General features: G+C 47.0%; 1 protein-coding gene and 1 long non-coding RNA gene across 3 annotated transcripts; one reads left to right on the forward strand and one right to left on the reverse strand.

The window, feature by feature from the left end:
• The first annotated feature begins 2,122 nt into the window (after positions 1–2,122).
• Positions 2,123–60,190, forward strand: LOC115082441. The gene is made up of 4 exons (XR_003854168.1): positions 2,123–2,193; positions 13,715–13,912; positions 25,668–25,789; positions 60,026–60,190. It is a non-coding gene; the product is annotated as an uncharacterized LOC115082441 (long non-coding RNA).
• On the reverse strand, positions 33,883–52,567 carry LOC115082439 (beta-1 adrenergic receptor-like). Of its 2 annotated transcripts, none has more exons than XM_029586670.1 (2): positions 49,887–52,567; positions 33,883–34,944 (listed from the first exon to the last, which is right to left on the reverse strand). In XM_029586670.1, exon 1 carries the CDS (start codon positions 52,454–52,456, stop codon positions 51,245–51,247), a length of 1,212 nt encoding a protein of 403 aa, XP_029442530.1. In that variant the 5' UTR covers positions 52,457–52,567; the 3' UTR covers positions 33,883–34,944; positions 49,887–51,244. The 2 variants fall into 2 exon arrangements, with proteins under 2 accessions (XP_029442530.1, XP_029442529.1); XM_029586669.1 differs by having other exon boundaries at positions 33,951–34,944; positions 49,253–52,567.
• Positions 60,191–71,467: the final 11,277 nt, after the last annotated feature.

A 71,467-nucleotide genomic window follows, 5' to 3' on the forward strand; every position in this document is an offset into this window, starting at 1 on the left:
CATAGCAATTTTCAAAAGCCTATTTACGTGCTTAAAATGCACTTAGCACAGGTAAAACCGATTGTCAATTCAAAGGCATACATCATAGCAATTTTCAAAGTCCACTTATGCACGTAATGTGCATTCACAGGTGTAAATTGTTTTAAATGTGTAAATCCTTTTGACATTTTTCTCCGTTTGTGTCTATACAGTACATTGTATAGAAAGGCAAGTTAAATTATGTTGTGGGTGGAATCCGAGTTTATTGATACAATGTTGGTTTCCATCTATATAACTGAAAGTTCATTTCCTAGTTCAAGAATATCATAAGAATGTAATTCCTATTAAACCCCAACAAATACATTTGGAACTTGAAAACCGAACCCAGTATTTACATTTGGTTGCAATCAACGACCAATTTTATTTTGTTTTCATACTGTAGTATACACCATCCAGAACCATTTTTTTTTTTCAACACATTGGGACGATAACATTGAAACAGCGCCTGGGCACGCTGTGTGCGCATTTATTTATTTTATTTTTATTTATTTAAGGTTTTTCTATACCGGCATTCATGATAAGATCATATCATGCCGGTTTACAGACAACAGGGGGGGGTGCAAAAACTGTTCTTTTAACAAGTGCGGAGGAAGCAAAAGTTACAATAAAACAAGGTTGTAGAACTGGGGGAGGAAGGAGACAAGGATAGCGGCGTTAAAGAATATTATTTATAGGCTGGTGCCCAGGGACGTGGCCATTTTATAACACACGTGCTTATGTGTGCGCATGGTATAACACAGGCCGTACGTGGGCACACGTGCGTGCAAGTTTAAGTAGGCGTGCACATACGTGCACAAATGCAACTTCTGCCGCGTAGGTGGGGGGATTGTAGCAGATACGCATGCCGACGCAATTACCAGTTTTCACGATTCGTTCCCAGTTTGCCAGTCTATTCATTATTTATTTTATTTTAAAACGCTTGTCACCCGCCCTTCCTGTGTTCTGGGTGGGGTGGGTACAATGACACATCCACAATCAAATTGAAAACAAATAGCTTAAGTAAGAATAAAAACATAAATCGTGACCAAACAAAATCTTAAGGACAATCAGGAGGAAGAACTCAGAAGAATCTGCTTTCTTGAACAAATAATTTTTGTAGAAGCTTTTTAAAAAAAAAATGTAGGTTCCTTGATGTTTCTTAGTTCCTTCGGGCTTCCTAACTCCCCTGGTTAAGTACCCCTACAAACCTTTATAATCCCGCTCACCTCTTTATATATTTTTTTTTGTTTTCTAACTTACACGTCGTCCCCAGCAGAAGTGAAGTTTCGCAGCAGGGGGCCCTGGTTGCACGCTCCTGCACATCTCTTGGTCTTCCCACGGCCCGCCCCTTTTTTTGGGGGGAGTTTTTCGTTGGTGCACGTACCAGGAGATTCGTGCACACACGGGCGGCCTTTGAAATCCACTCGGTGCCCGCCAGCCCGACACACTCGCCCATCTCCTGCTTTTGGTGCGAGCGGGCTTTCAGAATTCACCCCAAGCGACTAATAAATAACATTAAATAAACAATGGTGCATTCTTTAATATCAAATGATTGGACGAGGGGCAAAGTTGTTATACGTGGGGAGCCTGCCTAGATACAGCAGCGATTCCCAGCTGCAAAGCAAAGCTTCAAACCCGCAGCCCGACAGCTGTGAATGACTTTTCTTGGACCAAGAATCTTCCTGACCTGCCAGATGGATGGAGTTTCCATGGTAAAATGTCAGCTGCGAAAGAGAGAGAAACTGGTGAAAGCCAATTTAACGATAATGGAGACATATCTGAGTGATATTTCCAGTGTCTCTGTGGTGCCGTAATACCTGTAAACGACGCAGGTTTTGCATGGGTTGGATAATTTGACGTCTTTCTCCGTAATCAAGGAGGCTATTTTTGGACTCCTGATTCATTATGAATTTAAGCCAAGCTGGATAAGCATAAAATCCAGAACAATCCCTTCCTCAGCAGTGATTTGCATTGCTCATATAAAGTGAGCTTACTCATCAGTCCCGTACCCAGGGTGTGTAGCCAGGAATTCGGTGTTACTCATGCCGGCATGTAATTAGCTTTGGAGCAGGTCAAGTTACAGATTCCTAATGCTTGCTTTCATAGGTTATGTTGGGGCAATGATGAGCATCACTAGGATAACAATCAAGTTTATTGAACCGAACCATGTGCCAGGTAAGAGACATTTCGCACTTTTTTTTGGAATCGTTGGCTCTCTTTTCAAAGCTCGCTTGGTATGAAATGGCATAGCGCGCCGTTTGTCCAAGCAAAATGCTTCCTTAAAACCTGGCTATACTCCATTCCTTAGCCATGCAAAGTGCAACCACAAGGATACCAGGCAAAGCCAGTCCAATCAATAACAGGACAGGGAAAAGTGGTGGCCTCAAAGAGAAGTGGGCGATGTGAACTCTGAAAAGAGACCATTCCAAGGGGGCAATTTGCAAGAGCCTGCTTATTTTGCAAGGTACGTGTGTGCCCCAGGTAGTTTCTCTTTGGGAATTTGCTAGTGTTAAGCACGTGCATACAAAAGGCATTCAAGCTTCATGCAGAATCGGTGCAAGGTATTAGGCGCCCTAGGCATTAACCTTCTGCCTTGCAGCCCCCCCCCCCCCCCCCCCCCCCCAGTCCAGGCCCCGGCCCTGGCTCCAGCCCCAACTTCATTCACTCAGACAGGCCCCCTCTCTTACACACACTTAGGTTCCTGTCTCATTTCACACACTCATCCTTATACAGGCTCCCTTCTTCTCTCTCACTAACACCGTTGCTCTCTCGTATACACACAATCTCTCACACTCACACACACACACACACACACACACACACACACAGGTGCCACTCATGGCCTACTGAGACTCTGCTTCTCTTGTCCATGAGCAGGATGGATGCTGCTCACAGCCTGCCAAGTCTCTGACGTACTCCTCTCGGCCATGAGTGGGATGGGCTCAGGGCCGGAGGAACCACTAGGCGAGCTAGGTCTGTGCCTAGGGCGCTGAGACTTAGGGGGCACCGCGGCAGGCAGCAGAATTTTGAAAGGGCAAAAAGTGCCCTTTCAAAATTCTGCCAGCCCCCTGACTCACCCTGCCTCCCCCCAGTGCCACCCTCCCAATGCCCCCCCTGGTGGTCCAGTGGAGGGCCCTGGAGCGATCTGCTGCTCACGGGGCCTCGGCTGCCACTAAGCAAAATGGCGCCATTGACCTTTAGCCCCTGCATGTGATAGGGGCCAACCAATGGCACTGGTAGCCCCTGTCACATGGTAGGGGCTGAAGTCCATGGTGCCATTTTGGTTAGTGGCAGCTGAGGTCCCGGGAGCGGCAGATCGCTCCTGGGCCCTCTGCTGGACCACCAGGGGGGACGGCGGGGAGGGGTGGTACTGGGGGGGGGGGGAGGCAGGGCGAGTTGGGGGCTGGCTGCCTGCCATGGCGCCCCCTAAGTCTCGGTGCCTGATCTCCGGCTGTGCCGATCTTCTTTCTGTGTGTGTGTATCTGTGTGTGAATCTGCCAGTTTAAAAAATGAAATGTGATTAATACATATACCTCAACTTTTGTGCTGGTAGCGCAACTTTTGAATGAAAGATGAAATTACTGAATTTTAAGCATCCTTCTTCTGGAAAATAAAATTTAATAAAGTGGGTAGAGACAAATACTAAAGCAAAAAAAAAAATTAAAATATTTAAAATGTTCATCTCCACAAAATCACAAATTTAAGATACTGATGCCAGGTGGGGGTTTGTTTTTTTTTTTTTTTTAAGCATAATTTAAGCATGAAGACTAGAATAGTTCCAATCTGAAACGGTTTTGCTATTTTTTTTAAGCCTTTAGAAAATGTATATTTTAAATGACTAAGACTGGAATCTTCCCATTTAAAAGGGAAGCTGACTAAGGATGTCTTTCTGTTCCATATCTCCCACATGAATAATCATACGACTGATAGTTTGAAGAAAGACACTTGTTTTATTGCCTGAAAGTGTAAAACAAGAGAAGTTTGTACGGTGTGGGTGGCTGTCCCTTGGGAGGACAGAACCTGAAGGAAGGGTGTCATTTCGCCTTCTGATAGGAATATGGTTTTCTTATTTAACGGTTGGGAGCATCACTTCACTTTTAGTAAAATTGAAAAATCATGCAAGTCTGAAAGCAAGGTGCTCTGTGAGAGTGTAATGTGTCTGTGAGACAGGTGCTTCTGTGAGAGTGTAATTGTATGTGAGACAGGGTTGCTTCTGTGAGAGTGTAATGTGTATAGAGACAGGGAGGGTGCTTCTGTATGTGTGGTGTATATGTGAACAGGGAGGGTGCTTCTGTATGTGTGTGGTGTCTATGTGAGTCAGGGAGGGTGCTTGTGTGTGTCATGTGTGTGCGAGAGAGGTGGAACATGTTTTTGGCTGACTTGTGGCTGTGAGAGAGGGCATGTGTGTGATTGAGCCTGTTTGTATGTGAGATAGAACATGTGTTCTATCTCACTTTTCCATTTCCACGATTCCATTTCCACTTTTCCATTTCCACGATTACAGAACAGTTTTGCAATCAATAATCTTCTCTAAGTTAGATTATTGCAATTCTATTCTATTAGGTCTCCCGTCTTCTCATACTAAACCTCTTCAGATGGTTCAGAACACGGCGGCCAGAATTTTGACAAACACAAGAAGAGACCACATATCTCCGATTCTCAAAGACTTACATTGGCTGCCAGTGCACTATAGAATCTTATATAAATCCATTACTACCATCTACAAAGCATTCATCAACTCTCTCCGCTTAACCTCCAAATCCATTTAAAAACATACCTCCATCAGACCTATCAGAGAGTCCTACAGAGACTCATTACATGTGCCTCCTGCAAAAACCTTAACCATAGACTCTCAGAGACAGGGCTTTCTCTACAGCGCAGGACCTACCTTGTGGAACTCCATCCCACCAGAACTGAGACAGGAACCTTGCCTCCCCACTTTCAGAAAAAGACTTAAAACCTGGCTATTCTTGAAAGCCTTTCCAGACACCAACTGAACCCACTCTCAACTCAAGAACTAAGAACTCCCCGTCAGGGTAATCAACAACCTTTGACAACTCAATAATGTTCTCTCTTTTTTAATGAGGCAGGTTTTATTTACCTTGGTTTTATTTACCTTGGTCATTCTTTTGTTATCTCAGTGTCTAATCTCTATTTTTGCCTTCTCTCATTCCAAGTTGCATTTTATCCCTGTTTTATTGTAACTGCTACCTTATTCTTCTATCACTTGTTAATGTTTTTAAGTTATTAAGCATTTATTCTGTTGTCACACACTTGTTATTTGTAAACCGGCATGATGCGACTCCCATCGCGAATGCCGGTATATAAGAAATTTAAATAATAAAAAAAAAAATAAGTGTGTGATTGAGAGCTTGTGTGTAAGTGAAATAGAGCATGTGTATGATTGAAAGCCTGTGTGTAAGTAAGAGAGAGTGAGAGCATTGTGTGATTGATGAGAGACTGGCCAGAGAGGTGACGTGTGTATGTGTGAGAGAGACTGATCAGGGAGATGACTGGTATGTGTGTGCGTGTGTGTGTGTGTGGTGTGTGAGTGAGAGAGAGAGAGAGACTGGTTGGGGAGATGATTGGTGTGTGAGAGACAGAAACTGGTTCTGAGGGTGTGACTGGTGTGTGTGTGCTGTGTGGTGTGAGAGAGAGAGAAGAGACTGGTTGTGGTCCCTAAGGAAGAGGACCGTGAGGACAGCTTCATCCGCTACTGCTGCTTCTGGTGTGGCCTGCAAGGAAAGGAGTAGGACAAACTGCTGGAGAGGGTAAGTAAAGGTGGCTTTTAAGTTCATTTTTCTTGATTGACTACCATTTTAATTATTGGGTAGTATGTGATTGTGTCTGCTGTTTGAAATATTTATTGGTGTTTGGTAAAGCTTTCAAATTTGCATGAGTCTTTAATTATTGGATATTCTATTCATCAGCTGTTTTGAAATTTTTATTAGTATGATTTTATAATTATGATTAATGATTTATATATCTTGATTTTATTGATTGTTTTCACGAGGAATGGTGTGAAATTTTGTTTTTCCATTGTACACTGTATAGAGTCTGGCGTGATGCGTTTTACAGTTCAGTTTTTGTCTGCACATTTCTCTTTTATACTTTATGTGGCTTTATTCTGTGTTTGGTGAGAGTTTGTGTTCTGCATGCAAAGACTGAGATGAAGCATTCTTTTAGCATGTGGTTTCTCTGTAGGGATCTGTAGTAGCTTAGCCTGTTCTGTTTTCCTGATAGGAGGTTGTATTGATATTTTAGATTCTGGTTGTAATAATTTTTGGTATTCTTTTTCATAGGTAGGGTTGTTATTCTTTGAGTGTTGGCAGATAGTACTGTGTTGATTACAGGAAGACCATGCCGAAATATATCACAATAGGTATGATGCCATATGAATTCCAAGATGCAAAGTTTCTTGTTGGCATCACAACAGTGCATTGAAATTATCACAAACAACTTGTATATTAATTTTTACCTCAGAATGTTCATTTTTCATGTAAATATGTTATAAATGCATAATTTAAAATTGTGTATGGGGAATGGGCGCCAGGACCTGTAAGGTTTGCCTAGGGTGCCTTAATACACCTCGCACCGGCCCTGGATGGGCTGTGCTCGCAGCACCATATGGCTGTCTTTGCCCACCCCTAATGACTGGCACTCCAGGCGACCCGCCTAGTTCAACCTATTGGATGCACCAGCCCTGGATATGCATTTGCTATTTGCGCAGATGGCTAATCGGGAGTAAAAACCATTTAACTTGCACTGAAACGGAAAAAACAAAAGGAAACAAAAAAAAAGCCAAAATAAAGGACCCCACCAATAAACAAACCAAAAAAATAAAAACAAACAACCCCCTCCACACACACACATACCCTGCATATCTCTAGAAAATAGCCACCAGTACCCACTGAATCCGTCTTATGACCTTCCTCCCACCCCCCCCTTCTGGACTGTAAGTTTTTCTGGGCAGTGACTGACCTTCAGACAGTGACCCATGTAAGTCCTGGCTCTACCTTCCTGTAGTATCCAAACTGTATTGATCTTGCACCTTCAAAGCACTGTCAACATCACAGAAAAATACAAGTCTAGAATTAAATGGCAATTTATATGAGTTTATGTAATTATATTCCGGGATGGCAGTGCATTATGGTATTTATAGTTCCTTGCTCCCTTCTATTGAAATGGGCACCACAGATACCGAAGTGAAGCAGTCGGCAAGGGTGCGTGAGTCATTCCGTATATCACCCGGGATTTGGATAGAAGAGGGGAGAATAAAAGAAATTAAAAAAAAAAAAAAAAAAAAGCATTCTGCAAGGTGAGTCAGCCACCCGACTTCTCAAAGCCCTGGAGCAGTTTGGCAATGCCGAGCCACTGCTGGGAGCTGGGAAGCAGGCGCTGACGGAAGGCGAGGAAAAAAAAAGCCCCCATCGCCAAACCAAACTGATGGGGAAAAACTGCAGGAAAATTAGAACTGTAAGAACCATGAAAAAAAAACAATAGGAAAAGTTTTTTTCTCTGGTTGGTTTCTTTCCGCAGCTTTTGTCCCAGGGAATAAGCGGGCCGTGGCGCTCCTCCACCCACCACTGGCACAGGAGACGCTCCCTGGAAGGGGCCAATGTCCTGCACTCAGTTTTCCAGGTCATCGCCCCCCAGCAGCCTCGGCAAAGCCTTCATCAGTTTCTGGGCCACTCAGCTCAGCTCCCACAGCAGCGCCTTCTCCTTCCCATTGCCAGGGTTATGGCCACGCAGAGAGTGAGAGAGAGGCCCCGCCGACTGCTGGAAATGCCAGTTCCCAAAGGAACTCATTGCACCGCCCCCCCCCCTCCTCCTGTCCGCTTCCCTCCTGGACAACGTGCAGCGGGGGTACAAGAAGGTCAGGCAATGGGAGCTCGGGGCTCGATCTTCAGCCTCGGCGGTGGGCTTCGGTCTTGGCCCCCGAACAGCCACATCAGCGGCGGTCACCAGTCTTCACCCCTTTTTGGTTTTGTCCACCCTGTCCCTGATGTGTCGCAGATGGACAGAAGGACAGACCAATTGCCGTTCCTTGTGGGCCTGGGCATGTCACTTTATCTTCACTTGTGTCAGGTACAAACTTAAAGGCTAGATTTACTAAGCCGCAATAAGGCGATATCGCTCCTTACGCAATGTTTTTTAAAAAAATAATTTTATTTATTAGAATTTTTCAAAATACAAAGCAAATACCTTTGCACAAGAAACAACAAAGAGGTGTCTACTAGTTATACAATCCAAAATATGATCAGCGAAACAAATCTGCCTCTCTCTCTAATAAAAACCAACAAGTGAGGGGGGAATCAAAATTAAGAGGAGCAAAATGAAAGAACAGAATGAATCCTGTATTTATACAATAGATGGCGGGTAGGTACTACGCCCAATTTGTATCATGGATAAACTAACATGGCTATTGGGTTACGTGTAAAACTCACCCCCTCTAGCAGTAAGAAACTCCCTTAATTGCTCAGGAACAAAAAAAAAAAAAAAGCAAAAGTATTTTCATTTTAATTTCACGATACATTTGCTAGGATAAACACAGAAGAAACGAAGCAGCCAGGGCAAAATCTTCTTGGCGCATTTGAAGGGAACCTTTGCGTCGTTCTTGAGCGACCTTAGCTGAGTCGGGATACATCCTGACTTCAGCACCCAGAAAACTAGCATTAAAATTTTGAAAATAAGACTTCATCACAAAACGTAAACTCCGAAACATATGGAAAAGTAGCAAGCAGTGGGGACCTCTCGGCAATTTCCCAGATATTTAGACAAACTAGCTAAGTCCACCGTAGCTTGCCTTACCCTTGGAACAATCAAGCAATGTTTATAATGTATTCCTCCTGGGAAAAAACATCACAGCTTGATAAATCCAGGCCTTGGATTGTGAGCCCCCCTGGGGAGAGGGAAATATCTACGATACTGAACGTGATCCGCTCTGAAGTGGATGAAAGGCAGAATATAAAATACATTGAGTAACTAAATCAATACAAATCATAAGGGTGTTTTTCATTCACAAAATATGCTGAGAGGGATAATATCTCTGTCAGGACCCAGCAGCACCAGGATTTTGTGGGAATGTTTTCACTTAGAAATCTCTCTTTGTGAGCTCTCCATTCCCCCAGTCCTACGTTCCTCCTCTCTTCCCCTCGCTTTGAAGTCTATTCCGTTGCGGTTTATATTCCATCAGATGCACAGATGACCCCCTTGGCTAATGAGATCGTATCTTCTTGGCTTGCTTCTTCTGTCAGAGGTTAGCTTTTCAAAATAACTCCAAGCCAAGCTATCTTAGCTTTCGGTAAGGGCCACCGGTGGGAGCCCTGTGTTCAGGGCAGGCCGGATCTGCGTTCCTCTTTTGATTTTTGTCATTGCAAAGGGTAAAGTGTCCATGGTGACCTGTTCCAGACAGAACCTGGAAGTATGCCTACCGATGTGGCCGAAAGAGACAGGTACAGCCCTATGTCAAAACACGTGTGGGCTGGGGTTTGTTTGGCTGGGCTTTTTAATCTTAAGATGACTGTTTTTGCAGAAAGATTCTTATATATAGATAGATATATGGGTGGGGTGTCTTCTTTTTTTCGACAAAGATTATCAAAAGGTCTTTGCTGGAACACGACTGTAACATATAGACGTTGATGCATGTTGGAAGCCTCCATTTTTAACCGGTTTTTGAATGAGTAATTCATTTCTTAGATCTTTACGCGAGACGCATTAGCTCCTGGGTTTGCTCTCTTGTATTATTTTAAGAGCACCTGCCTGTGGTTTGTACTGCCTTAGCTTTTTTTTGTATTGAATTTTGTTTTTCCAAACAGTGAAACGGCATAATTAATTTTAAATTATATTTGCTCTGCCTGTTGGCTCCATTGGTGCAAATCTTACTGACACAGAAGTCTTGTTTGCAGTACAGTCACAGGGCATGAGGAGACTTGATTAATATTTGTTCTATCCTTGGCACGGAGTAAAAACCCTGAAGTTTATGCAAGAGATTAAAGTAACTTTTTTGGCTTGTGAAGTGCAGCCATCTCTCAATCTCTTCTGCTACTGCACAGTGCGTGAGGCACGACCGGGATACGGCCGTGCAGACGTGAATTTCTGGACAGTAGGATGGAGGAAGTGTGGTTTGACCTGCAGGCTCGGAATATAGACTGGAGAGGTGCAAATAAATACGATCGCAGCGACAGAGAAAAGAGGAAAAAAAGAAAAAACAAACAAACCCAGGGTTTTCCGCCTTTATCAAAAAATGGATGGGATATATTGGCTTCTGGGGGAGTTTTTGACAACAGAATTTAATGGTATTATTTTTGATGAAGCAGAAGAAAAATGGTGACCAGGTGCTCCCATACATTTTAGGGGCATTGCCTTTCATCAGCCTTTTGCTCCATCCCTCAAGCGTTTTGCATTAGACCCCCCTCAGCGGTCTCTGATTTTCTGCCAGAGTCTGTAGGAAGGATCCCTAAGGTCCACATCAGGGGCTCCTGTAGCACCGTGGAAGATTCCCGTGGCTGAGCTATCCCACAGGCCGGCCTTTCTGTGGCCTCCCCCCCCAGTAAGAGGAAGGGGCAGAGCCAGCATGGACTGTCCCATGCCCTCACCCTGCATCTGGCCACTGCCAGTGATTCACTGAATTTCCCAAGCAAAGGTTCTAAAAGGGTCAGAGCTGGAATCTCCTGTCAGCTCATCAGAGCGGGGACTCGGCGCTTACGAGTCAGTAAAGTGAAACTGGTTGAGCCGGCCCAGGAAGAAGAGCCTTACAGGTGAAATGTGCTTGCTGCTAATCTGCTGGAGCTCAGCTCCTTTCATTTGTACTTGTGCATGTGGCTCGTAAACAACTCCTTCAGGTTAAAAAAAACAAAAAAAGGGCTTATGTTTAGAACCGCAGGTCACAGCAGCATCAGTTCTCAGCTTGCTTAAAAGAGTAAGAAGTCCAGGCCTCATCTGTAACCTCCAGAGGGGAGGTCCTGCCCACAGAGGGGTCTGTGAGCCCTTCCAGCGGATGACCTCACCCCCACAGATCAGCCCTGGCTGAAAAGAATCCCAGGAAGACGGGGGCTACCTTTCTGAATCCGTTCTCTTCCTTTACTGTCTATTGCTTTTTTTTTGCAATAAAGTGTAATAAAGGTTTTGCAGAGATTTGCCACTTTGCAGGATTTTTCTCTGGGTGATTCTTCAGCTCATGAGCAATTTTGCACAAATTTTGCGAATGGCGCGGAAAATGCAAAATGATGGGTGCGCTTCAATTTGCGGTGGCGATCGCGCAGGCTATTTGCCGTTTTCCCGCATGTTATGATGTTTGTGAAGCCGTTCGCGGTTCAGTATGGTGGCCTTCAAGTTATTAAGGCACAATATTTGGTGGGTCAGGCATCGCAGATTTTGGAGTGGGACTGATGGAGTGAGCAACACAGGCAAACAAAGCGAATTATATTTTGAGATATTATCTCAGTGTCTTCGTAATACAATCATTTGCCCTCGGGGTAGATGCAGCACACCTAACACTCCACAGACTCTGACATTCCTATCCTACATCACATAAATTTGCTTCTCTTCAGACAAGCTTCTCTCTATTAATATTTCGGTACAGTATATTCCCTGGCTGAGGGGGACACTGCTTCCAATCTAATGTGCACCATTAAGCTGAAGAGAAGAACACAAGAAAACTGAGCTGAGAGTTGGATACAAAAGGAACTTTCCCCTCATTCAGGAAATCTGCCCGCACCCTGATGTCGACCCCAATAACTGGTAAAACAGTAAGACTGTTTAGCACATAACTCACCCTACCAGGGTTTCTTTTTTTTTTTTAGAGTGAGCCACCCTGGAAAGAAATGGGCCATGCTCACCGCATTAGGGAATCGCTGTATCAGGGCAATCTGCCTATGGGGGTCAATGTGTCAAGGAGTCACTGCATCTGGAAATCCATTATTGGGAGAGTCAAAAGGGAGTCATTGGATTAGGGAGTCACCGGGTCAAGGAAGTCGCTACATCAGGGGAGTCACTACGTCAAGTGTGCTGCTGCCGTAGGGAGTCATATTGGCGTAATGACCGCATGGTCAGGGAGCCATCACCAGAAAATCCATGGTCTCTTAGGTTTGCTCTTCAGCAGAGATGTCATTGCCTCAGAGTGTTCCCATGCCATCGGATTCATCCTATCACGGAAATTAGAATAATGGGAATTTGTGACGTGAGGGGAAAGGAGACTTACTGTCAGCAGCCTCACAACGTACAGATTCACTAGAAGAGGCTTCCCACTGAGCTCCGTGATACTTTGGAAGCTTAGATGGCGTGGGGTCAGCAGGTGTTATCAGTGGAGTGAGGCATTGAGATAGACTCTGTCATTCCCATGCACTAATAGCATGCATCTGACAACTTCAAACGCTTTGCTTCTGAGACACCTCATGACTCTCACAGAGATGATAAAGCAAAAGCTCCAAGATCTGTCAAAGCATCTGGATCCTTCTGTTTCCTAAAGGGCTCTTTGCATCCAAATACAAGTGACACTGCAAAGCCATCACACAATAACTACGAAGGAAGAGTGAAGGCAGGCTTGGTTTTGGGACTTTGGAACCCATAGGCACTCTTGGTGAGTTTGGGATGGGCCCCAGTCATTACAGAGCGGGTGGATGGGGGGGGGGGGAGGGGGAGGAGAGGAGAGTCCCCTAGATTGCCTCTACCCAGGTCCTCCCCTTCTGCACACATCCTCCTCCAGTCCTCTTCACTCTTCCGCTCATCTCTTCTCCACCCAACCTGCGGCAGCTATGGAAAGATGTTAGCACAGGGCCTGTGAGCATGTGACATAGGCATGGAGGAGGTGAAACTGGAAGGGGGACACCTCAGAGCACAAAATTATGCTGCATTTTCAGTCCTTCTCCTCATATTTCTCATCTCTTGCTGGGTGATATGTCTGCTTCAGCCCACCTCTCCCCTTCTGCTTGGTCAGGAGGGGACGGGGTGAGGTTGGAGCACGAACTGCTCCCTTCTCCAGCCCCTCCCCTCCTCCAGAGTATTTCTGGAGTGAAACCAGAGAGCTCTCAGGTGAAGGATAGGACTGGATGGCACCATCACAATTTGGTATCTTCAAAACTGCCTACATTGCCTATGTGTAAGTCTGGACCTGAATGAAAGTCCATGATATGTAAAGGTAGCTAATTCGCTGCAAGTCCCAAGTTTATAAAACTACTTTACTGCAGTAGAACTATAGCAGTCCACACCTACTCCTGATGATGGGCTCCTGTTATTCTCCTTGCCTTGCATTAAGCATTATTACACTCCACTTTAAGGAAATGTCACAAGCCTACATGACGCTCAAGATAAAAACCTTATAAAAGAACTGAAGAGAGCGGGATACTAAGCTAAGTAGATTTTAAATATTTGTGCAGAAGCTAATAAAATGTTTTATGATTTAAAAACAATATTTTTGGGAAAGGGTCATAACATGAACAACAGCTTGGTATATGATACTGGTTGAATACCATTGCGGGCAAGCACCTGTAGATTATAATTTACAAGCATTACTGTATCTGATACCATTTTCCCCATTGAAATAACTAGCTTTTCATATATGAAAAGTGTTCGGATTTTTCTCTACGTGAATATTTTGTTGTTATTTAGATTTTGTTGTTCGAGTTTTTTGCTCTAGTTTTTTGTTTGGAGTCTGTTCCATTGAGACAAACATCAACTTCACCCTTTCCTCTTCCAGCTCGTAAAGATTTCTTATCATCCTGACCGTTTTGGCCATCAAGCTTGCAGCAGAGGACAGAAGGAAGAAATGGCAAACGATATCATATGGATAGGGACCGTGTTAAACAGTCGTTGGTGTGGACATAACGTCCCCTGCAAATGCTTGAGTATATGGCAAAGCAAAAAGATTGCATGAACGTGTGTCATCCAGCAAGAGGTGAGGATTAAATAAACTGAACATACAGGCTAATGTTCCTCCTTTTTTGATCTCAGTCTAATGAAGGCAAAGTTACCGTCAAGGAAACCCAAAGCTAAGTGCTAGGCTGATGCAAACATCTGCAACAGAATAGATAACAGGACACTGGATGGGATGAAAGCAACTGAGAGGGGGCTTGAAGAATGGTCAGGGTTTTGGAAAATGAGGCTTAATATTAAAACAAAGTGTAAGATCTTGCATTAGGGGTGCAAAAAACCATTAGCAACATATAATTTAAAAGGACAGAAACCTGGATGCTGTTAAGAAAGAGATCAAGTAGTAATAAGAAGATGCTGGGTCAGACCAAGGTCCATCAAGGCCCACATCCTGTTTCCGACGGGGGCCAACCTGGATCACAAGCTGGGGTGGATTGGCCTTTCGGGGATTGGGCAATCGCTGGTGGGCTCGTCTCTCTGGTCACATGGTTTCCTCTTCTTAGTGCCTGCTCTGGTTGCCTGCCTGTGGCCAAAGAAAAGAAGAGGGGCCACCATGGCCCACTGAATGCTTGGTGTGTGTGTGTGTGGGGAGGGGGGAGGTGCCTACAGTAGAGCCCATCTCACTGTAACCCAAAACATTTGTTTCAGTTCCTCTGAATCATCACTTTCAAATCTCACTTCTGGCCTGGGTATCTCTCTTACATCTTCCTCAGTGAAGACCGGAGCAAAGAATTCATTTAGTCTCTCTGCTATGGCCTTGTCTTCCCTTAGTGCCCCTTTTGCTCCTCGATCATCTAATGATCCAAATGACTCCCTTGGAGGCTTTTTGCTTCGAATGTGCCCGAAAAAGCTTTTATTATGAGTTTTGCCTTCCAAAGCTAGCATCTTTTCAAATGCTCTCTTTGCCTTCCTCATCAATGCTTTGCAACTAACTTGCCAGTGCTTATGCCGTTTCCTGCTTTCTTCACTCAGATTTCCATTTCTGAAAGATGTTCTTTTGGCTAGAATTGCCTCTCTCATCTCACCTTTTAAATATGCCTGTTACTACTAATTTATTCTAACTCACAAAATTAGTTCAAAGTGTATTATACCTAAACTCTCACAATTCCTAACAGTGGTAAACAAATACTAACTTATATAAGCTCACAAAATTAACCCAAATTCCTATTTCTAAGCACACACAATTCTTAACACTTGGAAACAAATACTAGCCTTAAAAACTAGCACACAATAAACACAGCCAGTAATAGTTTAATTCTTTAAGATTTTCTAAAAAAGATTTTAAGTGTTCTTTCCCAGCAAGTCCAACTTACCACCAGCAGACAAAGGTTCTGCAGTCAGCACTCTCTCTGGACTCTTGAGCCCTCAAATGGGATAAGAGTCTATAAATCAAAGAATGTACTGGGGGGGGGGGGGGCGGAGATAAAAAAGCACATTTAAATTGCCTACCTTTCTTTTCTGTTTTATTTATTTATTTATTTATTTATTTATTTATGAACTTTTATTTACCGACATTCGTGAAGCACATCATGCCGGTTTACAGTGAACAGAAAGGAGGAAAATTACAATAAAACAAGGGAGCGGGAGGGGGAAAAAGGCGAGAAGAGGAAGGGGGATGGGGAGGGGGAGGAGACAGGGAGGAGATGAGAAAGGCAGTAAAGATTGAGAAAAAAAACAAATAGAGTAACTATATACAGTTGAATATATGTACAGTTACAAACAACTTATGTAGTACTAAAATGGTACTATAAAAGACTGGAAATATTTTATCAATTCAATGGTTGTTCTCTTAAATATAAAGTATTTAGGGGGTGGCAGGAAGGGGTGTAGAAGGGCAGTGGAGGAGTTGGACAGATAGGGAGGGGCAAATGGGGATTGGAGGTCGAGTGAGGGTGGAACTGAATAAGGGAGGCAGTTTTTATCAGGCAAACAAACTTAAAATTACCACTTTCCTTTCTTTATTATCAATCAAATACACTCAAAATTACTTCCCTTTCCTTTTATTATCAAGCAAACACTTAAAAATTTCTCACCTTCCCTTTCTTTATCAGGCAAACACACTTAAAATTACCTACTTTTTCTTTCTTTATCAAACACACTGTGACGGGGTCACTATGCTAGACTGGATAGGAAGAATAAAGCTAGGAACCAAAGTTCTAGAAGTGGGGGGAAGGAAAATACAGCAACACCAGGCTAGAGACATCCCTTGATTCCTTCCCCCGGATGTTACAAGGACAGAAGAACCACAGGTGTGAGAGGTTAAGGGTGGGACTTCCCTGGAGCCAATCAGTTGGCGGAGGAGTTCCCACAGGATAAAAAGGACTCCCTAGTAGAGCAGTGTCAGTCTCCTGTGGGGGACCGAGGAAGAAGGATTGGATTTCCTGTCTGCTTGGGGAGACGGCAGTGCTGGACATTCCCCGACCGTGTGAAGGACTGCAGCAACTATCACAAGGAAGGTGAGCGCGGGGACTTTTGTTGTTTGGACGTACGACAAGGATACTTTGCCTGGATGACTGCCGGTGGGTGGCTGTACCTCTGGGGAAGGGTTGAGGTCCCAGAGGTACGGAGGGAGGTGGCAGTTAGGCCCAGTGGGGCCGGACTTTTGAACTATGGACTTTGAGAGGGACTTCTGAAGCCAGTGGTTGGTAAGTGAGTTGCTGGCTCAGTGGGGAAGGCATCTGCCTTCCATCCAGGTGGTGAGGGTTCAAATCCCACCTTGGGACTTTTAAGATAAATACAGTCAAGGTTTGGACCTGGGAACAGACTCAAGCAGATGGTGTACGGACCAGTGAAAGCATCACACACACTTAAAATTATCTATCTTTCTTTTCTCTTTTATCAGGCAAACACACTTAAAATAATCTCTTTCCTTTCTTTATTATCAAGCAAATACACTCAAAAGTACCTACCTTTCCTTTCCTTATTATCAGGCAAACACACTTAAGATTACCTACTTTTCATTTCTTTATTATCAAGCAAACATACTTAAAATTACCTGCCTTTCCTTTTCTTATTATCAGGCAAACATACTTAAAATTATCTCTTTCCTTTCTTTATTATCAAGCAAATACACTCAAAATTATCTCTTTCCTTTCTTTATTATCAAGCAAATACACTCAAAATTACCTACCTTTCATTTTCTTATTATCAGGCAAACACACTTAAGATTACCTCTTTCCTTTCTTTATTATCAAGCAAATACACTCAAAATTACCTACCTTTCCTTTCCTTATTATCAGGCAAACACACTTAAAATTACCCACCTTTTATTTCTTTATCAAGCAAACACACTCAAAATTACCTACCTTTCCTTTTCTTATTATCAGGCAAACACACTTAAGATTACCTCTTTCCTTTCTTTATTATCAAGCAAATACACTCAAAATTACCTACCTTTCCTTTCCTTATTATCAGGCAAACACACTTAAAATTACCCACCTTTTATTTCTTTATCAAGCAAACACACTCAAAATTACCTACCTTTCCTTTTCTTATTATCAGGCAAACACACTTAAGATTACCTCTTTCCTTTCTTTATTATCAAGCAAATACACTCAAAATTACCTACCTTTCCTTTCCTTATTATCAGGCAAACACACTTAAAATTACCCACCTTTTATTTCTTTATCAAGCAAACACACTCAAAATTACCTACCTTTCCTTTCTTTATCAGTCAAACACACTTAAACTTAGCTATACATTTCCTTACATAGCTAAACATAGCCATACATTTCCTTATTATCAGGCAAACACACTTAAAATTACCTATCTTTCCTTTCTGTCATGGTTTCGTCTGCTATTCAGCCTCTCTGTGCCAAAGTTCTGCCTGTTATTCAGCTTCTCCACCAGCAGAGCTCTTCAGCAAGCCTCACCCACAGCTGTCCTAGCTATGTCCTTGCTAATCACCTGATATGGCAATTCCAGCCCTCCTTGTCTTTTCATGGAGTCACCTTGGCTCCTTGACCTGGCCAGCCTTGTCTTACTATTCTATTTTGCCTTGTGGCCTACCCAGGCTTCCTGTCTTGCCTTGTGGCCTATCTTGGCCTTCTGCCTTACTCTGTAGCTTACTTTGGCTTCCTGGCTTGCTCTGTGGCCTACCTTGGTTTCCTGCCTTGCTCTGTGGTCTGTCTTGGCTCCATGCCTTGCTCTGTAGTCTTCCAGGTTTCCTTGCCTTGTCTGTAGCCTTCTAGGCTCTCCTGCTTTGCTCAGAGTGTTGCGTGTCCCGGCTGCGGCAGGCCCACGACCGGCTCTACTCACCCCTGATGCCTGGGTCCCAGACCTTCCTCTTTGGCAGTGATAGGCAGCCGCTTCTACCATTTCCCCAGGTACCTCCGGCTGCTTTGGGGCTCCCTCTGGTCGCAGTTGGGTCTCTCCCCGTGCATGGAGGGGAGATACTGCCACCACGTAGTTGCAGTCACTTTGCCTTAGGCGCATGCGCGCCTTTCCTGACTTTAAAGGGGCCGTGGCGGGAAACCTTCCCGCGGCCCCGGATGATGACTTCACCAGGCCCTGCTACTTAATGCAGGCCCTGCCATCCGGTCCTTGCCTTAGCAACAGGTCTCCATGCTTCTTGTCATGTGCTTAGTTGCTACTCCTTCGTGTTCCTGTTCCTGCTCCTGTGTTTGTTTGTTCCAGTTCCCGAGTTCCAGTACCAGTTTCCTGTTCCTGACCTTCGCCTGTTCCCGATTACCTTTTGGATGGATTCCTGGCTTGACCCTCGCTTGTTCCTGACCATGCCTTGGATGGATTCTTTGGCTCAGATCTTGCTTGCACCTGACCTTGTCTCCAGCTGCCTGCCCTGACTTCAGCTTGCACTTGACCTTGTCTCCAGCCGCCTGCCCTGACTTCCGCTTGCACTTGACTTTGCCACCAGCTGACTGCTTGGATTTGGCCTTTCTTAGGCTCTTGCCTACTTTCAAACCTGGACTTAATCTGTTCCTGTTCTCAAGCCTGCCTCAGCCTGTCCGGACTTCTGGATCCAGGCCTCGTCTTGATCTCAGCTCCTTCGGACCCTGTGTATCCGTTGCTTCCTGGCTCCCTGCTTTGAACATCTTCCTCGGGATCAACCATGCGGAGGCCCCGCCTAAGACCAGCCGGCCCCGGTACCCAAGGGCTTAACCTGGCTGGTATTGGCGAAGCTCCAGTCGGTCTCTGCTTCCCCTCCTGCTCCGCCTCCTGATGCCCAGCAGGTCCACAGAGACCTGCTGGGCATCTTTGGGTCTGCTAGGGTGACCTTGTCCAGTCTTGTGGCCTGTTTGGGCTTTCTTGTTTACTGTTGTGTGGCCTAGTCCTGTCCTTGTCCAGTCCTGTTCAGTCCCTTGTCAATTTACCATACTTTGCCCTTGTTCTTGTTGAAGACCTGCATGTATCCTGCCCCTGCCTGTCCTTAGTATCAGCCTTGCACTCAGCCCTGCCTGTCCTCGGCACCAGCCTTAACGTCAGTGCCTGGATCCAGCTTCCATCCTGTGCTTGAATCGAGTACCAGCCAATGTGTCCTTCAGAAGGAAAGTACTACTGGCCCCCAGAACCCAAGGGCTCAAACCTGCGAGAGAGGGGGCTGGCTAGGCAGAAGAACATCTCCAGTCCTGCCCTGCAGTCCTATGCCACTTCTATAGGGGTGATTCCTGATTCCAACCTGCCAGACTATGACTCTTACTTATTTACTACCCCTAACAGAAGGCATAGAGCAGCAGTTATTGCCTTTAATAGAAGGCATGGGGATAAGCTGCATGGAGTGCCAGTTTCTACCCTTAAGAGAAGGCATGGGGGTAACATAAGAACATAAGAAATTGCCATGCTGGGTCAGACCAAGGGTCCATCAAGCCCAGCATCCTGTTTCCAACAGAGGCCAAACCAGGCCACAAGAACCTGGCAAGTACCCAAACATCAAGAAGATCCCATGCTACTGATGCAATTAATAGCAGTGCCTATTCCCTAAGTAAACCTAATTAATAGCCGTTAATGGACTTCTCCTCCAAGAACTTAGCCAAACCTTTTTTGAACCCAGCTACACTAACTGCACTAACCACATCCTCTGGCAACAAATTCCAGAGCTTTATTGTGCATTGAGTGAAAAATTTCTCCGATTAGTCTTAAATGTGCTACTTGCTAACTTCATGGAATGCCCCCTAGTCCTTCTATTATTCGAAAGTGTAAATAACCAATTCATATCTACCTGTTCAAGACCTCTCATGATCTTAAAGACCTCTATCATATCCCCCCTCAGCTGTCTCTTTTCCAAGCTGAACAGCCCTAACCTCTTCAGCCTTTCCTCATAGGGAAGCTGTTCCATTCCCTTTATCATTTTGGTCGCCCTTCTCTGTACCTTTTCCATTGCAACTATATATTTTTGAGATGCGGCAACCAGAATTATACACAGTATTCAAGGTGCGGTCTCACCATGGAGCGATACAGAGGCATTATGACATTTTCCATTTTATTAACCATTCTCTTCCTAATAATTCCTAACATTCTGTTTGCTTTTTTGACTGCTGCTGCACACTGAGCCAATGATTTTAAAGTATTATCCACTATGATGCCTAGATCTTTTTCCTGGGTGGTAGCTCCTAATATGGAGCCTAACATTGTGTAACTACAGCAAGGGTTATTTTTCCCTATTTGCATCACCTTGCACTTGTCCACATTAAATTTCATCTGCCATTTGGATGCCCAATCTTCCAGTCTTGCAAGGTCCTCCTGTAATGTATCACAATCCGCTTGCAATTTAACTACTCTGAATAATTTTGTATCATCTGCAAATTTGATAAACTCACTTGTCGTATTCATTTCCAGATCATTTATAAATATATTGAAAAGCACCGGTCCAAGTACAGATCCCTGAGGCACTCCACTGTTTACCCTTTTCCACTGAGAAAATTGTCCATTTAATCCTACTCTCTGTTTCATTTCTTTTAGCCAGTTTGCAATCCACGAAAGGACATCACCTTCTATCCCATGACTTTTTACTTTTCCTAGAAGCCTCTCATGAGGAACTTTGTCAAATGCCTTCTGAAAATCCAAGTATACTACATCTACCGGTTCACCTTTATCCACATGTTTATTAACCCCTTCAAAAAGATGAAGCAGATTTGTGAGGCAAGACTTGCCCTGGGTAAAGCCATGCTGACTGTGTTCCATTAAACCATGTCTTTCTATATGTTCTGTGATTTTGATGTTTAGAACACTTTCCACTATTTTTCCCGGCACTGAAGTCAGGCTCACTGGTCTGTAGTTTCCCGGATCACCCCTGGAGCCCTTTTTAAATAACGTGCATGGAGCGACAGTTACCACCCTTAATAACTTGCAGGGGAGACTGGATGGCCCACTTGCCATCATTTACTGTGTAATTAATAGAGTATTTTCAAAGCAAAGTTATGCGTGTAAGTTTCCTTTGAAAATACTCATCAAAGTCTGCGTATAAAATGTGCACGCAGACTTTACACATGAAAACGGCTTTGGTCCCGGGAACGGAGGGAGGCGATGTGAAAGAAGCATTCAAACATTTCCCAGACTTCAATCACAGGAAGGTGACATTTGCCACAGGAAAGAAATCTCAGAGTCAGGGGGGAGGTCATGATATCAATTGGAAGGAGAAAGGTTCAGAGGAAAGGTGAGGAAATATTCTTTCTTGAGAAGTTGGTAGACACCAGCAGACGGGGTGGAAACCCAGCACTCAGGCCGATGCAATGCCGTGCGCTGGCCGCAGCTTGCAGCTCAATGCGCAATTGGACGCGCGTCCATAACCTCCAAGGCAAAAACGGGGGGTTAGCGCCACCAACATGCACATCCGATCGTGCGCATAGGTAACGGCGCTCATCGCATGCAAATGCACGTTCATGAGGTTATTATCTATTCCTCCTGATGCCAAAATAAAATGTGCGCCCGATGAGCACATTCTTACTCGACAAAATTAACGCCTGTCCCTAGCAGGCGTTAATTTTGGAGAAGTCCAAAAAGTGTCCAGAAAAGTAGAAACTACTGCTTTTTTTGTACTTCCTCCGACTTAATATCATGGCGGTCCTTTAACGCGCACCGATATAGCATCGGCCCGACTGTGACAGAACTCAAACGCTCTTGCGACGGGATTTATGTAAGTGGTATTATGGTTTGGGTTTTTTATGAGTTGTATTTTGTGTATCCTGTTTTGAGCATCTAAGAAAAATAAGAAATAGGAATGAATGGAAGAACACGAAGGACGGGGGCAGGAGCAGGGTTGGGGGGAGGCTGCAGTATTGCACGCAATCTGCCCTTCACTCTTTCGAGAGCGGAGGCAAGGGGAAACAGAGGAAGTGCAGCCCTCAGACACCGCAGGCATCTGGTCAATATGGCGGCTTGCAGCCTTGAGCCGGTCCAGGGACGCTGGAGGAGGACAGCCTGGAGACGCCGCAGCAGCTAGCCTTCCATCAACCCTGGAGGGAGTCGCCAACGAGGTAAGGTGGGTGGAGCAGAGACGTTGGACAGCGACGGACACAACAAGAAGATCCTACAAGTTGGTCAAGTTTCTACAAGTAGGATATATCCATGGCAGTGTAGAGCAGGATAATTGGGCGGAGACTGGATGAACCAGTCGGGCTTTGTCTGTTGACATGTACTACGTTACCTTACGTTACTATGGTCATAAAAATGTTAAACTTTACTGGACCCAGGAGGGACCCCTGCAGAATCCCATGTGACACGCTCTTCTTCGTTAGCGCTGAGATTTGGGGTTTCTCTGATGTTCCATATGTTGTTCTGTGCTTTGGTCTAAAGCGTTCGGCAAGCAATAAGCAATAATAACACTTTTTTAAAATTGCTTTCTTAACAATATTTATTTGTCAGTAGAAAATCCATATAAGCGTTGCCTGAGGTACTCCCGGGGGGGGATCTGAGGCACTGCACAATGCAGAATGTGGCTCGCTGTCGAGCTGCGGTGCAGAGAGCCAGCAGGAAGCGGAGCGCGGGCCGCAGCTGAAAGGAAGCAGAGGCAGCCCAGAAGCTTAAGCAGTGGGGTTTAGCTGGGGGGGGGGGGGGGGGGGTGAGGTTAGAGGAAGGAGGGAAAGCATGGGGAGTTCAGGCTAGAGGGTGGGGATGGAAGGAGTGGTGAGATCAAACTGAGGTGGAGGAGGGAAAGAGTGGGGAAGGAGGGTAGGGAATGAGTGGTGAGACCAAGTTGGGAGGGGAAAGAAAGGGTGGTGAAGACCATCCGAAGACGCGACGAGGTCAAGCTGCAGAGGAGGGAAAGACTGAAGTTAAGCTGCGGGGAGAAGGGGAGAGGGGAATGATTGATTGGGGAGAGGAGGGGAGGGCGCAAGTGATGTGTGAGTGATGGGGTACATTTGGGGAGGAGAGACTGGAGGAGGAAAAGGAAGGGATAAAATGGTGGAGAAGAGAGAGAAGAGAGTGTGGAGGGGGTGGGGTACAATGGTGGGATGAATGGAGAGGGGGATTGGTAGCGTCAGGTGAGTAATGGGAAGAGGAGGGAGATTGTTAGGGTGAAGTGTGCAGAAAGGCTGAGCTAGAGATCGCCTCAGACCTGTGGCAGTAAAAGGGAGAAGCAGCAGCCCCTGAAGCCCTAATTAAAGGTCTTGTTGTGCGGGGGGGGCGGGGGGGGGAGTTGTCACAGCCACGAAAAGTAGCAGACGCAGGGATCAATAACCGGGGCCCGCAAGCCCAGGGGTGGAAGGAGGCGGCAGAACACTGCACGGAGCGGCAGTAGCCACAGAGGCATTCACGGAGCGGGATGCCATGGTCGGTGCTCCACCTTCACGGAGCGGAAGGATGGAGGGCTGCTATCTCCCAAATAAATAAATTAAAAAAACAAAACAAAACAGGGGTGGGTAAGAGTATGTAAAATTACCGGTGAGGTCATAGGCTATAGGTATTGCCAATTATTAGGCTTGTTCAATATTTGTTGTTTGTTAATGTGGCTAGCGGAAATGGGGGCTACTACCTGGAGATAATATCCTTGTTCAGTGTACATACACACGGTTGAGACTCCATCATTGCTCTGAGCTTCAACGGCAAGAGGTAATGAGGAAGAAAAAATAAATAAAAAATGTGTATTCACAGGGAAGCGAGGTGTAGCTGGGCAGATGCTTTATTTCAATGCATGTCCAGCGTGGATCTCTGCTTCAACGGCAGGGGAGAAAGTCTAATACTTCACTTTCAACGCACAGCTCTCTGCTTCAACGGCAGGGGGAATGAGGAAGGGAGGATCTGTATGTGGCTTGCATAGTCTGGGTGGACAGGGGCAGGGGTGGGGCCTGCTTATTGCGGCGGTTGCTACCCCTAATAGAGCCGGATATTCACTTGATGCAGTTCCAGCGCTGCTCTCTGCATTGATGGTGGGGTGGAGGGGAAATAGAACTAGAGACTACTAGAAGCCAAGCGTAACAAGTATGAGAGAGAAGAAGAAAAAAAAAAAAAAAAGTGCGTAGCTTGCTGGGCAGACTGGATGGGCCGTTTGATCTTCTTCTGCCGTCATTTCTATGTTTCTATGTGAAGTTTGGGGGAGAGGAGACAGAGCTGTGGGGTCAAGCCTGGGGGTAAGGTTGTTCACTTAAGCTGGGGGGGGGGGGGTGGAGAATTACAGGAATTACCTAGGCCAGGGCGAGAGAGCAGTGGGAAGAAGGTGAGGAGAGCCAGTGGTCCACATATCATGATGGAGTATTACTGTTTTCATAGGGGAATTCTGTCCTGAGTGTCTGTTCCTGAAAGGCAATAGTTATGCAGTGTTAGTTAAACAAAGGAAATTCAGAATTTTGCTGAAGTTTCCTTTATTGTGTGCAAGATGTGTTTTTGGTTTATTTGGGTGCAGGATTTCCCCAGGAGCATGGGGGTGCTTGAGTCAGCTGCCTCTGTATCCTTATTGCATGCAGTACGCAGTCACATGGGGGGTCGGTTTCCCAAAAATAAAAAAAGGCTCAGTGCCTAAATGAGGTTGGAAGAGGCCCATAATTCAGGGAATTCACTGGCAGGGGGAAGCGTTCAGTTAAAGGGTTTTGTCCGAGCAAAGGTTAGGAGCCTAACAGTTTGGAGGATTTTCGACTGAATTCAGGAAGATAAGTTTTCAGCTGAAAATTTCCCCCCAAGCTTAGAACCTAAAAGTAAGCGTTTCCTAAATTTAGGCCGGGAAATAATTAGCCTTAGACGTAGTTGCCTAGTGCTGAGGATCAGTGGCAAGCACCTACCTAGCCACCCTCTACCCTTTGCAAATGGACCCCAGAGTAAACAGTAGATCTCAGCAGAGGAAGCCCATCTGGCCCGGCCGTCTGCCCTGAATGCGTCGAAGCCTCTCTGCTGCTCCAGGCTGGTTGACCCTTGCCTCCTTTTCATGGAAGCTTGGTGCAACCTGCGCCACCACACTGTGCACGCCAGCTCTGTCTTCTCCCATCCGTGAACCCCCCTCTAATCTTGCAGAATGGCTCCGGCCCCTGACGATCCCTTCGTTGTCGGGTAAAGTGGGAGGTGGAGAGGGCTAATGGCCTGCGCTGCTGGACAGCGAGCTTCACTGGGAAGGCTCATTCCTACCAAACGTGATGTTTTGAAGGAACGGAGGCAGCTGTCTTATCTGCCCGCTATCACAGCAGCTTTAACCTCCTGCTTGCTGCCTGTGTGTGTCCTTAACAATTCTGCGACAAGGCTTACCGGAAAAATATTTCTTGGGGGGGAAAAAAAAAGTATGTTGGCTTCATCTTCAAAAAGGTTTCTGAGAATAATAATTATGTGAAGGATTAAGTATGGGAAGTTACAGAGGATAAGTCTGTTCCTAACTTTGTCCTTTCTGTCTGGCTTCCTTCCAGGTGTTCTGCACACTTTTTTCACACAACCTGCGCCCGTTCACGTTCAGATTCAGATAACGGTACCGGCATGGCAATTTTAGATGTATTACCCTGGTAATATAGAACATGATTCCAATAAAAAGGTAAGAATAGAAAGGAACCAGTTACAAGGTAATATCAAGGCAGGGACATGCCTCAGGTTTTGGTGCTGGTGCCTATCGCCCCGGTCAGATTCCCCAGGCCACCACATGTTCTGCTGCTGTAGCTGCTGTTAGGTTTCCTGTTTTCCAATTTGCTCTGCCCAACAGGAGGTGTACTGGTGCTATAGGACACATTGCAATATTTGCATGGCCGCCTTTTTTTGTATGCTGGGTCATAAAGGTTCGAGTTCCCGATCTTAGCACTGGATTGGTAGGGCAGGTTTGCCTCATAGGTGCTGAGTGTGTTGTTTTTTTTCCCAGTGTTTTGTGTTGCATCACATAGAGCTGGTAGCGAAGAGAGCTTGTCTTGCTATTGTGGGAGATGACACCAGAATGTGGATATTTCCTTGTGCATGGGGAGCGGTAGGCGAAGCGTCCTAATTCTGCTCTGCACCCATTATCAGGGGAGTTTCTGTGGACTTGGACCGCAGGGTTTCTGCTGGGGTTCTGTCCCACTCCGCGTACTTTGGGGAGTGGACCTCACTCCCATATGTGACGGGGGTCTCGGCCCGTCACTAATATTTTTCCCAAAGGGTAGTGGGAGGAGTTAGAGATTTTGGGACCGCTCCCATGGCTTTAACCCCAGCTTTTTGGGGGAGAGGCTATCTTTTGGGGGTTTATAGCCCCTGGGAGCATGCTCAGTGGTCACGGGGTTAGGCACGGCTGGAGGATCTCAGCAGAGGGGTGAGCTGACTGCAGAAGAAGGAAGGAAGGAGAGAGAGATTTCTCCCGAGTCTCAACTACAGACAAGAGTTTGGTTTGGAAGACTTTTGATTTTCTTGATCTGAAGGGAAAGGGTTAACCACCCCCACCCACCCCACCCCCTCCATCTCCCTGAGGATCGGGATTTGGATATCTTTCTGCCCAAGCCACCAGTCAAGCGAGGGTGGAAAGGGAGGAAGAGTTAAGGGCTTTGGGGTAGAAGAACCCAGAGTCAGCTCTGCCCAAACTGGATTTGCAGTTAAGGTTTTGGGACGTTTTGGTGCCTGGTGCCTCCGCTGGTTGTTGGTACATGTTGGGGCCGCGCTCTCGCTGTTCCACCCTCACTGGGGAGGATATTTTTCCCATCAGGATAATGGTGCAAGGGACGTGAGAAGGGAGATAGCCCCCTGAGATGGACAAACTGACAATCAGACTCATTGCCATCGTATTTCTGGTATTGTGGCCTGGCTCGTCCTTTTTCAAGTTTCAGTAAAGACTATTTTTAGTTGAACACCAAACTTGGACTCTTTTGGATTTCTTGGTTTTCCCTTCCTGGATGTGCAAGGTGATGAAAGGACCCTGGTGTGACTCAGAGTTTTTGCCTGTGGTGTGGATTTTGGTTCCCTTGTGAAGCTGCTGTGGTCGATTGCGCCTAGGGTCCTGGACGTTAATCTCCCCGCCCCATCCGGACTCAAAACCCAGACCCGAACCCCACTCCTAGTGAAGGATAAAGCACCAAAACAGGGGACTGGCTGCTCAGTATAAGAGGACTGGTTGAATGATGCTTTTGGATAATTTTCATAGTCGTTTTATTGGGCAGCTGTATTTCTCCAGAGCTTTCTTTGTTGTATAGAAGGCTTTCAGGGCTTTTTCTTGTAGTGTTGCAAGCAGTGAACGGTGTCGTTCATTCCTAAATACCTCTGTCGAGGCTGTCACAATAAAGTTTCCCTCCAGAAGCCAGAATCTCACCTAGAGATGCTTCAGCGTATGAGAGCTGGGACTCCTCCTGACCGGGGGCTGGGGATCTTACCTCTCCAGCCCGTCAGAACCAGGAATCAAAACCCAGGCCTCTAACTGAGCACATTTTTAATAAGTGTAATTGAACCTGTACTCTGCCTCACCTGAACAGTTCATAAGAACATAAGAAATTGCCATGTTGGGTCAGACCCTGCATCCTGTTTCCAACAGAGGCCAAACCAGGCCACAAGAACCTGGCAATTACCCAAACACTAAGAAGATCCCATGCTACTGATGCAATTAATAGCAGTGGCTATTCCCTAAGTAAACTTAATTAATAGCCATTAATGAACTTCTCCAAACCTTTTTTGAACCCAGCTACACTAACTGCACTAACCACCTCCTCTGGCAACAAATTCCTCGCATAAATAACCCCTGGTCACCAGTACTATCAGGTTTCACCTTAGCCCGGTGCTTCCCAAACCTGTCCTGGGGACCCCACAGCCAGCAGGGTTTTCAGGATACCCGCAATGAATATGCATCTACTGAGACGCCATGTTAGGCAAATTTCTCTCATGCATATTCAATGAGGCTAGCCTGAAAGCCTGGCTGGCTGTGGGGTCCCCAGGACAGGTTTGGGAAGCCTTGCCTTAACTTCTCTGTTTGCATAAGAAAAATGATCTATGCCGCTTGTTCTCAAGCCCGTCCTCAGGACACACCTAGCCAGTCGGGTTTTCAGGATAGCCACAGTGAATGTGCATGAGATCGATTTGCATACCATAGAGGCAGTGCCTGTAAATTCACCTCACGCATATTCGTGGTGGAAATCCTGAAAATCCAACTGCTTAGGTGTGTCTCGAGGACTGGATTGAGAACCCCTGATCTATTCTGCTACAAGGTGTTGACTATTGGGCCATCCTCGTGACTCAGTGGCAAAGGCTGTGCTCTACCATGCAAAGGACCAGGGCTGGCTGGGGAAGTTGTGGAGGCAGCGAGGGGAGGCCCAGCCATTGCACAATAGCGACACCTAGTGGCCAGACTCTTGATCTACTTTAGTAGATCCTGGAGCACTGCAGCAGTGGCTGGCCTGGTGGGGGGGGGGGGGGTGTTAAAAAATAGGGTGGAAAACCCTGAATAGGCTACAACCCCCGGTAAGAGCCACTTCTGATTGGAGGGCCAAAAGAGCAAGAGGAAAGGCTGCCCCCCCCCCCCCCCACAAAAAAAAAAGACAAAGTGACATTCTGCAGCGATGACCCTGAGCTGGCAAACGCAGCCGAAGGATGACGCGGGTCCACTTCCCTGATCCTTCACAGCAAAGTATTCCAGGACTGGGCGGTGCTCTGGAACCTGTGACCCTGCCCAGAGTATCACCCTGGCACCCGCACCTGTAAGCAGGGTGCGCTCCCTGCAAGCCGCTGCCACCAGGCCTTTCACGTACACTGTGCTCGCCGAGCCTTGCTAGGGGTGTGTCCGGTCGCCATCACTGCCACTGGGACTGGGGCTGAGGGAGAGGGAGAGGGAGTGATCTGTTTATTCAGCCTCTCTGACCTGAACCCTATGTGTGCACTTCCTTATCACAGCAAGTTGTCGCACGCAAAGATGCTCGACACAGATCGAAAGAAAGATAACAACAGCAAAAAAAAAAATAACAACCAACAACAACCTTTAAACACTAATCTTCAGTATCTTAAACCATTCAAAGTACTTCCGCTTAATTCAACAGAATCCTGTGATGTGAATTTTAATACAAAAATAAGATATAATAATTACTCGTACTGCTGGAAAGTATTATTGCACATGATGGCTATATTATCATTACACGGTTCTCTAACATGTGATCCAGAAAGGTTTTCAGAATGCTTTTAAATTGCAACGCTCTGGAGATCTGTGCAAATTGACTATCTGGTAGTGCAGGACGGATTCTGAAGAATTGGGACAAATGTGAGGCTCTGCATCCTTTTACGCATCCATGGCCTGTGGGCCAGGGAGACAAAAGCGACTGGCTCCGGGTCACGTGGGGCAGAAGAACCCTAACACTCCACCGACTCCCAGTTCCATGAACTGATTGCTAGGCTCTGACTGCTCCCTAGGGCAAAGTCGTGACCTTCATTGTGGCTGCTGAGGGAAGCACGGAGCGCTGACCCTGGCCGCATCCGAGACGCCAGCTTGCCCGTGCTTCACCGGGGAGGCAGCGCTCGATAACATTAGAAGAATGTTGACATCTCCTGCCCCTTCAGTACATAAAAGGGGAAGCTGAATTTCAAATCTGACCTGCCTAATCACGAGGCAGGAAAAGAAGTGTAAGCCAGCAGGACGCAGAAAGCGTGTCCTGGGAAGATGATGGCCTCCCGGGTCACCGGGGGCTATTTAATTGTTTTGTCATGGATCCAGAGGTTGAAGATAGTTTTCATAAATAGAAAGTTAATCTGTGATGTGCTCAGAAGAAGATACCAGCCAGAAATTGGCCCCGGTCTCAGAGCAGCAGCTGCTCCTTGCCAAAAAAATCTTTTTTTTTTCCCTTCAGGCATCGTTAACGAGGGCACTCTTCATTTCTGAGTTTAATTCATGCTTGATGAAAATAGGGGTTTGAAATATTTCTCCTCTACTATATACTATGTGTGCATGCACGAATGTATATATCATTTCTATGTATTGCAAGACCTATGGCGTTTCCCTCCGTCGTGCCATAGAGATGGCTGAAGCATGAATTTGGAGAGAGGGAGTTTTGAAATGAACGGGTGCCTTCCTCTAATGAAAGGTGCACGTGTTTTATCCTAAGAACAGCTACAAATTCAAGGATACAGTAAGGAACAGAAAGCAGAATAAGACAATTGGAGAAAATTCGTTTTCACTCAGCGCACAATTAAGCCCTGGAATTCATTGCCAGAGGATGTGGTTAAGGCAGCTACTGTAGTTGGATTTAAAAAAGGTTTGGATAAGTTCCGGGAGGAGACGTCCATAAACTGCTATTAATCATGTCTACTTAAGGAATAGCCACTGCTATTACTGGCATCAGTAGCATGGGATCTATTTATTAAGAACATAAGAACATAAGACCATGCCATACTGGGTCAGACCAAGGGTCCATCAAGCCCAGCATCCTGTTTCCAACAGTGGCCAATCCAGGTCATAAGAACCTGGCAAGTACCCAAAAACTAAGTCTATTCCATGTAACCATTGCTAATGGCAGTGGCTATTCTTAGTCTAGGTGAACTTAATAGCAGGTAATGGACTTCTCCAAGAATGTTTGGGTAATGCCAGGTATTTGTGACTTGGATTGGCCTCTGTTGGGAACAGGATGCTGGGCTTGATGGACCCTTGGTCTGACCCAGTAAGGCAGCTTCTTATGAGCAAGGGGAGGGTTTGGCCCTAGACTAGGCCAGGTGTTATTAGGAGAGTTGTAGGGGAGACGGCTGCTTTCAGCGGTCTCTTCTGTTTGGGAATGCCTTTGATAAGCAGTGGATTGTTGGATCCTTATCAGTATGAGGAAGGGTGAAGGCGTTCTCAGCAGGCCCTGTTTTGCTGGAAATGGACACTTCCACCCACCTAAACAGGAGCCCAGGTACTGGTGACACCAGCACTTCTAGCGTCATCGTGGACAAGTCGATGAGCAGGAGACATGAAGACCCCTGTGCTCTGCAGTCAAGCCGCATGGTCTTAAAATTGGTTTACTGGCAAACTGTTCCTTTTTTTTTTTTTTTTTTTTCAAATTAACACCTTGTAAAGAAAGCACAAAGCTAGGGATGCCATTTTGGTGGGCTTGCAAGACATCTAAATGCTGTTATTTTTCACCGGATGGTGGGGGATTGGAGGTGAGTCAATCATTTTCAAAGGTAGTTCAGCAAAAAAAGCAAAGCAGATTCCCTGAGTAATGAGCAGTGACTGCAGGCAGTAAAGGGGATGTAATCTGCCCTTAGTATAAACAGGGTCCTAGGAAGGCTCAGATTTTATACATATAGGGTTCAGCTGTGACACTAGTATGCTGCCCTTTCCTTATCGGATGTCTGCAGTGAAAAACCAGGCTGGTTTGGTGTGTGCTGTACCTAACTATTACTATCGCTGCCACAAGTTATTTATACAGACAAAACCCAAATGGCCTATCCAGTCTGCCCAGTAAGGTGTACAGGGTTGCACTGCCCTTGTCTCCTGTCCAGGGTTGTAACCGCTGCTCCTTGCAAGTCATCCCATGCCTTCTGTTTAGGGCTGAAAAGCAGGCTCAGTGTCAGCGAGAGGGGAGCTAACTGAGGACAGGGGCCACTTCAGTTAATAGGGTAAAGCTACATTAATTCAGGCCTCTGCCCTATGAAAGAATTATCTATGACAGAAAAGCAGGGCATGGGGGTGAGGAGGTGAGGGGCAGAGACGGAGAGAATGCAGCCTGCACGTTTTCTCTTTTCCTCCAAACCAGTCTGACTATTTTTAAACCAATTCTGATGAACAGTGCTACAAGTTTGGAAAAGAAAATAATTGTATCCTAATTTAGATTTTATTGAGTAAAAGATACCAGCTGGTCCTTTTATGAAGAGATATGGAAAAGAGTGAGAAATTAAACAAGTGAGGAGGCTGTGCAGAGTTAAAAGAAGTATGAGGAAAGAATAGAAATAATATTGAACAACATCCACTGGACAGACTGACAATTTGGTCTTTATTTGTGAGCATTTACTATGCTACCATAAGTTCCATATTTAAAAGGGTTTGTCTGGCTATGTTTTTGTTTAGACTTAGCTGGACTAACCCTGAGTTTTGAATTTCTCACTGCAAACAGGTAGATTTTAGCCAGGGAAGTCATTATCCGGCTTAAAGTTACCCAGATAAAAAAAAAAAAGAAACGATGTGGAGAAATTCTGAGACGGGGCTTAAACTTAGCCAGGTCGCACCGATATTCAGCATAACTCAGCTATGTTTATCCAGTTAAGTCTGGTCATGGTGCAGAGCAGCTTTAAACCTATCCGGATAAACTTACCCAGCTAACTTTAAGATTAACAGGTTGTATTCTCCAGGAAACATGTCCCACTGAGTATCTCAGCTCCAGTAATCCAGGCAGGATTCCAGGACAACTTGCTGCTGATTGCCCTGCTCAATACTAACCTCTATGTTACTAAACAGAAGGAAGTTGACTATTCATGTGTGAGGATCATCTCATTAAAAGGTTCCTCAAAAAAATGTAATACTTTCATCCTTCAGTTGTCTGTGATCAGAGAAAAAGGGTCTGCTGAAGGTACCTTCAGGAAAGGATGCAAGTCAAGTATGAACACGTGAACAAATATAGTTTATTTTAATAACATTTGATATAATGCTTTTCAAATATCAAAACTGTTTACAAAAGCTACACATAAAAAAATTACAACATGCCAATATAAAAATAATAAACAAACATACAAATATAATAAAACAAATATAATAAAAAATAAACAGCATCACTAAGGCAAATAAAATCAGAAAAGAACAACTACAGATCAGTTAAAAGCCTGATTAAAAAGCCAAGCTTTTGCAATTTTTCAAAATTAACCAAACAAGATGTGGTAAAGATGGTGCTTGATAAGAAAACACTAAACATCTTGACTACAACCTAATTGGAAACAGAATCAGCAATAGCTCTTGTTGAGATGACCATGGTGCTCCAATGGGCCAATAATGAATTAATCAATTCAAAAGTGGCGGATCTCTCTGAAGTGGTTTAAAAACTAGACAGACTACATATATATATATATATATATATATATATATATATATATATATATATATATATATATATATAATTCAGCCTGTATATAATTTGATACGATTTGGTTCTTGTGTTTTTTTTAATTCAAATTGTAAAATTGGTATTCACCGCATTTGGAGTTTTGTACTGCTCTTGGATATATAAAAAAAGAGTTAAAAAAAGGCACCTCAACTTTGGAATAAGCTGGTGCATGAGTTGAGACTATGAAATGCTCTGATGGATTTCAGATGGGAGCTGAGGACTTGGCTATTTTGCTGCTATAGTCTTTATCAGGGACACCTAGCCAGTCAGGATATCCACAATCAATATGCATGAGATAGATTTGCATGCATTGTCTCCACTGTATGCAAATCTATCTCATGCATATTCATTGTGGATATCCTGAAAACCTGACTGGTCTGTATGGTTTGCTTTCACTGACAAGAGCTCAGATATGAGTTTTAATCGTAGAGGCTAGGCATGAGTCTAATAGGAATGAGTAGAGTTATGAATTTAATAATGTGCAGTTATATTGTTTTCCAACATTTTTAGAAGTGGTTACAGTGTGCATCTGCTTACATGTTTTAAGTTACGTCATTAAGACTATTTTTTTATTTTTCTTACTAAGATTGCTGAACGTTTCAATTGCTTTCAGTTTTGAGCATATTTGGTAATATGGATAAGAAAAGTGAACAAATAAATAAATAGCTATCTACACCCTGCAGAGTTGCCAACTGGCTCCAGATGGGTTTTAGGATTTTTTTTTTTTTCATATGCAAACAAAACACTGAAAAACAAGTGAATTGCACAAGGTGATTGATTGATAAGGCTGGGTGGTCCCTTGCTGCTGGCACCTTGTTACATGGAATGATAACACTCTTTTGGCATACGTTAAGTATGTTCCCTTCAGTACGGAGTCCAGATTCTCAGGACCAGGCTAATTCAGTCCTGCTTTCATCATTCTGCTCTTTGCATGAGCTTGTACTCCTGGTTTTTGCTTAGGGAAATCAGTATGGACACCAGAACTACCAGTTCATGCATGCTTTGGTGAACGAAACAGCCTGTCCTGAAAAAAAAAAATAAAAATGGAGCCACCATAGGATATACTGTGTCCCCCGATAAAATTGTAGGGAGGCTGAAAGATGCATGAAGACAGGACTGTGAGCCTCATCCCATGTGGCGTTGCTTATAAGTTCCAGGATGGGACTTAAAACCCCTCGTTTAGTCCCTTTATTAATAATCTGTGATACAATGTGGGACCTAGGAACGTCAAAGACCGCGTCTGCATGGTGGCCTGCAGGCAAACAGAGATAAAACAACGACACGGAGAGCTAGGAACGTCCGAATCCAGTGCTCCAAGCACGATGCCGCTCCGCCACCCAGCAAAGGGAGTTATTAAACTGATCGTTAAGATTGGCCACAGCAGTATTTCCACTAAATTTAGCTGTTAGCGCCTTGCATTACTCTGATGATCTTTTTTTCTTTACCCAAACGAAACGTTCAGCCTAACGTTTTTTTCTTTAGAAAAGGTTTTAGTGCAGTATTTTACAGGAGGAATAAACACATCCCAGAGGCACGAGAACAAGGTCAGGCCTTGGATGGGCAAATCATTTCGGTCTTACTACACCCGACGGCAAATCTTCTCCTGCGTTATTCCCCGCGCGGAAGAGAGCTCTTAAATCTGGTTTCAGCCATCCAAGCAGGTAGGAGACAATCCCAGCGTTGCAGCAGGGATCTGAAAAAAAAAAGAGAGAGGACTGGGTGAGATACTGTTTGCTGATGGTGGCCTGATTACAGGACCGTCCTGAATATGAGAGAACTCCATTACATTCAGGCCCTGCCAGGAGCAGCTTTCAGACAAGGGAAGGTGAAGTAAGGTGCTACCGAGTCACTCAAACCGTCCCAGCAAAAGGCTCCAGTCCGAAATGCAAGTCAGGACAGAAGACCCAGCAAACTCGGAGCCACTTTCTGCTTTCTTTAAAACTGAAGGCAACATCCAATAGTGGGGGGTTGAGCCATGAGAGCTTTTTTTAATTTTTAAACCATTTAGACCATTTTCACAAACAAACAAAAAACAAACAAACCATCAAGCAGAAACTTAAATAAGCAAATTAGAAACCCCCCCCCCCAAACACAGGTCAATTACAAAGCAAAAAAAACAAACAAACCACAAATAAGCTAACCCACAACATGCACCACTGAGAGCTCTGACAAGCTTAATCACGGGTCACAAAGAAAACCTCCAGGTTTGGAAAATTGCTAGCCAAACCGAACAGTTCAAAAAAAATCACCCAAAATTGTGTACTTAGCCTCAAGGTGGTGCAAATCCAGATGCCTTTCATATAACCCCTAGTGCCCTTCAGGCCTGGCTTGGTGCTCTCAGCCTGCCCAGCCTCTCCTCAGTGAGCTGCAGCAGGGCAAGGTCTTCCTGCAAACAGCCGACAAAAACCAGCAACAGTCGCACTGCAAGCCTGCGGCTCAACAAAAGAGCCTGGCCTTACCGACATAGGGCTCCAAGGGGGGAAACAAATACAGGATCTTCATGCCTTTCTGTGTCTCCCATCCATTCATAATCCCTTTGAATAAATATTGCAGCTTATCCGATGGGGCAGTCTTTAAAAATACCCCCAACCTGCTTTCTGAATCTACGATTGCTTTGATTTTCATAAACACGTGCCTTGCTCCCACCCCGAGGATGGAGTATTTTCCCTTTGGGGCACGTCAGTAGCACAGGGTGTTTTTGGGGGCACTGCATGTCCGCAGTGCGATGCGTTGCTCTTTCTTGACCGATCATGTGCCATGGTCAGCAATCCGTGGGAGGCCCGGAGCTTGCAGGGTTTCCTCTCTTTAAAACCGAGGAAGGACGTCCGGATCTGCACGCGTTCCAGTTTTTGAACTATTTAAATTTGGGTAACTCTGGTATTAGCAGTTGTCCCAAATACTGAAAAATGTTAGTGGGAATGGTTGTGTTGAGATTGCTAGGGCTCTGGTGCAGGGCGCAGCCTTGGCTGGAGATCGAGCAGCTTAGGGAACCGAGCCCGGTTTTGATGTTGGGCGTTCTGGATGAAGCCTGTAATCTTAATTCTGTACAGAATCGGGGGGGGGGGGGGGGGGGGGGGGTGTTTGTTTTTTAATCTGTGTTGCTGGCTAAGAAAGTCATTCTGTCAGTCTGGGTTGGTGCCTGCGTTTCGGAGCTGGAGGCTCCTTGGTGAAAGGAGGCGCGTTGGCACTTTGGAAGCTCTCTGGCCCCGCTCTTCCAGGGTTTGGCCGTCACCGGCTCCGTCTTTGCTGGTCCGGACGGGTTACTTGGTTGGGTGTCTGCGGGCGGGCAGGTGAGTGCAGCGCTGCTCAGTTTTGTGCCTCCTGTCTGGAGGGGTGCAGGGATTTTTCTGGTATTTGGGATAATATAAAATTCTGAAGAGACGTTGTGTTTTTTTGTTATTATCATGTGGATGTTTCTTGGACGTTTGTACTGTGGCTCGTTTCTTTTGTATTGCACGTACATCTCTTGAATAAAGAAAGTTAAAAAAAAAAATCCCAACAGCCTTAAGTCTTATTCTCAATTTTTAAAGAGAGAGCAGAAAGCGCCTGCTCTGTAACTATTTACACTGCAAGTGATAGAAGCAGCAGGGCTTCAGCTCGGGGGGGGGGGGCTGCTCTGGCTGGCCTGTATAATATTCCTAAAAGCGCAGGACAGACTTCAGACTGCAAACAACCTCATAAAACCATTCTTATCCCCTTCACGTGCATTTTTTTTTTTGGCTAATTCCAGCACCCCAGGCTGTCCTGATTGTCATCCTTACCTGAAGTGAAATATTGAAGGGTCACGGAAAATAACGCCCCCCCCCCCCTCCCACAACGAGAAAAGGTCCCTCGAGGGCAGGATTCAGGCCTATCGGGGGGGGGGGGGGGCGATGCCTGTGCGACTAAGCTCTGTCCCGCATGCAGTGGAGGGAACCCCACAGCACGTTTGTGAGGCAGATTATTGTCCAGGAACCCCTGCAATCACCTCCCAATCCTACATCAAATGCCCACATTTATTAATATGGCCCCTTAGAGAAAGCTAAAAAAACAAAAAAAAAAAATGTGATTGGGTAAAAGTTTCATGAGGGTAGAGTTTCTAGCTGCCACAAATGACCTCTTCTCAGAGCAGCAGGCCCTGGAACCAACGGGAGAGGGAAGCTACCTTCCATCCACTGGTACCAGGGGCAGCAGTGAGAGAACTGCTTGGCAAAAGTGATTACAGTGCAATAACAATTTGACCTTTAGAGGAGGCAGAATGTTTGGGGGAAAACTACTGCAGAACCATTGAACTTTAAAAAGGGAGACTATGATAAAATGAAGAGACTAGAGAGTAAAAAGTCTGCATAAGACATCAAGAGTTTTCAAAAATACCATCTTGGAAGCCCAGGTCAAATGTTTTCCACAAGTTAAAAGGTCAGAAGAAGGAAAAAGCATAACCACTGTCAAATGACTTGTAAAACATTAATAAGGCGGTGTTTCTGCCCTTGTTCCACATCTTTTCTTTCTTGTGTTGCTGGACAGAAACTTGTTTATCTTCTAAAATATTTACTTCAGAACAATGAACAAACGTAGCAGTCATGTAAACTGAAATTAAATCAATAGTAGCTGTACAAAATACTGGGTTTTTCTGGAATACTTTAGTTGAATTCAGTAGGTAAAAGGCAGTGCATTATTCTGGGATTTGGGGGAGAGAAAAGAAAGGCTCAGGTGGCAGCCTGTGTGTGTGGAACATGGAGAATTCTGCGCCCAAGGAACAACTGCCCCAGGATGCTCTGAGATCCCTGGGGATCAGCTGGGAAAAAAGGTTACACTCTGAATAAGGAAATGCAAAAAATGTAAGGTAAGATCAATCCTAATACAGCTCTGATGGCCTATTATATCAAAGGTTACCTATGCCTGGCAGTGCAATTAAGCTAATCAATACAATCACAGGTTGCCAGGTGGCAGTATTAGAAATACAGGGGCGTGTGTGTATGGGGGAGGGGGGAGGGATAGAGGTGGGGCACGTTTATTTATTTATTTAAAGCCCATCAACTTTTCTAGGTGCTTTCCAAAGTAGCATTCGTAATCCAACAATAAGCGAATAAAATTAGATCAGAGGAATCGTAAGAGACAACACTGACAAGTTATAATCACGCATTAGCACACAATAAATACAGAACATAAACAATCGGCCTGCAGTGGACAAGGGAGCTGTATTCCGACCCTTACTCATGTGCATGAAACACAAATAGCATGAAAAGCAAAAGAGCCCTGCAATGTCTCAGCCAGAGAGCAATGAAACCACGAGTATACACTGCAACGTCTCAGCCAATCCATAGAAAGCATTGAAATCACGAGTATACGCTGCAACGTCTCAGCCAATCCATAGAAAGCATTGAAATCACGAGTATACGCTGCAACGTCTCAGCCAATCCATAGAGAGCAATGAAACCACGAGTATACGCTGCAACGTCTCAGCCAATCCATAGAGAGCATTGAAACCACGAGTATACGCTGCAACGTCTCAGCCAATCCATAGAGAGCATTGAAACCACGAGTATACGCTGCAACGTCTCAGCCAATCCATAGAGAGCAATGAAACCACGAGTATACGCTGCAACGTCTCAGCCAATCCATAGAGAGCAATGAAACCACGAGTATACGCTGCAACGTCTCAGCCAATCCATAGAGAGCAATGAAATCACGAGTATACGCTGCAACGTCTCAGCCAATCCATAGAAAGCATTGAAATCACGAGTATACGCTGCAACGTCTCAGCCAATCCATAGAAAGCATTGAAATCACGAGTATACGCTGCAACGTCTCAGCCAATCCATAGAGAGCAATGAAACCACGAGTATACGCTGCAACGTCTCAGCCAATCCATAGAGAGCAATGAAACCACGAGTATACGCTGCAACGTCTCAGCCAATCCATAGAGAGCAATGAAACCACGAGTATACGCTGCAACGTCTCAGCCAATCCATAGAGAGCAATGAAACCACGAGTATACGCTGCAACGTCTCAGCCAATCCATAGAGAGCAATGAAACCACGAGTATACGCTGCAACGTCTCAGCCAATCCATAGAGAGCAATGAAACCACGAGTATACGCTGCAACGTCTCAGCCAATCCATAGAGAGCAATGAAACCACGAGTATACGCTGCAACGTCTCAGCCAATCCATAGAGAGCAATGAAATCACGAGTATACGCTGCAACGTCTCAGCCAATCCATAGAGAGCAATGAAACCACGAGTATACGCTGCAACGTCTCAGCCAATCCATAGAGAGCAATGAAACCACGAGTATACGCTGCAAACGTCTCAGCCAATCCATAGAGAGCAATGAAACCACGAGTATACGCTGCAACGTCTCAGCCAATCCATAGAGAGCAATGAAATCACGAGTATACGCTGCAACGTCTCAGCCAATCCATAGAGAGCATTGAAACCACGAGTATACGCTGCAACGTCTCAGCCAATCCATAGAGAGCATTGAAACCACGAGTATACGCTGCAACGTCTCAGCCAATCCATAGAGAGCAATGAAACCACGAGTATACGCTGCAACGTCTCAGCCAATCCATAGAGAGCAATGAAACCACGAGTATACGCTGCAACGTCTCAGCCAATCCATAGAGAGCAATGAAACCACGAGTATACGCTGCAACGTCTCAGCCAATCCATAGAGAGCAATGAAACCACGAGTATACGCTGCAACGTCTCAGCCAATCCATAGAGAGCAATGAAACCACGAGTATACGCTGCAACGTCTCAGCCAGTCCATAGAGAGCAATGAAACCACGAGTATACGCTGCAACGTCTCAGCCAGTCCATAGAGAGCAATGAAACCACGAGTATACGCTGCAACGTCTCAGCCAGTCCATAGAGAGCAATGAAACCACGAGTATACGCTGCAACGTCTCAGCCAATCCATAGAGAGCAATGAAACCACGAGTATACGCTGCAACGTCTCAGCCAATCCATAGAGAGCATTGAAACCACGAGTATACGCTGCAACGTCTCAGCCAATCCATAGAGAGCATTGAAACCACGAGTATACGCTGCAATGCAACCTGGTACACCTCCTACCAGCTACAGTCTACGCTGTATCTCCGCCCCTGCATGACCCACTACTATTCTTACAGCTGTGTGGCGTGTATGTTTTTGGGTGGGTGGGAGGGTTGGGCAATGCATTATTTCTTTTTTAGGATATGGCTGCTTGTAGGTAGCAGATGTAAAGCTGGCAGCCGTGATTGTAATGCCCGCTAAATCCACTCCACCCCGCCACACACACACACACACACAGCAAGGGAACCATGACACAATCAAAATAAAAACAGGAAGAGTAACTTGGGATACAGGCTGCTGCTTTATTCCAAGAACACGTGAACAATTAAATAACCCATACCCAAGCCGGGGCAATGAAGATCTGGGCTACGCCCACCAATTTTGCCATCCCTCGTGAGTAAACCAAGCAAGGCCCCCCCTGCCACGCTTCCAAGCACACTCATACCCCACCAGTTTGCCTTAAAGGCGTCGCCTTGTCAGCCACAGGCAGACCTGGTACCTTGGCAAAAGATCCCAGCGCAACCTGTAAATCTGGCCACCGGCTTTGAGCACCTGCCCAGGCTGCGACAAAAGTATGAATAAAGGTGTTGGAATTTCCTCTGCTAACATCTAGCACTACCCGAAAGCGGTGAACATAAACAAGAGATAAACACAGCAGGCTCACTAACATCGACCAGCTGCCTGTCATATGCACACACGAGGCAAATTATCCTGCACAGAAACGCATGCATGTCCTACGCACACACACACCTCTGCGGAAGAAACGCATGCATGTCCTACGCACACACACACCTCTGCGGAAGAAACGCATGCATGTCCTACCCACACACTCACCTCTGCGGAAGAAACGCATGCATGTCCTACCCACACACACACCTCTGCGGAAGAAACGCATGCATGTCCTACCCACACACTCACCTCTGCGGAAGAAACGCATGCATGTCCTACCCACACACACACCTCTGCGGAAGAAACGCATGCATGTCCTACGCACACACTCACCTCTGCGGAAGAAACGCATGCATGTCCTACCCACACACTCACCTCTGCGGAAGAAACGCATGCATGTCCTACACACACACACACCTCTGCGGAAGAAACGCATGCATGTCCTACCCACACACTCACCTCTGCGGAAGAAACGCATGCATGTCCTACGCACACACACACCTCTGCGGAAGAAACGCATGCATGTCCTACGCACACACTCACCTCTGCGGAAGAAACGCATGCATGTCCTACCCACACACTCACCTCTGCGGAAGAAACGCATGCATGTCCTACCCACACACTCACCTCTGCGGAAGAAACGCATGCATGTCCTACCCACACACTCACCTCTGCGGAAGAAACGCATGCATGTCCTACGCACACACACACCTCTGCGGAAGAAACGCATGCATGTCCTACCCACACACTCACCTCTGCGGAAGAAACGCATGCATGTCCTACCCACACTCACCTCTGCGGAAGAAACGCATGCATGTCCTACCCACACACTCACCTCTGCGGAAGAAACGCATGCATGTCCTACCCACACACTCACCTCTGCGGAAGAAACGCATGCATGTCCTACCCCACACACTCACCTCTGCGGAAGAAACGCATGCATGACCTACGCACACACCCACCTCTGCGGAAGAAACGCATGCATGTCCTACCCACACACTCACCTCTGCGGAAGAAACGCATGCATGTCCTACCCACACACTCACCTCTGCGGAAGAAACGCATGCATGTCCTACGCACACACTCACCTCTGCGGAAGAAACGCATGCATGTCCTACCCACACACACACCTCTGCGGAAGAAACGCATGCATGTCCTACCCACACACACACCTCTGCGGAAGAAACGCATGCATGTCCTACGCACACACACACCTCTGCGGAAGAAACGCATGCATGTCCTACCCACACACTCACCTCTGCGGAAGAAACGCATGCATGTCCTACCCACACACTCACCTCTGCGGAAGAAACGCATGCATGTCCTACGCACACACTCACCTCTGCGGAAGAAACGCATGCATGTCCTACCCACACTCACCTCTGCGGAAGAAACGCAAACACGTGAGGACGGTACATAACCCACCAACCCAAAGGGGTATCCTTTGAACATTTCAAGAGGACTCGCTTCTTCCGAAGACGTAAGGCCACCCCGATGGAACGATCCATTAAAAAGATGTGGGGGTGCACAAAGAAAGAGGGAGCCCTGCTCCCAGGGGCCTGTGTCACTGGGCTGCGACCACTATCCCCCCCGACATGACCCAGTGTGACCGGCGTCCACGAGTGACGTCAGTGGTGCGCCGAACCCAGGCGCCGACAGGACTGAGGATGCCGGTGGTGACCTCCCCCCCCCCCCACCGATGCAGTCCCTGAAAATCGCTGGAAGGGGGGAGGACGGGATCCCCAGCGGCATCAGGTTACTCGTATGCTCCAGCCCCTGTATTGATGGTGAGCGGGGGTAAGACGTTGCCGTGCTGGGTCAGACCAAGGATCCATCAAGCCCAGCATCCTGTTTCCAACAGAGGCCAAACCAGGCCACAAGAACCTGGCAATTACCCAAACACTAAGAAGATCCCATGCTACTGATGCAATTAATAGCAGTGGCTATTCCCTAAGTCAGCTTCATTAATTGCAGGTAATGTGTGTGTGTGTGTGTGTGTGTATGTATGTATGTGTATGTATGTATGTATATGTGTATGTGTGTATGTATGTATGTATGTGTATGTATGTGTGTGTGTATGTGTGTGTATGAATGTATGTATGTGTATGTGTATATGTGTGTGTGTATGTGTATATGTGTATGTGTGTGTGTATGTGTGTGTGTGTGTATGTATGTATGTGTGTGTGTTTCATCAGGTGCTCTTTCTGTCGGTATTGCTCTGTGGCAAAGTCCTGGAAGGGTGGGGGTGGATATTGAAGCACTGGCTGACAGTCTAACAGTTTGAATGGCTTCTATCATCTTCCCATGGAAAGCAATAGGATTTTGTTTTCTTTGGGGGGGGGGGGGGGGAGAGGAGCTTGATTCTCTAATGTTTCCGGTTTTCAAACTCATCCGAGATATTCAGATGTTCTTCCTGCAGGCCAAATTTGGTGAACTTCTCTCCCTTTTGGGAGCCTAGTTGTGCCTTTTTACATAACTCTTTCCTACATTCTGCACGGGGGTAGGAGGGCCATGTGCAATGCTATCCGGTTATAGGCCAGGAAACAGTTAAATCCTAAAGATTTCGTTTTCCCCCCAATGAAAACAGATAAACAGTGGAATTCCCTGGGAATGGGGCGGGGGGGGGGGGGGGGTGGTTTAACATGGTCATGAATGATCTAGAAAAGGGAGCAATAAGCAAGGTAAGCAAAGGTGCAGATGACCCCAAATTATTCACAGTACCTGCAACCCAAGCAGAACGTGAGGAACCGCAGGAGGACCGTGCCAGGCTGGGCAACTGGGCAAGCAAATGAAGAGGGAACGGGCAAGGTGGGAAAACACAAAACGATGCAGGCAGGGGAAAAAAAAAAAAAGATTCCACGACGCCGGCTTCCGTGTCAGGAGTCCCCACCCAGCAGCGTGGGCGACACATCCAAGTCCTCAGCTGCGCGGCAGTCAAATAAAAAAAAAAAACAAACAAAACAGCCTGACTGAATGCTAAGAATTATTTAGAAAGTAACAGAAAACTAAAGTGGGACTGTAGTGCCTCTCCGTCGCTGCGTGGCACAGCCACGCCTCGAGTATCCGATCACCCCCAGCTCAAACGCAGAAACCTGGAAAAGCGAGAAAAAAAAAACAAAACAACGAACGCCTGAAATGTTAGAGCTTTTCAGTTGTGTAAGAGCCAACGGAGAGGGCACGCCAGAAAGGTTTCTGAAATCACCACTGCACGGCCTTTGTCTAGGCCACTCTCCGTTAGGCGGGCTATAAGTGCAAATGCAGGCCACGCTCCATGAACGTGTGAAGGCAAAGCCTGGGGCTACAGCACTGGACCGGGATGGACACTGGACAGAGCCCGGATGGACCTTGCGCTCCCTTTCCCTGCTGCTCTGTTCTGCACGCTTCCATAAAAGGAAAGCAAAAACATATACAAAATATAAGATTGCAGACCAATAGCCCTAGGTAAAGTTCAAGGATTTTGTTTCAGGAACAAGAAGCGAAGACACTGCTGCTTTGTTCCGTTTGCAAAATGGAATACGCTGGATCTTCAGAACTGTTCTTGAAGGGCCAGATTAGCAGAATGATTGCATTCTCCTGTGGAGCTGAGTCCCTACAGCTCCGTACAGGGCTTTATATATAGACAGCTGGCGAGAACGAAAGAGTAGCACCCATCGGACAGGTGGCACGGGCTCCCCGGGTCAGAGCGCTTAGTGCTGGTGGATGGAGAGCGGGAGGTCCTTCATAAACCCTTCTTCGGGTGGCTGAGAGCAAGAACGTCCCGGGCAATCAGAACACGTTTTCAGCATTCTCACCGTCACGGGATTTCTCTTGCACGCACCCTGCGGGCCGTGCACACCCCTAACCCAGCACACATCCAGAACACCTGATGCATTTTGGGTTCTGTTAATCGAAGCCCGTCTCTGACGTTTTACTTTGCAACGTAACAGGAATACATAAAGCTTACCCGAAACTGGGCTTGGGCTTCTGCGAGAAATAAGATGGTTAAGTAGCTATTTTAATGATTTGTGCAATTTATTCAAAATACTACTTACACGCCTAAGAATACTACTGCGTTAACTGCAAGATTTGATAGAAACAAACAATCACGATATCTCAAAAGAGCAAGAATGCAAAAGAAACCAGCCCTTCTGAAAGGATAGGATGGTTCTGGGCCAGAGACCGGTCTTCACGGCTAGGCTGGGACAGCGGTGCAGGGGGAAGGCAGTCTTTCACCGCAGGATGCGAGGCGGCATGGGCATAGCCCAGAGGAGGAAGGGAGGGGGAAGCCGGAGATGCGCAGGGCGGAACCAAGACCACAGCAACCTGCTGACCCCCCCCCCTCCTGCTATTTTCTCCCTTCCTGGGCATGCGAAGTGTGGCTGAAGGCAGCAGCCACCCCAGCAGGTTTTGCGAGGCCAGAGGTCTCCTGTCATCTCTAGACTACTGTTTAATTCCTTCGGGTATAAAATACCATGCTGGGATTTTGGTAAGAAACGTTTGATCCCCTTGCTCCCTTCTCGTGTGATCGCCACTCGCGTGCGCTTTGAGATCAGACACCTTGCTTTTCAGGCCTGTCATTGGGTGGGTGGGTGGGGGGGGGGGGTGTCCAGCTTATTTTTCAAATCTGCTACCCGTTTATCCGCGTCACAACACGGCGTGCTCAGACCGCCTTCCCCGAAGGACAGCAGGATTGAAACAACTTGACAGAAGGGCTTTTTTTCTATTTGCCATCCTCTTCCTCTGTGCCCAGAGGAGGATTATGTAACGTTTAGAAAAGGCCTAAAGAGCTGGCTTCTTACCAGAACTTTCTAAGGCTGAAAACAGACTTTGTACTTTATCTTTTTAGATTGTTTGTTTGTTACTGATGAAAGGGCCACGCAAACTTTTAGAAAAGGCATCAAGGCCTCTGCTTCTCGCCAGAGTCTGGCAGATGAAACCTTTGTTGTGTTACTTTTAGATTATTAGGTTACATTTTAACGGTGTTTACAGTTTTAAAAGTCATTCTTTGGGCCCTGCTGTTGTTGTTGGTACTTCTATTTAAGCTCTGTTTGTACATTGCTTTGATTTGCCTTTTTTTCCCAGAAAGGTGATAAAGGTGATTAATCAAGGTAAATAGGAAGCACAGAAGACCTTCCCAGACTCTGGGCAGGAGCCCCAGACGGGCTCGTAACACCTTTAAGCTGGGTCACAAGTGCCTCAGAGGCAGCAGCACGAGCAGTGCAAGTCAGCACACGGGTCACAGGGCCCTGCCCTTGCATGAGTTTCAGGGGTTAACGGGAAGCCCCTGTCTGAACAGGGATGGGGGGGGGGGGGGGGGGGGGGCTGCACTGGCTCCACCCTGACTTTCACTGGCAATGCCACCGCCAGATCACCAACGGGCTCTGGAGCAGCCATGAGGGGAAGAGAGGGCTGAATGGGCATGGGCAGCACCGAACCTACCCAAGAGAGAGAAAAAAAACCCAATAACGCTGCCCCTATCATAGCCTGCCTCCTCTTTCCAGCCGCTGTCGTCCAGCTTAGGCCCATAGCCCAAAGGGCAACCTTGCTGCTGACCCTGGCCGGGGGTAGGTTTGAAGGGAGGGATCAGATGCAGGGCAGGTTTGAGGGTTGGATCAGCTGGAGAGGGTCTGGCTGTGAAGGATAAGAGGGGGGGGGGGGGAATGATAGACGATCAAACGGGGGGGGGGGATGCAAGGGACAAGCTAGTGGTGGGGAACGAGAGAGCGGGTTGGAATGGGAGGGAGAGAGGGTTTTATAAAAACGGCTTGGAAGCGAGGAAGGGATCAGCTGCAAGGACGCCCGAGGGCCGGAGAGCGCGAGCTGAGAGGGTGAGAGAAGGATCAGCTAAGAGGGGGCAGAGGCTGAGAGAAATGACTGAATGGAAAGGGTGGAGGAGGGGAGGGAGGATGAGGTGTCCTGCCCCCCCCCTGCTTAACTTGTTTTCCCTTGTCCTCTGGGGTCAGACGGCTTTTCAAGTGCTTAGATGGGGGTCTGCACTGCCTAAAGGTTTGGGAAGCCTTGGCCTACAGCAAAACACAAAACTATTGGGTGCAACCAGAAGAGCCTTGAGAGATCTCTGCCTTAGTTGTGAGCAGGCAGGCAAGGGACCTGCAGAAAAGTTTAACTCCCTCTGCTTCTTCATTTTCCAATTCACCCACCCCCTAAAATCAACACCTAAACACGCACCTTGCTGTTACTACACGTTTGCATGGCAGACCGACAACTGCTTAATGCCGACAGCACCAGCACGGCAAGGAGCGGAGAGAGCTCCTTCCAAGGAGAGGGGGGCAGCACACGACGCACGAGGATAGACTTTTCTGGAAGCTGCGGGCTTTTTTTTTTCCCCGGCTGGCATGCAAAGTTATGCCAAGCTTTGTTGGTTGCTTGTAACTAGCAGCTTTTCCGACGGCGCTCACTCTTGACTTGAGTGCTAGAGACAAATCAACAGCAGCAGAGAACATTGGAAAAGAAAAAGGGGGGGAAAAAAAAAAAAAAGTGTGCTAGATATGTGGAACCAGGACAGATTGCACCATGGCCACTCCAAAGTTATTCATAAAATTCCAGCTTCTGATAAGACTTAAGCAGCCCCAGACAAATGGAAACCTCTCCGTCACATGCCACACGAAGAAATATGTCTCAAGTATTGTCTTTGCAATTGTTGCATACCAGGAGGAAAAAAAAAAAAAAGAGAATAGCTGGTTTATTTATTTTTTTTAATCTTCAGCAGGGCAGAGGTTACACTAAGTTTAAACTGGAAGCTTTCTGCTTGCTTTGCCTGTGCTCGGGGCGGTAGCTGTTAGAGGTTCCTGCAGACACAGGACTTCTGGGGGACCAGAAATAAAAGCGCAATGATCATCACCGAGCCTTGAGAGGTTTCCCCCACCAGCTCGGACCATCACCTATATGAGCTACCAGCTACGCTATGGCCAGGGCTTTCCACAGTGCTGCTGCCCTCTTTACCAATGGTCACTCAGAAAGGGTACACGTCCAGCACTGGACAGAAATGTTTTTTTAACAAATACAAAAACACAAATTCACAATTCACATGAGTGCTTTTTTCTAAATCCACACCTTTACGGGAAAAACCTTGTTTTGGACACACAGCCATCCTGAACGTTTGGTTATTGCGCGTTGAATGGACTGGGAGACCACCTGTACACAAATATAGCCAATACATACGGGAGCCTTTTTTTTTAAGGAAAAAAATATTTTTAAAAGTCACTGCAAAAAGGAGTGGGGGGCTTTTCTGCCTGCTCCATCCAAACCTGGGCGTTCTGTCTCTTTACTGCAGATCTTTATATTTCTTAATTTGCACGAGAAAAAAATAAATAAATAAAAGGGACTGAGCAGAGCAAAAGATTCGGAAGGCCACTGCTATTCCTTCTATTACACCCAGGAAGGGAACACCTTCATCTGCTCTAGAGACGTGGACGCTGCAGCGTGATTTCCAGCTCCGCACTCTCTGCTTTTTCTGCTGTAAAGCCATGCGGCAGATTTTAATCCAGCGCACAGCCCGGGGGTTCAGTTACCAGCATTTCAGAAGAAACCTTAGCCATTCCCAAACATTCTCCAGCTGCTGCACTAGTCTGGATTATCTGTTCGACAAGGGATGTTGTAGCCTTATGCTGAAACTGGTGTGACAGTAGAACTCCTGCTCTAAGGGGGTTATTTCTTTAGTTGTGTAAAAGGATGAAGCTATTGCCTGTATTAGAATGCATTCATGAACGGGTTATGGTAAAACTGTGCGCCCAACTAAGAACCTTTTAACAAAAATGATAGCAAGCTGTGTCTTCTAAAAGACAAAATAAAAAAAAATATATATATATTTAACTTATAAATAGTAGGTTACAGGTAAAGCACATGAGAGCTCCTGTAATAAAGGTGTGTCGGGTATCCCATACCTAGGCGGGCATTGTGGCAAAAGCTAGGGCGTAGCCTAGAGATCACTGTGAAATGTCAGGGGGGGGGGGGGAAAAAAAAAAGCGATTTTGTAAAAAATATAAATTTTATTATTGATAATTTAATCCATTTCCCAAACTCTTTCCATTACAGCAAGTTTTAAAAAACATACAAAGAACATACACTTGATTGTACTGCTTACTGAATTTATTGCACAGATACCTCTTATCTACAGAGCAATCATCCGCATCAGTATATAAATATTTCTCTTTTCTGTACGAAATAGGCAAGAGAACAGAAATGACATAAAAGTGCCAAAACATCAGCAGACTCACGTGTGCACTTGGACAGAAAAAAAAATCCACCCCCCTCCCCCGATACTCTCATTTACTCCCTAGGTTAGGCAGAATTACAGTACCTGGATAAGGATGGGGAGTTGTCGCTTTTGAAGGAAACAGACTGCAGCAGATTGAGTTTGTGGTATTGTAATTCTCCCCCCATTATTTAATATACATTTGTGCAAGTAACGTCTTCCAAAGACGACTGCAATTCCTAACACTGTGCAAAAAAACCCAAACAAACCCTCCCTAACTTGTCCTAGATGCTTGTGGCACCCTCTTTCTTTTCAACCTCAAGAGTCAAATGAGCAATCTCATGTCACAGAGACGTTGTGCATTTCTCTTATCAATACTGATACAGAATTAGCAGGTTTAATATAAACACTTCTAGATTTCTCTGTGCAAAAAAGTGCACAGGTTGAGGTAGACAAGGTTTGTCGGACAGAGAAAAAAAAAAGCAGATGTGGTTTCAAATATAAGAATATAAAAAATAGTTTGATTTTTTTTTTTTTTTTTGTATTTGTTTAGAAAACAATCGACTGTTTGCAAAACTTAAAAAGCCACATCAAGTCCCCTATCGCATACAGTCCCGGGAACAAGTGAAGAAGCCAACTGTCTGTAAAGTTTAAGGAAAGTTCACGAAGTGCAAATTCCCAAAAAATGAAAAAGCAAGCACAAAAGTTTTTTGTGGGGTTTTTTTTTTGTTTTTTTTACCTTTTTTCCTCCTGCTGCAAAACGTCTGAAAAAAGTTGAAACTTTTCCTTATTATCCGAAATCGGTTTTCCTTGTTAAGAAAGCCTCGGCCCCCGCTGCTCGTGTAGCGTTCACCTGAGGTACACCAGAGACCAAGGAATTTCTCCTGCTTGTAGTCCAAGTAAACAGTCAGGTGCCCCTTTCCCATCTATTTGGCTCCTACGGTTTGCTGCCTTCCCTCTGGCGTTCCCTTTCTGCACCCCAGCCAGTCCAGATCTGCTTCTGGTCCATCTTTTGCATGCCCACGTTGCACCGCAGCTAGCCCGATCAGTCTGTGGTCAATCTCTTGCATGCCCACGTTGCACCGCAGCTAGCCCGATCAGTCTGTGGTCCATCTCTTGCATGCCCACGTTGCACCGCAGCTAGCCCGATCAGTCTGTGGTCCATCTCTTGCATGCCCACGTTGCACCGCAGCTAGCCCGATCAGTCTGTGGTCCAGTTCTTGCACGCTAACGTTGCACCCCAGCCAGCCTGTGGTCCAGCTCTTGCACCCCAGCTAGCCCGATCAGTTTAAGGTCCATCTCTTGAACGCCCACGTTGCACCCCAGCCAGCCCGATCAGTCTATGGTCCATCTCTTGGATGCCCACGTTGCACCCCAGCCAGCCCGATCAGTCGGTGGTCCATCTCTTGGATGCCCACGTTGCACCCCAGCCAGCCCGATCAGTCGGTGGTCCATCTCTTGAATGCCCACGTTGCACCGCAGCTAGCCCGATCAGTCTGTGGTCCATCTCTTGCATGCCCACGTTGCACCGCAGCTAGCCCGATCAGTCTGTGGTCCAGTTCTTGCACGCTAACGTTGCACCCCAGCCAGCCTGTGGTCCAGCTCTTGCACCCCAGCCAGCCCGATCAGTTTAAGGTCCATCTCTTGAACGCCCACGTTGCACCCCAGCCAGCCCGATCAGTCTATGGTCCATCTCTTGGATGCCCACGTTGCACCCCAGCCAGCCCGATCAGTCTGTGGTCCATCTCTTGCATGCCCACGTTGCACCGCAGCTAGCCCGATCAGTCTGTGGTCCATCTCTTGCATGCCCACGTTGCACCACAGCTAGCCCGATCAGTCTGTGGTCCAGTTCTTGCACGCTAACGTTGCACCCCAGCCAGCCTGTGGTCCAGCTCTTGCACCCCAGCCAGCCCGATCAGTTTAAGGTCCATCTCTTGAACGCCCACGTTGCACCCCAGCCAGCCCGATCAGTCTGTGGTCCATCTCTTGGATGCCCACGTTGCACCCCAGCCAGCCCGATCAGTCGGTGGTCCATCTCTTGCATGCCCAAGTTGCACCCCTGCCAGCCCGGATCCGCCTCTCTCTCTCTTCGGCACACTAGACCTGGGAGTCGGAGAGCGAGGCCTTGCCGTTCCTGGGCAGGCTCCCGTCGCTGCCCTCCTGCTGGGTGCCGTTGCATTCGGTCCAGCCGCTCATCGCGCCGGTAGGCAGGCCGCCGGGCGCGTCACGGGAGAGCTGGCCGGCGCGGCGGGGGCAGCCGCCGCAGAGCAGCCGCTTGTAGGCCCTGCGGAAGTCGGGGCTGCGGCAGTAGATGAAGGGGTTGAAGGCCGAGTTGGCGTAGCCGAGCCAGTTGGAGAAGAGGAAGAGCTGGTCGGGCACCAGGTGGCGGTGGAAGACCTTGACCACGTTGAGCAGGAAGAAGGGCAGCCAGCAGAGGGTGAAGGTGCCCATGATGATGCCCAGCGTCTTCAGCGCCTTCTGCTCCTTGGCGGTGAGCAGGCGCGAGGGCCTCCGCCGGCTGCCGCCCTCCGCCGGCCCGCGGTCCGGCCCGCGGAAGCGGCCCTCGCAGCGCTCGATCTTGCGCACCTGCCGGCGCGCCTCGCGGAAGACGCGCAGGTAGACGAAGGCCATGACGAGCAGGGGCAGGTAGAAGGAGACCAGCGAGGAGGCGATGGCGTAGGCGCGGTTGGTGACGAAGTCGCAGCAGCCCGGGTCCTCGTAGCAGCCGCGGGCCGCCGGGTCCTCGTCGCGCCACCAGTGCATCATGATGGGCAGGAAGGAGACGAGCGCCGACACGGCCCAGACGGCGCAGATGGCGGCGCGCGCCCGCCGGCGCGTCAGCAGGCTTCGGTAGCGGAAGGGCGACGTCACGGCCACGTAGCGGTCCAGGGCGATGACGCAGAGGGTCTCAATGCTGGCCGTGACGCAGAGCACGTCGAGCGACGTCCACAGCTCGCAGAGCAGCGAGCCGAAGAGCCAGCGGCCGCGCGCCACCTGCGCCGCGCCCAGCGGCACCACCAGCGTGCCCATCACCAGGTCCGCGCACGCCAGCGAGATGATGAAGAGGTTGGTGAGCGTGCGCAGGCGCGGCGTGCGCGCCACGGCGGCGATCACCAGCGCGTTGCCCGCCACGATGAGCAGCACGAGCAGCGCCAGCAGCGAGCCCATGCCGGCCATCCACTGCTGCGAGGGCGGCAGGGGGCTGCCCCCGCCGCCGCCGCCGCCCCCCGTCGGCTCCGGCCCCGCCGTGCCACCGGCGCCGCTGGACTGGTTCTGGCAGTCGGCAGAGAGCAGCCAGCCGTCGCCCATGCTGGGTGCGGGGGGATCGGGCTCCGGCTCCCTGCCGCTCTCCTGCAGCTCAGCATGGTTCTGCCGGCTCCGGCCCCTCCGGCGCCCGGCACGACTGCCAGCCCCGCCGCGTCACCCGCCCCCGGGGGCCAACCAGCGAGAGACGGCCGCCTCCCGGCCCCGCCCCGCCCCCCCCTCCTCCCGAAGTGAGTCGCGGGGAGGGAGAGGGGAGAGCTGCGAGGAATAGAAAGAAGAGGGGAAGGAGCCGGGAGAAGAGGAGGAAAGAGAAGAGAAAAACGGGGGGAGAGCCGGGGGAAATGGGGAGAGGGAGGAGAAAAGCGGGGGAGAGCCGGGGGAAATGGGGAGAGGAAGGAGAAAAGCGGGGGAGAGTCGGTGAGAGGAGGAAAGAGAAGAGAAAAGCGGGGGAGAGTCGGTGAGAGGAGGAAAGAGAAGAGAAAAGCGGGGGAGAGCCGGGGGAAATGGGGAGAGGAAGGAGAAAAGCGGGGGAAATGGGGAGAGGAAGGAGAGAAGCGGGGGAGAGCTGGGGGAAATGGGGAGAGGAAGGAGAAAAGCAGGGGAAATGGGGAGAGGAAGGAGAAAAGCGGGGGAGAGCCGGGGGAAATGGGGAGAGGAAGGAGAAAAGTGGGGGAGAGTCGGTGAGAGGAGGAAAGAGAAGAGAAAAGCGGGGGAGAGTCGGTGAGAGGAGGAAAGAGAAGAGAAAAGCGGGGGAGAGCCGGGGGAAATGGGGAGAGGAAGGAGAGAAGCGGGGGAAATGGGGAGAGGAAGGAGAGAAGCGGGGGAGAGCTGGAGAGGAGGAAAGAGAAGAGAAAAACAGGGGAGAGCCGGGGGAGAGGAAGGAGAGAAGCGGGGGAGAGCCGGAGAGGAGGAAAGAGAAGAGAAAAACAGGGGAGAGCCGGGGGAGAGGGAGGAGAAAAGCGGGGGAGTGCCGGTGAGAAGAGGAGGAAAGAAGAGAAAAACAGGGGAGAGCCGGTGAGAGAAGGGGAATGGGGGGGGGGAGAAGGAAAAGTGGGGAAGAGGTGGAAGGGGAAAAAAGTGGAGAGCCGGTGAGAGAGCTGCGGGGACCCGTGGAATGGAGACGAGAAGCAGTGGGGAAAGAACCGGAGAATGGGGAGGAGAGCAGCAAGGCAAGGGAGAGATGGAGAGAGAGCTGCAGGGATGGCGAGGGAGAACTTTAGTGAAAGGATGGGGATAACTATAGGGAAAGGGCAGATTCAAGAGCTGCAGGGACGTGGGAGGCATGGGGGAGAGCTGCAGACAGAAGGGGAATGGAAGATTGCAAGAGAGAGCAAACTGGGGAGGAAGAAGCTGCAGGAAAAAGAGAAATAGAATATGGAGGAGAGAGACCTGCAGGGAAAGTAGGAGTTTGTGAATGAAAAGAGAGAGGGAAATGGAGGGGGGTGCAGAGGAAAAGATCTGTTGGGAGAGTTGCAGGAGGGAGGGGGAGAACAGAGCTGTGAGGAAGAGATCAGTGGAGAGAGTTGCAGTGATAGTAGGGAAAGGGAGCATGGTGAAAGAAACCATGAGTAGGGGGAAGAGAGGTGCAGAGAGGAGAGAGCTAAAAGGGGAGGGGCAGAGAGCTGATGTGTGTGTATAGGGGGGTGTCCAGGGGAAAGACAGTGAATGGGAGGTGAGAGCTGTAGAGAGAGAGGGTGAGGGAGCTGGTGGAGGAGCTAATTTGGAGGAGAAGGTAGCTGCCCTGATAGGGGGAGAGAGACAGAACCCTGGGGTAAGAGTTGGGGAGGGGGGAGAGTATTGTGAGAAGATAGTGAGGAAATGTTTTGTTTTTTTTCTGGGTTTTGTAACTTCGGAGAGCCTGATAGTGGAGAAACTTTGTGTGGCTGTTGTTGAAGTGACTCCAGAATTTGAATATTCATTTTTTTGCATGGCGATTAGTAAGGGGAAGTATTCTAATTCTGTGGACAGGGAGTGTCTTTGCAGAACTGGAGATGCAGGGTTTCCGTTTTATTTTGAGGGATCTTTGCAGTTTTTATTTTTATTTCTCCTGGGAATGTATTAATGTTTATTATAATAATAAAAAAGATATTTATGTGGAAAAATAACAAGTCTTTTTTTTTTCCACTGATTTCTCTCATTTTTGATTGTGTTGTAATAAACACTGAACATAAGAACATGCCACACTGAGTCAGACCAAAGGTCCATCAAGCCCAGTATCCTGTTTCCAACAGTGGCCAATCCAGCTCACAAGTACCTGGCAGGAACCCAAGGGGTAGATAGAGTCCAAGCTGTTTATCCCAAGAATAAGCAGTGGATTTCTGCAACTGTACCTTAATGGTTTATGGACTTTTCCTCCAGAAACTTATGCAGACCTTTTTTAAAAGCAGCTATGCTTGGCTAAAATGTTCTCTGGCAGAAGTACTCAATGCTGGAGAAACTGTGGACAGATTGGCGACTATTTTCATATGTGGTGGTCTTGCCCTGCTCTCCGGCCCTTGTGGCGTCAGCTAGAGAGCTGGCTCAGTGAGGTGCTGCTCACCCCAGTAACATTATCTCCTCAAATTGCGCTTTTGAATTTTCCTGTGGATATTTTGCCTAAATCTCAATGTTCCTTTGTGAAGGCAGCTCTAATGGCCCTACGGGGGGGGGGGGGGGGTCCTAGCTCGTGATTGGCGGAGTGCCCATGTGCCCCCGTTTGATAGTGTTTTGAGGCGCCTTCACTGGGTGTACTATATGGAGAAATTAACTGCAATTAAGTACGATCGCTTAGCTTGCACCTTGGAAATGGTATCGGCAGTGGCAGTTGTCACATTGTCAGGTTCCTCTTTGAACATACCTTTTCACTGGCGTTCAGTGGTTGGGACTGTCCCTTTTGGTTTTTCTGCTACTATAGCCTTGGGTGCGGCCTTGTATTTGGACCTAGGGATAATGGGGTTTTTACTGTTGCCCATGTTCTCTGATTTCGTTTCATATTTTCTTTATTTCTGCACAACGTTTTTCTTTTGCTACTTGCTTCTCTTCCTTGTGGGGGGAGGGGGGTTGGGAGTGGTTTTGTTAATGTTAAAAAGACGGGGTTGTTTTGATGTGATGGATGTACTGCCTGTATTATGGCTGTTCTCTTTCTTTGTATAATTTTTTTTTTTTTTTTTACTATGTACTGGCTGTGCCTCTTTCTTACTGATGGCTACCCTGTGAATAAACAGTTTATTACAAAAAAAAAAAAGCAGCTATGCTAATAACTTTCACCACATCCTCTGGCAACAAATTCCAGAGCTTAATTATGCGTTGAGTAAAAAAATATTTTCTCCTGTTTGTTTTAAATGTATTACTTAGCAAATTGTACTTTTTCCAAGCGTAAACAGATTTGCATTTACCCGTTCCACTCTGCCCATTATTTTATAGACCTCTATCATATCTCCCCTGAGCTGTCTCTTCTCAAGCTGAAGAGTCCTAATCTCTTTAGCCTTTCCTGATAGGGGAATCGTTCCATATTTTATCATTTTGATTTCCCTTCTTTGTATCTTTTCTAATTCTGTTATATCTTTTTTGAGATGTGGTTACCAGAACTGCACACAGTACTCAAGATGAGGTTGAACCATGGAGCGATACAGAGGCATTATGATATTCTCTGTTTTATTCTCCATTCTTTTCCTAATAATCCCAAGCATTCTGGTTGCTTTCTTGGCTGCTGCTGCTGCACACTGAGCAGAATTTCCACATATTTTCAATAGTCCTTTTCCTGAGTGGTGACTCCTAATGTGTAACCTTGCATTTTGTAGCTATAATTTGGGTTTCTTTTCCCCAAATGTATCACCTTGCACTTATCTACATTAGATTTCATTTGCCATCTGCATTCCCAGTTTTGCAATATCCTCTTGTAATTTCTCACAATCCTCTTGTGGTTTAATTTTGAATAATTTTGTGTCATCTGCAAATTTGATCACCTCATTGTTCCCATTTCCAGGTTGTTTATAAATATGTTAAAAAGCTGAGGTCCCAGAACAGAACCCTGGGGCACTCCACTATTCACCTTTTTCCATTGGGATAATTTACCTTTTAGCCCTACTCTTGTCTCTTATCGTTTAACCAGTCCACAATAGGACACTGCCCCCTATCCCATGACTCTTTATTTTCCTCTGAAGTCTCTCATGAGGGAGGTTGTCATACACTTTCTGGAAATCCAGACACACTGTCATCACCCGGCTCACCTTTAGCCACTTCTTTATTTACACCTTCAAAAAAAAAAAAAAAAAGTAGCAGACTGGTGAGGCAAGACCTGCCTTGGCTAAATCCATGTTGGTTTTCCCCCTTTTTCCTAGTAATTGTCCCACTGATAAATTACCAGGAAAAATAAAAATTGAAAAGGAAGGTCCCTGCCTTATCTGCATAGTGTGAGATTAATGAAAGTGTTCCCAGCCTCACTCTCGTATGAGAAAACTGGTTGAATGATGCCATCAGATCATTTTTACTGTAGTTTCCTGGCCAGTTACAGCTCCCCACTGAAACTATTATTTAAATAATTCAATAGCATCATTCAACCAATCCTCTTAGATGGGAGTGAGGTCAGGGTGTCCATCATAAAACGCCAGATCTCCAGCAGAAACCCTGCACCTCCAATTCTGCAAACACACTTTTCTGAATATGGGTAACCTATATGGAGCAGCAGTTGCAACCCTGCAGACTAGATAGATATTTGGACTTTACATGCCTTTACTTACTGTTACTGTCTATACTTCCCCCCTTAATACTAGCCTTGCCATAAAGAATACAGTTGTGTTCATAAATTGACATCCCTGCAGAATTTGTAAGACGTGTTGCATTTAAAGAAAACATGAGTGATCAGACAAAACACATCTGTTATTGTTAGTGTTTCAGTTTAAACTATTATGCATCACAGAATAGCACAATCATTAAAACAAACCATAGCAATACGGGAAATAATAAAATGGTCCTGTTAAAAAGTTTGCATACCCTTGAATGTTTGGGCTGATAATATACACTCAAGTTGAAACACACAGGTTGAGATGGCAGTGAAGTGTAGGTATCCACACCTCTGCCTTGTTTGATAATAATTAGTGTCAATGGGTTTCTTAGCTCCTGAGAAACCTTTGTGCATGTCATCCAGGGCTGCACTGACTTTGGTAGTTACTGAAGCAGTGGGAGAGCAAAAGAACTGTCAAAGGATGTGCGAGCAAAAATAGTTCAACTTTATAAATCAAGAAAGGAATATAAAAAGATATCCAAAGATTTGAAAATGCCAAGCAGTATTGTTCAAACTCTGATCAAGAAGTGGAAAATTATGGGTTCGGTTAATACCAAACCACGGTCAGGTAGACCAAGAAAGATTTCAGACAGGAAAATTTGGCTGCAAAGAAAAACCCACAAGCAACTTCTACTGAAATACAGCCTTCTCTGAAAGAAGCATGGGTGTTTCAGCATGCACGGTAAGGAGCTGCATGGTGGCATTGCCCGAAAAAACAATAGTTAAATCACACAATATGTAGTCGCAATAATACTGACGAGAGCTTGAAAATAATATAGAAATACATCAATATAAATATTTTACACTTTAGCAAAAATAGACCTTTTTATAAATCAATTTTAACCAAATAAATTTTTTTTTATTAAGGACCATCATACCGCCCCGTGGATACTGGAGTTACTATTTGAAAAGACTGCAAGTTCAAATAGTAACGCCAGAATCCGCAGGGTGGTATGACGGTCCTTAATAACAAAAAATTATTTGGTTAAAATTGTTGATTTATAAAAAGGTCTATTTTCGCTAAAGTGAAAAGTATTCATATCGACGTATTTGTATATTTATTGCCCAAAAAAAGCCATTGCTGCATCGGCGCCACAAAACATCCCGCTTGCCACACGCCAAACAGCAGCAAGAAAAGCCTCAAAACCTCTGGAACAAAATAATGTGGAGTGATGAGACCAAAACTGAACTTTATGGTCACAACCATGAACACTATGAAGAGAAGCACAGCATCCCTACCCTGGAGCATGGAGGTGGATCTCTGCTGGTTTTAGGGGGGGTGAGCTACAGCGGCACAGGGAAGTTAGGCAGGATGAATGCAGCATCTTAGCAGAAAATATTGAAGGAGAATTTGCATTCTTCAGCCAGGACGTTGTGCCTGGGGGCGCACGTGTTTTGTCTGATCGCTCATGTTTTCTTAAAATGCTAACCATCTTAGAAATTCTGCCAGGGGTATGTAAACCTAAGAGCACAGCTCTATACACATTCTGGTGTCACTTAGTATTTATTTACCTGCATTGTGAGCCCGCTGGGGGCAGAGAAATGCCTATAGTACCTGAATGTAATCCTCTTTGAAGTGTCTGAAAGGTGGAATTTAAAAGAATTAAATACAATAATTTTGATTTGATTTATATTCTGCCCTTCAACAGTAACACAAACTCCCTCCATTACCAGGCAGTCTGTGAAGCCGGCTGAGTCGCAGGAGAGCTGGCCGGTGCGGCGGGGGCACATATGTAACAGACTTACCATACAGAAACAGCGCTAACTCTCAGGACTCGTAGCCCAACTATGAAACAGCAACACTGCCAATGTGCCCTACAACACCAATACGCCTCCTTTTGGGGAAAACAGAAAAAGCTGGACTGCTATAGATCCCTACCCAGAACCAACACATTTAACAGAGTAGCTCGCCTTAGTCACACACCCAGACCCTCACCTAACTACAGAATAAGTGACTGTAGACCGGAAATGGAAAAATGCAGTCAGTCAAAAGCAGAACTGGAAATCCTGAGAAGGCAGAGTCTGTACCTAACTCAACAGCAAAGGAATAGAAAGATGGCATTTCCTCCGGTCCTGTGAAAAACACAAAGATAGAGGAAGTACACACGTTTCCCAAGCTGGCAGAGCAAATCACAGCCGTTGCACAAAAGAATGAGCAGGTAAAACGCTTTTATAAGCCTGGGAGCCACAGCAGTGAGAGCTGCGACATGTGCTGTATCTTGTGGCCGGGCCAGAAACGCAATCTGACCGGGGACAATAGGGCCCAGCACCAGAATCCTGAACGGGTCCTTCTTCCGGGCCTCTCTCTAGCCTGTAAACTTTATTTTACTGTTGTCCTCACGCATTATTTATTTATTTTTTTAGTTTAACTCTTCCATGTTCTGCTTTGACAGCCCCATGCCAAGAAAGTTGGGTGAATCTGACAGGGAGAGAATAGGGGTGGGGAGGGATTTGGGAGAGAGGTCCCGTGCTGAGGAGGACGGTGCAGGGGCTCCTGGCAGACTGGGAACGGGTGGGAGCCCGAGAGCACCCGGCTGAGCCTTGGGCTTTGCTAGCAGCCCTAAAGAGCCTGGGGACGAGCACTGGGCCCGGAAGACCTCTGCTGGCGCCCCGGTCCTGAAACTCCCCGCACATCGCCACCGGGCTTGCCCTCCTATCTCTGGGAGCCAGTAACCCTCTCTCTGATGCACCAAGCTGCCAGAAGAAAGTTAACGCTGGTGCGCTGGGATTTCCCCCATCACAAGCCCAGTGCTCCCTAAACCGTGCCGGCCTAGAATGAGCTAAGAATGCCCTTTCCTGAATATTAAAATAAACTGAAGGCTGGATTGTATGACCGGTGTTTGTTTCCATAGCTGTGAAATGAGCCTGCCCAGGTGTCTGTGTTGCACGGAGCCGATGACGGGACTGGAACTCTCCAAACGCTTGTTGCCGAGCTATTGGAAAATGCTGGCAGGAGATCGGTCGGACGAGAGCAGAGCTTCATGTGCTGGGAGGCGGCATGCACATCTCTGGCCAGTTTCAAGGTACTTTCTATTTTTATCTGCTTACTTGACACCAAATGCATCAAGCGAGCAGTGGTCAGCGAGACTGGTCCCTTACAGAAGTAAAACAGAGAAGCTCCCAACAACAGCAGGGTCAAGGGAGGGGAGGGTGGAGTCCTCAGAAGTCGGAGAGGGGTAGCATCTGAAAATGATCAAGCGGTAGGGTTTGCCGAGAGACAGTGGGGGGGGGGAGTCAGTTCCACCTCTCACTGGCGCATGCTGGAGAAATTCCAGCCAAGCCAGAGGGAATCTCGCTCCTGACCAGAGAGCGAGAGCCTGGAAAAGTACACGGGACAGGACTGCCCCCCCCCCCCCCCCCACATATTATTAAAGGTTTATAAACGGCTTTCTTAGAGATCAAGAAGTGTACACTGGCGAGCAGAGCAGGGAGGAGAGATCTCTTTACAATGACAACAACTATTTTTTCTTACCCTTTGGGTAACCTGCTCAGAACAGCATTTGCAGCCCTGAAAACCTTGCCGAGCAGACTGGATGTGGAGCATTTCCCTCTTGGTCTATTGTCCTTTTCTACGTTGGCATATTATAACCTGATCGCCCCTTGTGTGCAGGGTGCCCAGCCCCCTCCCAGGGAAAGTAGGAAAAAAAAAAAAAAACAACCACAAGAGCTGAGATAAATGGATGAAAGAAAACATCTTTCGCTTTGAGTCTTTGCGGTGGGGTAGTTTATAAACTGTTCATCAGTCCTCTAAGAGATTGCTGTGGTGCGAGATCCTGTCTTCATTTTTCTTACCTACCTGGAGGGACGTTTCTGAGAACAGGGTGAGTGTGCTGCTTTGGGAGGGAGGGGTTAGATCCTATGCGGGCTTTGAATCCGTGATGATCAGTCTGCATGAGCCATGGAGACTGTTTGAAAACACCATCTCGGAAGGGTCAAAGGAAGAGCATGGCTAAACGCTGCTGTGGAAGAGGCCATCAGAGCCAAAAAGGCTTATTTAAAAAAAAAAAAATGGTAAGCAGGACCTAATGGGGAAAATAGGAAGGCACATAAGCACTGCCAAATTAGACGTTAACTATTAATAAAGCACTCCAAGAGAGAATTCGAGGACAGGCTTTCCGAAGAGGCAAATACGCTAATATAAACCTTTTTCTAGTTGTTTAATGTATAAATAGTAAGACCCTCCTCTTACTATTACATAGTTATAATGTGAACCGATGTGATATACCCCAATGAATGTCAGTATATAAAAACAATTAAATAAATAAATACATTAAAAACTGGAAACGTGAGGGAGTCTAGCCATTAGATGGGAGGGGGTAAAAGAAATGCTCGGGGAGGAGACAGCCACATCAGGAAAACCAAACACTTGAACCGTTCTTTGTAGTTGATGTTTCAGAAGAACTGAATCAGATCAGTGTGAATCTGGAAGGTGTGCTACGGTAAACAGACAAACCAAATCGTAGCAAATCACTGGGACCTGATGGTATTTTGCCCCAGGATTCTAAAGAAATTCAAGTATGAAATTTCAGACCTGCTACGGATAATGTGTGACCTATCATTCAAACCTTACACCGGAGGACTGGAGGTTAGCAAACGTAACACCAAGTTTCATATAAACAGCTCCAGGGCTGCCCCAAATAACTATACATCAGTGCCGGATAAAAGGTCTCGGCACAAGATACTTGAGACTGCTCGCATCAGCGGCTTTTTCCCCCCGAGAAGAACTTCAATAGATAATTTCTATGTGCACGGTTTCCTGTTCGACCTCTGCCCAGTGTTTGACGGAGATACATTAATCATCTCGTCCAACGCAGCGTACACGCAGGACCAAGGGCAGAGAGTTGCGCTGGCCTGTTGCCGGCAGCATTTCACAAGGATATGCCCCAGGAATTTTTTTTTTGTTGTTGAGAGGTCTCTTGTCGGCAGGAAAGCTCTTCGTGTTCCCAGCCCTTGACAGGTACGACGCTGAGCTTGCCAGCTTTGTTACCGATGGCACGGTTGCTTCCCGCAGAAAGCGGACACTGTGCTGGCAGGGCTGAGAGGACTGGAGCTGGGCTGATGTAAAGAGGACGGTAATTGTTCTCGGTGCATGATCTCTACACCATAATCTCTGCTGGGTTCCTGCAGCTCAGCTTGCTCCGCGCAACGGGGACGTAATTGCACGGTTAAGTGGGGAGAAGACGGCCCCTGTCAATTGGTTCGCGGAGACACAAAAGTCGACTGCGATTATGTGGCACAGTTTTACCCCTACCAGTAGGGCCACGGTAGCACTGCCAACATGACCGTGAACAAAATGAGAGAGAAGCGAGCTTGGCTCTCTGGGGAGTGGGATTGGGCCTGACGCTGCTGCTGCTTTGGGCTCAGGCTCGATGAGGTGGTGGGGGATGGTGGGGAGGGGAATTGCTTGGGCTACGACCGTGATCGTGGTGCTCTACATCCACCTGCCTGCACCTCTCAGGCCTGACCCATCAGCAGCAGGAGGAGCTTTGCAAGCCGTCCATGCCTGCTCGGATGAGTTTGCCATTGCTGGCTGGGCCACTCCCAGCTCTGCTGGATGTGGAGGCGCAGGCATGCCCTCCTACATGGCCGAGAGAAAAGCTTGTAACCTGAAAAATCACAAACCCTGACATGCCCCTCCTCATTTCATTATCAAGCTTGCAGGTGCCTCCTGCGCCTCTGGGCTTCCAGCACAATCAAACCAACCTCTGATTTTCTTTCTTGGGTTGTGATTCCATGAGCTTTCATTTAGGTTTATACCCCTCTTCCAACTCTGCCCAGCCATCACGGTGACAGACTTCCCCCAAAGGTCCCCAAACCACAGCTCCCTGCAGAACCTGCCTAATGTGCACCCGAAGTCTGGCCAGTAGGTGTCGCTGCTGAGCGATTCCTCTCTCTCTCCTTCCAGGGCCCTGTGATCGCTGCCAACTGCAGCATCCCTACCCCCAGCTGGACCAGGGAGCTGAATCCTACCCTGAGAATCAAACCCAGGGTGTCTGCATGACAGGGAGCAGCACTTGTCACATCAAAATGATAAAGGGAAAGGAACAGCTCCCCTATGAGGAAAGTTTAAAGAGGTTACGACTTTTCAGCTTGGAGAAGAGACGGCTGAGGGGGGATAAGACAGAGGTGTTTAAAATCATGAGAGGTCTAGAACGGGTAGATGTGAATCGGTTATTTACTCTTTCGGATAATAGAAAGACTAGGGGGCACTCCATGAAGTTAGTATGGGGCACATTTAAAACTAATCGGAGAAAGTTCTTTTTCACTCAACGCACAATTAAACTCTGGAATTTGTTGCCAGAGGATGTGGTTAGTGCAGTTAGTGTAGCTGGGTTTAAAAAAGGATTGGATAAGTTATTGGAGGAGAAGTCCATTACCTGATATTAATTAAGTTGACTTAGAGAATAGCCACTGCTATTACTAGCAACGGAAAGATGGAATAGTCTTAGTGTTTGGGTACTTGCCAGGTTCTTATGGTCTGGATTGGCCACTGTTGGAAACAGGATGCTGGGCTTGATGGACCCTTGGTCTGACCCAGTATCGCATGTTCTTATGTTCTTACCTGCTCGTATCCAGTGATCTCCACAGGGGCACCAACTTTCTGAAAAAGAAAATCCCACCATTCTCCCCCCCCCCCCCACTTACCCCACCCTGTGCCCCCTCAAACATGTGATGCATGGCTCCAAAGCCCCCTCCAAACACAAATAGTGAAACTGTAAAAGTGATAGCAAGAGCCAGAGGGAGGGTGGGACGCATAGGGAAAAGGCATAAACGAGCAGGAAAAAGGAAGTGACAATGCCATTGTACAGGTCGCTGGTGAGACATCCAGCTCCCAGGTATTTATTTCCCTGTTTTATTGTAACTGTCACTCTCCTGACAATGCTCTTGTTCCAGTTGTTTGAGTTCTCTCTTACCTTGCACACTTTGTTAAATGTAAACCGGTTTGATGTGATTCATGTCATGAAAGCCGGTATAGTAAAAATAATAAATAAATAAGTAAATAAAAATAAATAAATAAATATTGTGTTCAACATCAATCTAGCACACCTGTCACACTAAGAACATAAGTTGTCTTACTGGGTCAGACCGAGGGTCCATCAAACCCAGCATCCTGTTTCCAACAGTGGTCAGTACAGGTCACAAGTATGTGGCAAACACCCAAACATTAGATCGATCCCGTGCTACTAATGCCGGTAATAAGTAGAGGCTAGTCCCTAAGTTCAGCTTGATTAATAGTTTATGGATTTCTCCCCCAGGAACTTATCCAAATCTTTTTTAAACCCAGCTACACTCACTGCCCTAACCACATCCTCCGGCAATGGGGCCGATGCAAAAAAAAGTTGTGCTGAAAGCGGGTGCTGTATGTTCAGCGTCCGCTTTCCTAACGCACCCCCAGGCACCTCTCCTGGGAGGCGCGATGCAATGTTTAAATTAGGGCTCGCGCTGTCAATTGCGTGCCCTTAGCGCCTCCTTGACAGCGTGCGCTGGAGAGAGGTCTGCTGTCGGTGGCTGTCCGCCGGTTAAGAAAACGGACGCTGAATTTATCAGCGTCTCGTTGTCCTAACCAGCGCACATGCAGGGGTTAGGAAAATGGACGCTGATAAATTCAGCATACATTCTCCCAACCTGACTACTGGCACCAGAAGGAGTTAATAAATCAATATTAAAGTGTCGGGCACTTAATATTAATTTATTCACTCCTTCACTTGTTGCCCATTGGTCCCTTCACTGTCACATGTCAGTGAAAGGACCAATCAGCTTTCAGAAGGCTGTCCTGAAAGGGGATTGGTCCTTTCACTGACAGATGTAAGTGAAAAGGACCAATGGGCAATAAGTGAAGGAGTGAATAAATTAATATTAAGTGCCCGACACTTCTAATATTGATTTACACATTCCTTCTGGTGTCGGTAGTCAGGTTGGGAGAATGGACGCTACATTTATCAGCGTCCATTTTCCTAACCCCTCATATCCCAGGGGTTCAGGAAAGGGATGCTTGTCAACTGAGCGTCTGCTTCCTGCATCGCACTGCCAGCGCTTTTTTAAAACTTTTTTTTTTTAATTATTTTTTAAAGAGTTGTTCCTCCTACTTAGTATCCCAACGATAGGAGGCAGTAAAGAAAAGCAGTTTTTTCTGCTTTTCTGTGCTAGTTTTAGTAGTGCTCAGCAATTAACACCTGCTCTAGGCAGCTGTTAATTTCTGATCACTAAAATGTGCGTCCTAGTCGCACATTTTTTTTTTGCATTGGGCGTGAGTAGCTAATAGCCTCATTTACATGCATTTGCATGTGATGAGCACTATTAGTTTCACTCCGTGTTGGACATGCGTTGTAGAGGCGCTAATCCCTTATTGCATAAGGGGATTAGTTAGCGCCTATACAACCCGTGGCCTACTGCGCGTTATACAGTGCGCTCGGCTGAGCGCACTGTATTGCATCAGGCCCAATGAGTTCCAGAGTTTAATTCTGCATTGCGTGAAAAATAATTTTCTCTGATTTGTTTTAAATGTGCTACTTGCTAACTTCATGGAGTGCCCCCTAGTCCTTCTATTATCCAAAAGAGTAAATAACTTTCACATTTACCCTTTCAAGTTTTTTAATGATTTTGTAGTCCTCTATCATATTACCCCCCACCCCCCGTCGTCTTTTCTCCAAACTGAACAGCCCTAACCCCTTTAGCGTTTCCTCATAGGGGAGCTGTTCTGTGCCCTTTATCATTTTGGTTGCCCTTCTCTGTACCTTCTCCAGTGCAGCTATCTTTTTAGAGATGTGGTGACCAGAATTGCAGACAGTATTCAAGGTGCGGTCTCATCATGTGGTCTCATCATGTAGCGATAGAGAGATATTATGACAACTTCCATTCCTAACATTCTGTTTGCTTTTTGACTGCTGCAGCACACAGAGCCATGGCAGTCAAAAAAAAGCACTAACTTCCTCAGCAATAACTTTACACATGAAAAGACAGCAATGCAAATATTACAATGGGCCTGCAGCACCAATACATCTTCTATGGGGAAAACACAATAAACTGTGCTGCAAGCGATGCGTATACAGAAAGTACACACCAGCAGAATCCCTCGCTTGGTCCCCCACCCGCAGAGCACTAAAGACAGAAGAGGGGAATCACACATTTCAAATGTTCAGATAAAAACTGATATGGGAATGCCAGGAAGCCAGACTGCAAGCAGTGCAATGCTGGAGAAATACAACTAGAAATGCATTCTCTTCTGTACTGATCCAAGTATAAAGATGAAGAGACGTATGTTCCCAAAGCGTAACTTATTCCAGTCTCTAAAGGGAAAATCAAATGCTTGGTTCCTACTATTGCTGTCTGATCATTTAATTTTTCTGTTTGTTGGTCCTGCTTTTCCTTGTTGATTTTCCTCTAACTCCTTTTTCAGAGTCTCCAGTCCATTTTCTGTTTTCTCTCCCTGTCTTGTTCACTTTCTCTCCTACATCTGTCACTTTTGATCTCATTTTTCTCCATTTCTCTCTTCTGCCTCATTTCTTCCCTTCCTCTCCCTTCCTCTCCCTCTTTCTCCTACGGCATCTCCCTCCCTCTTCTCTGCCCAGCATCTCTCCCCTCAGCATCTCCTCCCTCTCTTTTCCCTCCTTCCCTCCTTCCATCCTTTCCCAGCATCTCTCATCTTTCTCTTCCCCTCTCTCCTCCTCCCCTCACGTTCCCTGTCCAGCATCCCTTCCTGGCCTGGGCCGTCATTCATCCCTAGCTGATCCACAGCTCCTCTGTGAGGAGGACTGGCCTGGACTGGACTGGTCTTCAGGTCTGCTGCTGTCTAGTGTCCTTGCCCCCCTCTCCCCTGTCCGGCAAACCTTTAACTCACAAATATAAACTGCCCCGAACCCACTCACTCCATTTCAATAATCTTTTGATAACTTGGCTCAGACAGGGTACACTGCAACACAAGTGTGGGACCTTATATCGGTCATTGTCTAAAGCAAGAATAACGTCATCCATTTCATCGAATTGATGTTCCAACACACACTGAACCCAATGGGTGCAACAGAATCAAAATGAAGCTTCAGTTAGCCTTGTCCACATCATCCTGGATTTTTGTGGTTTAATTCTCAGTGTTGCTGGTCCTAACTATTAAACAGATGCTTTTTTCAAAGTACATTCCACTCTTTGTTTCTTGCTTTTGCATAAATCAGCATGAAAAGCAGATTGCATGAAAACACAGGCTTAAAAAACAAAACACAGTTTCAGGCATTGCGTTTTCATTCGGCAAATTAGATTATTTTGATCTGTTAGCAGGCTTTGTGGATAGTACATTTAATTGATTTCACCCACTCATACTTTTGGAACAACTGTGCTTTAGGACTTATCTGTTCCGACTAAGATAATTCCTAAAGGAACCAAATTTTTAAGCTCAAAAAATAGGAAATGCTGCCAAAATGCACAGATTAAGTGCGAGACGTTTGTCTGCCCGATGGCTCGGTGGCAGTGCTGTTTGCGGCCGTAAGGAAGACCTTGGTTCTGTTCCTGAGCTTGGCTTCTGCTTCTCTGGCCATCAGGACCTGGGAATGCCCCTCCCACCCAACACGAGGGAGTCTCAGCCGTTGCCCAACAGTGGTAACTAGTGGCCAGACTCAGTGCACGCCTGCTGGGGCCAAGTATTATCACTGCAATGGCTGACCTAGATGAAAGCCCCCCGACAGTTGTGGAAGAAAGCTCATGGCAAGGCTGGCTCCAACTGAGCTAGAAGACGAAAGAATCTGCAGGGAAAGAGAGAGCTCAGGCACGGTGATCCCTACTAGGAGTGTGTCTCCTCTTTCTCCCCCTCCCTGGGTGTACTCACGCTCTCCTGTTTGTCAGAGAGTTCTAGGGAGCTTCCACTTGGGCTGAATGAAGGCCGTCCTCTTCCATGGTCCTTGGGCTTTGTGCAGCGCTCCTCACCCTTACTGCTCAAAGGAGCAGGCAACTGAACTTAGGCCTGGGCCCAGTGCTCTTGCCTGGGAGGCCAGAGGTTGCAGAGAACGGAGAGAAACCCCCTCCGTCACAGGCCACCTCTTCTACAGTGGCTGTCTGGTGAGAAAAGTCATTGAGGCGAAATGCAGGGCTGCAGGAGAAGACATTCCCAGACCATGTGAAGGCATCGTCTATTGAGTCATCCAAAGACCCGATGCAGGTAAGAAAAATGACGGTATGTCCACAAGTTGAGACGATCAGCAAATTGCAGAGCAGCCTGAGGAAAGCAAGCTGAAGCAAGCAACGTTTATTGCCAGAGGCCTTCATGAAGGGCCTTGTTCTCACCAAGTAGAGGTGGTAATCGCAAACAGTCATAATCACCTTCCTAATCCCATCCCGAGGAGGAAGGTTCTCTCATTCTTTGTCTGTAAAATAATTCTCTACTGAACATGACCCTGCTGTGTCTGGTTTATACCACGTGTGCAGTGCAATTTGGGGAATAAAGTATTTACTCTATGAGGGAAGCCAGGGTCGTTTCTCTTGGAAAGGAGGGGACAACGAGCTGACACCTTTACTGCCTACAAATAGTGGTGTAAGAGGTTCCCCTTATAGTGAGGCACATGCCGCCACAGAGACAGACTGTGGTGATGTCAGAGGAGGTGGAGTATTGTTCAGGCACTCCTGAAGGTTGAGGAAGTTTGATAAAAGACCAAGCACATAAGTCTCTGGACTCTTTCTCCCTGCTGGTGGGATCTGGGGCTCGAGGTCAGAGCCTCTGAATATCCTGAGAGTGAGTTAAGGGCTTGGAGCCACTGTGGAAGCTGGTGTAGATTCCTGGGGAAAGGTGCATCTCCCCCACGCTCATTCCAGCGGAGGTTGCTCGCCAGCTGCATCCATGTTCGGGAGCAGAACCAGCTCCAGGAAACGCGTCTCTGCAACTAAGGTTCTGTACCCAAAGAGGTGGTAGCAGCAACTTCTAACAGTGGGAGCTGGCGGAATAATTCTCAGTGGAGCTAACCTGTGTGTCCCGAGGAGAAGGAACCACGTGTTGGATTCAGGCCCCTTAAAGGGGAGTTCGGATTCCTGGAGGGTGTTCCAGGGTTGGAGTCGGAAGAAGCCCCTGCTTGTATGAGGCTGCTTGGATTGCTTCTATGGATGAAACACACGGGGACTTTGTGTTTTGCCAGCTGAGCGCCCTTCCTCCCTTTCCTCAGTAGACTTTATTTTTAGAACGGCCCAGATTGGAGTGGAAGTGTCTTTGTTCCTGGGTCCCCAGAGAATGTCCCAAGGACCTTGAAGCACCTCTTCTCTCAGAAGAACCTCGGGAACCCCAAGGGTTGCGGTGGCCCTGCAACTCCCCACTGCGCCCCTTTAGTCCGTCCAGAGTTTGTTACACTGGAAATCTCAAACACACAATGCGTTTGCATCAGGCAAGAAGCTGGAGACGGGGAACTGCGGTGCGGCTCTGAAGAAGGACTGTTTGGATTTTCAACTCAACATGTTAAAGAATCCTCTGCCTTGCATTGTCGTGGATGCACCATCATCAGATGTGTTAAAGGGCAAGTGAGACAACCGAAAGAGCAGGAAGGTTTCAATGGCCCTGGATCCACAACGCATCACTGGGCAGGATCGCTTGCACTAGACAGCTAGGGGAAGGCTGACACGGATGGACAAATGTCTTTGGGCAGTTTAATGCCAGTCAAATCCACCTGAAAGCTGCAAGTGCCAGAGATGCCCGCTGCTTTGAGATGGCGAGGGAGAGGGATGGGGTGGAAAAGGCCCCCGGCTTTCAATTCCCTGCATGCGAGGCTTCCTGACTAGCAAGCAGTGAGGGACGCGAGCACGGCGGGCGAGAGCCTGCAGGCCTTATTCTCATGATCCATGCAGTTACTACTGTATTTTGCTTTCCCCACAGCCAACATCGCAGGAGAGCTCCTGAACCTTTTCTTCAGGTACACTGGTCCAGCAGGTATCTGAATGGGCAGTGGGGGCCTCTTCCATTCCTGCCAGACGCATGGTCTCCGCAGCGGCACACAGCCAGGACAGAGCACCTCCTCGTCCCCTGTGCTTCTCTAGCCCCCGCCTGGCAGAGCAGGGGACCTCGCATTCAGATTCTCTGCTTGGTTAAAAACGCACGCGGGCTGCTAGACTCACAGAGACATCAGGGGGTTTTAAAGTCTGTGTAAATCATTTTCAAAAATACAGCTGCAGTAATAGCATCTATCAATCAAAGTCACAGGGTTTTTTTTTTTAATGTATTTAAAGACCCCCCTCCTCCCTTTCCCTGAGCTCCCAGGAAGCTGCTGTGCTAGCAAGATGGCCGCAGATCAGCTGCCACCCACTGGACTTGATTGGTCCACCTAGGCTGCTGCCATGTCACTGGCTGCATCGCACACTGACTGAACCAATCAAATCTCCAGGGGCAGGTGACACGATTTATGATGTGCACAGGAGGAGCTCATGGGAGATGCACGAGGAGTTTAACTTAGTGAAATGTTTAACAGACCCAAGGTGAGAATTACTGCTGGGAAATCTTGCAGGGTGCGCGGAGGATGTAACTTTCTTTTAAAGGGGCATTTCGTCCCACTAGAATCAAAAAAGTTGACTAGCTTAAAATGCAACCTTGAGGTTTATCATGCTGGAATTAGGAGTGCCACCTCACCCAGGTCAGCTTGAAGAGGCTGAGCCAGTCCTGGCTTTGCCCCTCTTTGCATGCATGGAGTCTTAGATCTGATTCCCCCAAGAAAAGTAGGAATTACATTTCCATGCATGCATTGGGGCAAAAAACCAGGACTGGATTGGCCTGTCTGGGTTGACCAGGGTGAGGTGACAACCCAAACTGAAATAAATTGTTTTACACCCGTGCAAGGAATAATTGTCTCCAAATATTGTTTAATCCCCTACTCTGGGGCACATAGTATAAGAGTCTGTCATGCTACCTGTGGGTTCAAAATTTACAAACATGGTCCAGGAGATGCTGCAATTGACCTGTTCCAGAGGCAAGGGCTGTATTTTCTCATGCCAGACTAGGGAAAAACACCTATTTCCCCTTCCCCCCCCCACTCTGTGATTGTCAGACTGCACCCCACGTCCTGAGATTACGTAATGCAGCCTCACTCAAAGGGTACCTTCCAAAAAAAACCCAGAACCTTATTTCTCTGGGGCTATCAGCGGTCCAAAGAACAATAATGAGAACCACATTGATGATCAAGCTCGTGGAAGCACACAGCAGAGATAAGCTGCAGCCCCTGTCTTCCCTCCACAAACCATCTTGTACATTTCCTCTCTCTCTCTCTCTCGTAACTCTCCTATCAGATCAGAATCAGAATCTTACACATCCGAATTGGCTTAGTCCCTCTGCAGACTGGTTC

Source organism: Rhinatrema bivittatum, unplaced genomic scaffold, assembly GCF_901001135.1.
Source record: "Rhinatrema bivittatum unplaced genomic scaffold, aRhiBiv1.1, whole genome shotgun sequence".
Classification (NCBI taxonomy): Eukaryota; Metazoa; Chordata; class Amphibia; order Gymnophiona; family Rhinatrematidae; genus Rhinatrema; species Rhinatrema bivittatum.

Bases quoted from the DNA above. Each gene is read 5' to 3' on its own strand.
- LOC115082439 (XM_029586670.1), bottom strand. From the start codon at position 52,456: ATGGGCGACGGCTGGCTGCTCTCTGCCGACTGCCAGAACCAGTCCAGC.